General features: G+C 36.7%; 1 protein-coding gene across 1 annotated transcript; it reads left to right on the top strand.

The window, feature by feature from the left end:
- Positions 1–17201: 17201 nt before the first annotated feature.
- On the top strand, positions 17202–39609 carry MTPAP (mitochondrial poly(A) polymerase). Its single transcript, XM_019731531.2, has 9 exons — positions 17202–17399; positions 20759–20931; positions 21445–21678; positions 22670–22894; positions 28538–28749; positions 30048–30274; positions 36991–37083; positions 37170–37243; positions 38858–39609. The coding sequence occupies exons 1-9, from the start codon at positions 17246–17248 to the stop codon at positions 39218–39220; spliced, it is 1755 nt and encodes a 584-aa protein (XP_019587090.2). The 5' UTR covers positions 17202–17245; the 3' UTR covers positions 39221–39609.
- Positions 39610–72089: the final 32480 nt, after the last annotated feature.

Below are 72089 nucleotides of genomic sequence, written 5' to 3'. Positions count from 1 at the left end.
AGCCAAGCTTGTTCAAAACTGCATTAGACTCGCCCTAGAGCTCTCCACGTTTCTCCTGTGGAAAGTGAACTATTACTCCCACCCGAGGAAGTAATAGGAGAATTGCTGGCAGACTTGGGCTAGCTGAGGTAAGAAGCAAGGCCCTCCTTGTAGGACCTTAACTCCCATCATTTCTTTCTGCTTCAGATCAGCACCGATGCTGATAATAGCAAAATGATTGACAGTCACCTGAGCCAATAGGTAAATGTAAGCCTAACTAGCAAATAAAAGGGTAAGGACTGAATGACTAACTAGGCACTAAATTATCCCCCAGTATTATTTTAAATATTAGAGTGCTGTGAAATGAAATGAATGACATGGGATGTGTACCATCCCCTGGAACTCTCCAGGGAGTCCCAGGTGGTGGATGGGTCCCAGGTGCCTGGAGGAGGAACACTTCTTGGGTACTGGGCCTTTCTGGTTTTGGAGGGAGGTAGTTCTCCTTGGACCAACCTGAGGCTCTGACTGGGCAAGGGAAGCATGCACCCAGGTTGGGAGGAGAAGGCCCCCCTGGCCTGGACACTGACTCCATGGGATTTGGTCCTAGTTCAAGAGCAGATTATCCCAGTCTTAGCTTTTTCTCTGGAAACCTGGTTGGCTAGGTTGTTACCTCTAACAGTAACTGAGAAACGTCTCTCCATGATCTGTTGTCTTACAGCAACAAAGATTGATCTTTATAAAAATGGAAACGTGGAACCACTCCCACTCCCACCCTCTTGAATGAGCTCATTAAAACCACACCTAATCTTTTGGGAACTATTACCCTAACTTCCTACATAGAGGTCTCCCAAACATAACTGCATGTTCCGGGGCTGGTTGCTCTAGAAGGGTTCTCTCTGGCTCTTTAAGGACTTATGCAATAGCAGATTTCATCTGGCAGGGCAAGTGAAGAGGAGGCGTTACTCCATAACATTTTAAAACTCTAACAAAGATTGGATCTGGTGACTGGAAGAAACTGAAGAGAGAGAACAACTAAAAGTTTGCAGACTCCTTGAACTTTTCTTGGTCAGGACTATGTTATTTGGGCCTACAGCACTCCTGGTCTTTTAGGAGTGCTAACAAAGTGAGGTTTAAACTGATCAATGAGAAGCCACCTGAGCTAGAGTGTGCACAAGCAGAGTGGAGTTATTCAATAAGTCATTATAAAGTACAAAACAGCTCTCCTGAAGCTGTTTGCAGCCAACAAAATGCTCTTTAAAAATTAGTTGCAACAGGTGGCAGTTTACTTAAAGAGGCTTTCCCCACTCCCAGGGTGGAGCAATAATGGATGGGTTTGTAATCTGTAGTTAGGAAATCAGACCTCATTTACTCATGGAAACAAAATGATTAACCACAGGTAGATTACCTAGTGCATTGGCCAATGGAACCGCAGATGGGGTTCTATACTAGCAAGTATAACATAGGACACACTTTCCAGTCTTTTTCATATAAGTCTTGTCATGTAAAATACATGTACATGAATACAGTCTTTTTCATGTAAAATACAATATTTTTAGAGAATACTGGGATAAACTGGAATAAATTGGGAGATACCTAAATGTGGCTTGGTGAAAAGGTATGCTTCATTTTCTTAAATTATAACAATAAAATGCAAAGTAGTCCAGGAAGATAATGAAATATTGAATTTGATAAAGCTTCAAATAAGATATTTTTAAAGTTAAGAGGAACTTGAGCCTAATTTCATGAGCATAACTTTTTTCCATGTGGTTTTGTTGTAACAGCTACCATACATATTAAGCAATAAAGATGTTTGTATAATGATCTCTTCAAACTTTTGATAATAACCTTCAGATGAGAAACTGTACAGACAGGGGGGTAATAAATTTAAAGCCACTATTATAATTAAAAATTTTTTTAAACAGTTGAAATTGTCTTAAAAAGCCAGTAGTTCTTCGTTTTCTTTCATTGACATACGTAACCTTTTTATGATATGTGAGTGAACTTTGATTATAATTGAACGTTTTCATATTAAGTCTTTCAAAATGACAAAGCTTTAATTTGCTTTGAGCAGTTAGGTTGGACACTACTAAAAAGACGGTAAATCAGCCCAAAGATGAAATACTCAGTGGAGGAGGAGATACAGGGCTCCCTTCCCCTCCCCCTGTCCCAACCACCAGCCCCACCTCATGCCCCGCCCACACTCCTGACTGTTCCCTTGGGCTTTGACTGTGCTCTTCTGGTACCTGAGACACAAAGCCCTTCCTCCAAAAGGGCCTGGGCCCCCTGCAGCTGCCGGATGCTGGACCTGCTCACCCCACGCCACATCTAGAGGTGGATGTCTGTCAGACCTGTGGAAACCATATGGTGCATCATACATTCTGCTCTGCCTCAGCAGCACCCGAAGGCGTCCCAGATATGAGATTGCAGAGGCAACAGGTCCTGGAGCCTTTGGCCCCACCTGGCTGCCTTAAGGAAGAAAGGGGTGAGTATCTACAATGCATTCAGGGCACATCAGCGTGCAAGGCTATGCCCTCAGCTCCTGCAGCTCTCTTGCCTCGGATCATCCCAAGGACTCTGGGGGAGGAGAGCAGACAAGGATGCAAGGGACAGTTTCCTCTGGCCTCCTCCTCCCTTTTGCCTTCTCGCCTTTCAGGACATCACTGTACTCACCAACTTTTGCCATCACTATGCAAAGTGGAAACAGCAACTAAAGGAGGGAAATGGGGCCAGAGCAGAGATGGAGTCCTCATGTAGGGGAGGGGAGAGAAATCCCCCAGTAGCTGTGGCAGGCGAAGGGAAGTTCCCAAATACTCTCAGCTGTGGCCCAAATCGCTAAAGGCTGTGCGTAAACTGGGCCTGTCTGAGAATCAGCGACCTTCTGTTTCCAAGTGCAGAAAACTACAACATAGTTCTCTCAAAGTGCCTCAATCGCACTATTCGGTATGCTATGTAGTATGCTTTTATTCATTGTTTTGTGCTGTGACTTCCCCAAATCTGAGGTCCTTGAATCACACTTTGAAAACAGAAACTAGTACTGCTCTGTTCTTCTCTCTTCTACCTCCCAAAGGGAAACTCCTGGTACAGCATTTCTTAATCTTGGGCTTCCAAAATGACCACACAGTTCAGGAACTATGCAAAGCTCTGTGCTCAGGTCTATGCAAGAGCTTTCATTTTTCACATTTGAAAATATGAGGGGGAGAAAGGTTCAGCAGTGACACTCTCCCAAACTGCCGGGGCCCAATGTCCTGGAGCAGTCCCAGGTGGATCAGTGGATTCACATGCTAACTGAGGCACCCCCTGCCACTCTTTATGAATCTCAGTTCCCCCACCCCAACACTAAGCATCACCTGCAAATGCTCTATATGAAGGGCCCTGCCTGGGATGTGAGGGAACTGTTGGAAACATTGTTTGGATGAGAGGAGGTAGGGTTTTTAAAGTCTTAAGTACAATCTGATCGCCACTCTGTAACTGCAAATGTAAACGCATAAATAAAAAAAAAATGCTAGAACAGCCCACCTTCCAAAAGCAATGATTTACTAACCTCCTTTGAAATGGTATTCTTCACATGCAACATGTAAGGAAACTGGTCAGATTTTTTTTCAACAGCCTAAAAAAGGTGCAGTGTGCTTATCTTCATGTGATTTATTTTAAGCCAAGTGAAGTAAACACGTTTTGTTTTCTGCCCTTACAGTTACCTCACAGAACTAAAAACTATTGCCAACAGATTCACTCTCTTTCCTGTGGATGGGGGAGACTTCTTTCCTTTCTTTATTAAAGCCATGGAGTCATCAGAACTTTTTTCCTTAGTATCAGGATGCTTTGGTTGATGGACTTCGTAGTAACGAAGAGTTATACACTCTGACCATATTAAAAATAACAATAAAAGCTATTGTACTTTGAGCACTTACTATGTCCAAGGTACTCTGCTAAATCCTTTAACTGGATCATCTCTCAACATTCCTGAGGTGAGCACTAGTCTCTACATTTGCATGTGGGATTTGCTTGACTTTAAAGAGGGTAAGTACAGTAGTACCCCCTTATCCCTGATTTTGCTCTTTAAGGTTTAATTTTCTCAAGGTTTCAGTTACCCATAGTCAAGTGTGGTCCAAAAATATTAAATGGAAAGTTCCAGAAATAAAAAATTCGTAAGTTTTAAATTGCACACCATTCTGAGTATGAAAGTAAAAATCTCTGCCCATCCCACTCTGTCCTTTCCGCCGGGACCTGAATTTGTTCTTTGTCCAGCTTCTCTACGCTGTATTTGTTCCCCAGGCTTTAATCACTTAGTATCCTTTCTGTTACCAGATTAACTATGTATCACAGGATCACAGTACTTGTGTTCAAGTAACCCTTATAATAGCCTAATACTACGTCACAATGCCTCCATCATCCATCTCACTCCATCTCATTCTGTAGCCGTTGGATCATCTCACATCCCCACAAGAAATAGGGTGAGAACTGTGCAATATGTTGAGACAGATTACTTTCACATAACTTTTATTACAATACATTGTTATAATTTTTCTATTTTATTGTTAGTTATTGTGAATCTGTTTCTGTGTCTAATTTATAAATTAAACTTTATCACAGGTATGTATGTATAAGACAAAAACATCATAGGAGGTGTGATCACAAAATACAGTGAATGTTTAAATTAAAAAATGTATTACAGTAAAAGACACATTGCCATTAATCTCCCCCAAACCCTCCCCCTCCCCTTTGCTTCGAACACATTTATCCCATCAATTTTGCCACTTTCTGAAGCTGTTCTGGAAGTCCTCTTTCATGAGTGTCTTTAGTTGTGCTGTCATAGCTGCCTCGATGTCTTGCATCATTTTGACTTTGGGGAAGAGCCAGAAGTCACGTAGTGCCAGATCTGGTGAATAAGGTGGATGAGGACACACCGTAATGTTTTTATTTGACAGAAATTGCTGTACCAGAAGTGATATGTGACACAGAGTGTTGTCATGATGGAGGATGAAGTAAAGACACTCACGGAAGAAGACTTCCATAACTGCTTCAGAAAGTGGTAAGAACAATGGGATAAGTGTGTTCGAAACGAGGGGGTTATTTTCAAGGGATTAATGGCAAATGCCTTTTAATGTAATAATTTTTTTTATTTAAACATTCACCATATCTTTTGATCACACCTCGTCTATATAGGGTTTGGTACTGTCCATAATTTCAGGTATCCACTGGGGATCTTGGAATGTATACCCTATGGATAAGGCGGTAACTATTGTGATGTGTCTGAAGAAACTGGATTCTAATCCATGTCTGTCTGACCCCAAATCCAAATTAGCAACTTGCTGCATCTATCTCCCCCAGCAAAGGCACCTTCATGCACTGTTGGAGGAAAACAGGACTGACCATACGCCAGTTGTGAGAGGCTTTGGAGAGTTTTGTCATCCTCGCCTCTCCTTTTGAGGAGGTTGGCTTTCCTTTTCAGGCTCTAGGCTGTGGCCCTCTTCCTAAAGACATGAATGAATTTCGGACATACCTCGATCTGGTCTACATATTTTTAATCTTTTATCTCTACCTGGGAGAGGAGAGGCTCTGAAGGAATCTCCCAGGGGTAGAGATGTGGGTGAGGGCTGAGCCCAGGAGGCCTCAGAAATGGGCCACTAGTTTCACTTATCCTTAAGGTAAACCAGCTTTAATTTCTCTTGGGTTCTGCACACACCCAGAGACACCCCCTGCTTCCTCTTATCTTGATTCTGGGCAGGATGATGGGTGTATGGAGGCGCTGCTGGGGCTTGAGGCCTGGTCTTAAGATGTTCTGAAGAATGCTGAGGGTAGGAGGGCATTTTTTCCAACGTGCCCACCCAGCTCTGGCTCACATGTGCAGTCTAGGCCAACGCTCTCCCCACAACAGGAGTCCTCTCCCCAGACACCTACAGGCTGTGGCACACGCTAGGTGGAGCCCATTTTTACTTGCTCACAGAGCTAGTGTTCAACTTTCAGGATCTATGAGAGCTGGTTGTTAAACATAGTCATTATTAAAAATGAAATGATACGAAATTACACATAAAATACATATTAAAGATAAAGGTAATAAATACTATCTCCTTACCACTTTCTGATTATTTTATTACATTTTACTGCTTTCTAGGCTCTTGAGAATACTCTTGTCTTTTATATTTGCATGGTGGAAATACTACAATATGATATACCCCTGTGCATCACGTTCCAACTCTGCATTTGGGGGCCTACCACTGGTAGCTTAACATAGGCCATGGTGGGAATATTTACACCACAGGAATCAGCAAATGCTACAAGTCAGGGCAGAGTTCTCAGAGAGCTGCTTGTTAAATATTTATCAGCACACCATTGCATACAGGGACATTTTATGTTTTCAGGTACGTACTTTTAACATATTTTAGGTTATTAATTTTGTGTTTGTACTCTTCTCTCCTTTTTATACTATCCAAGAATACATCTATATGTCTTTTATTTCTACCCAAGTAGGAAAATCTCCAACAATGAGGGTGACTGTGGGCCTCCAACTCTCTGTTAGTTGAGGCCCTCCTATAGCTTCAGCTCTGTTCTGACAGCAGAGCCATGAAAGGGGGAGAAGGTCCTCAGTGGCCCCTGCTGAGAGCCAAGCTGGGGCACAGTGAGCCTGGCCCCTGGCCGTGGGAGGGGACACAGTCACTTAGAATCTGAACTCCCATGCTGATGCTGGCTGGGTGTGGGATCAGTTTCCATTTTGCCTCATAGCAATCACCTGGGGAATTCTCATTCCACAGATGGAGGCTGGGGACCCTGAGATCTGAATTTCAGAGAGTTCAAGGGGAATGTTCCTGGGAAATACTGGGCAAGTAAAGAGCACTTTTTGGATTCAAACCTTTGCTTTGACACTTTCTGTCTAGGTACCTAGGGCAAATCACTTAAATTCACAGAGCCTTGGGTTTTTTATTCATAGAAGGGGAATAATTAAAGCTACTTCCTCTTCATTTTACTTTTTATAACAGCAAAAGCTGTTAACAACCTTTGACCTGAGGAGAAAAGGAAAATCAATTATTGCATGCGATTTTACTATACTAAAGTACTTTTGAAAAACATAATAATACTTCTGTTTACTTGTTAGTTTTTATCACTAACACAGTAACCCTAAAAGTTGCTGAAATTAGACCTGTTTTACATTTAAGGACTCTGAAATTTAGAGATCAGTAACTTGTCCTAGATCACTCAGATAACATACAGACAAAATTCTAACTCATATTTGTTGTTTTCAAAATGATGTAACATTGGGTTATTATATTCTTGGACTTAGCAGGTGTTAAGTCACTCACTTATGTAAGAGACAATTTTGGGGATCAGTGGGGTCCAGGGATACAACCCACACCACTGTCCATCTGCTGCTATTTACCAGCTGTGAAGCCACTGGCCAGCCTTCCCCATTTCTACCTGTAGCCCTGCTCTCAGAGTCTATACCAGGCTGCCCTCCCGCCTCCCACACACACCTCCTTGCTTGCTCAAAACCTGCTTCTCTGGATGGTTCTACCTAAGCGAACTGCAGCCTAGTCAGCACCACCAGCTGTACTTACCAGATCTAAGATCCATGAACATAGTTTGGGGCACAGACCTCCCAGGGGGGCTGGAATAAAGAGATGTATCTTCTTACCTCCCATTAATTAAAGATGGTGAGGCTCCAGGTGTACCACAAGGTTCCCATAAGTACCCCATCCTGAATGCACTGGTTAGAGTTTAAACTGTCCCCAGAAGAACACCACATTAGAGAGCACATGAGAGTGTGTACTTTTTAGAAACTTAAATCTGATTGCAAAACAATTCATGTTCAATAAAGACATTCTGGAAAATAGAGATAATAGAGAAATTTATCCCCAGTCTGAACACCCGGATCAGAGAAAACTACTATCAACAATTTAGTGAACAACATTCCGATTTTCTTTGTAACACATGGAAATTAATATTTTGTTGCCTTTGTCTCTGGTAACTGCTTCTAAAATTAACCTTACAATTGAGATGTAAAGAATAACTACCACGCAGTTTTAAAGGCAATTTGCTCTTTCATTCGTTCATTTTATTACAGATATTTGAGTGTGCATTATATGCCAGTCACAATTTCACATACTGGAAAACAGCAGAGAACAAGCTCAGTGGCTTTCAGGGAACCTATAGCACAGGAAGAGAGAGACACTGGACAAGTAAATACATACAAGAATACGACTTAGGACAAGTGCCATGAAGGAAACAAACAAGGTGGAGAATAGAAATGGGTGTGTGAGATGCTGTAGACTGGACCTTGCTTAGGTCAAAAGAGACTTTTCTGAGAATGTGCCCACCACACAGAGATAATGATGTAGATTGTAACAAACTGGTCTAGGTCAGAAGTTACTGTGTAGGAGTAGCTGTTTGTCATTCAAATCCATGCTTCAATTTTATTATTAATTGACATGGATGGATTCTCAAAGTAAGCAAAGATGTTAGAAGTGATTTAATCCAACACCTTCACTTTCTAAATGAGGAAAGTGTAGTCAAGGGGAACACTTAGCCAGAGTCACACTACTAGCAAGTAACAGAACCATGGCTAGAGGCTGGCTAGCCTTTTTACCCACAAATCCCATCTATCATTCCTGTAACATGCAGCTCCTTTTAGAGAACGATAATATAAAGAAATGTTGCTCTGTACAGCTCCCATAAATACACTGTAATCAAATAGAATCAGTTAAATAGTATTTGTATCCCCTCTTTCCTGATGCAAAGTCTGGGGTGAAGAAAAAAGAACATAGTATTTAATGCTACATAATATCCAGATGCTTTTTTAATTTTTTATTTTTTGCCTTTTACTACTGTGTTTCCCCAAAAATAAGACCTAGCTGGACCATCAGCTCTAATGTGTCTTTTTGGAGCAAAAATTAATATAAGACCTGGTCTTATTTTAATATAAGACCCGGTCATATATAATATAAGACCAGGCCTTATATAATATAAGACCGGGTCTAATGTAATGTAATATAATATAATATAATATAATATAATATAATATAATATAATACCGGGTCTTATATTAACTTTTGCTCCAAAAGATGCATTAGAGCTAATTGTCTGGCTAGGTCTTATTTTCAGGGAAACACGGTAGCTGCATGATTTGGAAAAGGTACTCAATCCCTCTGACCTTTAGTTTTCTTATTTATGAAACAAAGATGCTTAGGAAAGATAGTTATTATTCTAATGTTTAAATGGAGAAAATAATAACAGTTTATAGAAAAAAAATGTCATACACAGAATGATAAAATTTAATGTCTTCAATGCAGGAGAACTAGAGTAGAACTTGGTGATTGGTTGGTTTTTCTTTCGACTCACCAGGGCTCTAGTTAGTAACAGAAACCTCAGGTCTCTGCATGGAGAAACCCGGGTAACCAATTCAGCAGGTCGAAGCTGTATCACTGTGGTTTTTCTTTTTAAGATACCAAACTTTTGGGTTTTCTTTGGTAGCTCCTTCACTACACTTACTTTATTTGTTGCATCATAAGCTGTGTGGTAGTGGTTTCATTTTTACCATGTGAACTGGATTATTCCGCTGCAAATCTCCCTGGGGTTCTTGGAAAAATATCTGAAATTGATAAGAAACAGGGCATTTTAAAGGAAATACCCAACCAAGGAATTGTTGAATGTTTTGCATAGTTTATAAAGATTTTTGGGAGATCTTAACAGTTTCTCTAGAAAGGTCAGTTTAAAGGCCTGCTTTTGTGTCTCAGAGACCAGCATGGAGTGTTCACTTTTTAAAAACAACACAACAGACAATAATAAACCCAATTTTTAACGTCTTTGAACCTTTAGCTATGAGGCTTCTCAGGCAGGCTTCTCTTTTCTTAACCCAGCTGGGTTGCCACAGACCAAGCAGAAGTGGCTTGAACTAGTGAGAAAAGGCAGGCTCCAGCCCAAGAGAATGAGATCACACTCTTCCCAGAGCTCTCTGGTCGCCATCCAACTAGAGGCTGGTTTCCTCTGCCTTGCAGCCCTTGCAGGCATTTCTGCCCACAAGAAAGTCTTGCTGAAGCTTGGCTGCAGCAGCATTTCCAGAGGGGTGGGAAAGGGAGCCAGTGACACATGGCTCTGAAAGGGACGACAGCCTGCACAGGAAGGAAACATGGAAAAGCAATCTCGCTTCCCTCTTGCCTCTTCAAAGATCTTTTTTTCCTTCTTCTTCTTCTTCTTTTTTTTTTTTCCTTTTTAAGGAAAAGATGATATGCGTTAGTATTGAGTATGGCAAGAATATAAATGTGTATTTCTGTATTGGTAACTACGTGTCGAAGTTCATGGGCTTGTTGGGGTCTCAGTTTATAAAACTCATTATTAAAGATGAGATCACAATTAAAAATCACATTTAAGTGAACCAATGAAACTCTTTGTAATCTAAGTAAAAATTAGTATAAAGAAATTTAGCGAACAGCAAATATTATTATAACAAATATAGGGAAAAAAAGCATTAACTTGTTCTCTGGAAAAAAATGCTTACCTCTTGCAATAACCAAATTAGGTGAAGTGTTTTTCATGTCCTAAGACAAACTCTTCAGAAAAGTGTGGAATTTCATGGGATTACACACACACAGTGATGGTCTCCAGCAGTGGTTCTCAAGGGTTGGCATATGTCACACCTTGTAAAAAATGCAGATTCCTGAATTCTATCCCTCTATAGTCTCATTAAATAAGTCTGAGGGTCCAACCCAGAACTCTGTATATTTCGGTCAGTTCACAAATACTTCTGATGCAAGAATCAGGGTCCTGGACCCACTTTGGAAACCCTCCTCTTTCCTCCAAAGACAAAGAGAATTTAGTGTGACATATACACAAACTACAAGAACATTGTGTCATAATTCCCCAAGCCAATGTTCATGTTTTAAAACATTTGCTTAGAAGCACATGTACACATGTACGTGACATTAAATCAATCACTTCAGGTACACCAAACAGTAGCTTTTGCTAAAAAAAAAAAAAAAAAATCACAAGGGAAGAAAAAAGTTGTCAGTGCTAATTGTTTACATAAAGCATCTTAGAGGGTAGCAAAGAAGGTACAAAATTCTTTCAATTAAGGCAACTCTGTAGTTCAAGTCTCTGTTTAATTCACTGAAGAGATTCTTGTCCTAATAAAAATGATTCCCATGATTCAAGGCCTGTCCAAAAGCCCTCTGTGTTCTGACGTGCCTGAATTACTCATTCTTTAAGGGTCTTTTGTAGTTTTGTTTAACAAAAATATTGTTAAAATATTATATTTTTATTGAGAGAGAGAGAGAGACAGAGAGAGAGAGAGAGAGAGAGAGAGAGAGAGAGAGAGAGAGAGAGAAGGCTGGGACTGTTCGTGACCCTAATTACTATTCTACACTTATTTACAGCCTTTTTTTGTGTGTCTTGGGCAAACTATTTAATTGCTCTGTGCCTCAGTTTCTTCACCCATAAAATAAGTGATGATAATTGCTTATTTTATCAATTCTAAGAAAAACATTTCCCCCATATTTTAATATCTCTGAAATCAGAGTACACCTCTCCATTGACAATCAAAAAGCATGTGTCGTAGATTAATTGGCAGTATTTTTCTTAGTGGTGCATAAAATAATGGGGTGTCTTATACTGATGATGTCTTAAACCCGGTGAAATATGATAATAATACCTATATCCTAGAGTTTTGTGGGTGTTAACTGAATCAAGAAACAAAACGCTTAGAACCATGACTATTTAATATTAATCACTTAATAAACATAATCTATTAGTATTCTAATCTGTGGATGGATGATAAATTAACTAGTCCCTCTTTGCTGGACCTTTAGATTGTCTCCAATATTCTTACCATTATATACTGCATTGAATATCTTTGTATGTAAATCTTTATATGCATCTCTATAGGATAGATTCCTAAAAGTGGAATTACTAGGACAAAAAGCATGAACATATTGAAGAGATACACTTATAACCATGGTGACTAGAAAGTCAGTCAAACCTGGGTTAGAATCACCACTTACCCTGTGATCTCGTTCATTTACTTAACCTTTCTACATCTCAGTTTTTGCACCTATAAAATGGGAATAATAATTACATTCACAGGCACATCGTGAGGTTCAAATAAAATGATGCAATTAGACACAATACAGTACTGGGCAAGTTCAAAATCAATGTAAGCTATTTTTATTAGGACATTGAGACACCAGCCGCACAGCATAGCTTCATACAGGCTTTGGAGGAGTATTGTTGCATTGTGTAAAACCACTAGTTTTCAACAGTGACCCCGTGTGGCCATAATAGAAACAGCAGAAGCAGAAAACGTGTGTGCTGTCAGAAACGGTCAGGTTTATCAGTTCTTTATCCCGGTTGACAGGACTGTCCTTCTGAATGGCAGAAGCCTATGCTTGAGATAGACAGACTCGGGAAAGGGATAATGAATATGAAAGCCTCAGTGATTTAAATATTGAAAGATGATCTATTTAGATAGCGTAGATAAATATGAACTGGCGAAAGAGTTCACCATCATTCCTATAGAAACAGCATAGGAAAATTTGATCTCTCTACATAATATAACCATGAGAAGTCACTTTGGCAATTTTATTTGTACCTTAGAAATCCCGGGAAACTCTAAGACTGAATGTTAGTCAACGGTTGGGATTGGCATGCTGTCACCCAAGCTCTAATTCATGAAAGGCCTTCTGGCTTCAACTTCAGGAGAAGTGAGATGGCCTAGTATTTATAAATACAACCAAAAGTGTTTATATAATGAGCACACTGAATATATTAAATAACTGGTTTGTCAGCTGATGAATTTACATATTTCATAAATTTTATTTCAGAGAACATTATGTCAATCTTAATTTCATGGTTTCTACAATCTACTCATAATGATTAAATAAAAGAAATATTATTTTAAAATAAGCTTGTATTTTCTTAAGCCTATCAATATCTAGAACCTATAGAGCTGCAAGTAACAATTGAAAATTACTTTTGGTAGCAAACCCATATAAACCCAAAGATGTGGATGTGATTGATCAGTCGATTATAATAAATTTAGAATATATAATTATAAAGCTTTATATGAGTTTTAAAGGCAATTGACCATATTTAAGAATTTATATAATAACTTCATTAACCAAGTTATACGGAAGACCTAAAGAACTTAAAGTTACCTCATTTTCCCCCATATATATATATATATATATATATTACAAAATTAAAAGGGTGCATAAAAAGGTAGACAGTGAAAGTCTCCCTGCCTCCCCTAATCATTAGATACTCAATTCATCTCTGAAGCAAACTGTAGATCTGAAGGCATTTTACATTTTTAATGAAGTATTTTAAATCTTAAAAATAAAATTTAGAATTATGATATGACTAAAATCTTTAAAAATTCAAAGATATAAAAAGCATAAACAGTCCTCTTTCCATACTTGTCTTCCAGCCTTTCAGTTTTTTCTCCAAAGTCAACCAAGGCTACTAGTTTTTGTGTATTCTTCCAGAAATCGTCAGTACACATATAGGCAAGTGTGTGTGTGTGTGTGTGTGTGTGTGTGTGTGCGCACAGTGCTCTAGCCCTTGTTGTTTTACTTAGCAATTTTAACAATATATCTTAAAGATAGTTCCAGATCAGTAAATAAACACCCTCCTCATTCACTTATGTTATTTCTTATCTCTTGCTATAAGAAATCAGCTGCAAGTTTGAGCAAGTAGATCTATACAATACATTCATAGGAGTAGAATTGCTGGAACAAAGCTTATATGCATTTGTAATTCTGACATTTATTGCCCAACTATCTGAAGGACATTTTTAAAAGGTGTTCTTCAAGTAGTTAAAAAAAACCTCAGACATAGTTTACACTTTAATTGCATTACAAATCATGGTTTCATAAATAATGGAGTGGGAAATACATCCCTGGAGGGTTTTGATAAAGGAATGGCATTATCACAACATTCTAGCCAGTGGGCTGAGAACAGGCTGAGCATGGTAGAAAGAGACAAACCAGTCAAGAGGTTATAGCAAAAATATAGGTGAACTGAATGCAGCAATATATAAAAGGGATTATATACCATGACCCAATGTGATTATTGCAGGAATGCAAGGTTGGTTTAATGCCTAAAGATCAATTAATATAATATACCACATTAAAGGAATAAAATCCAAAACCATCTTGATAGATACAGGGGGAAAAACCCACAACATTTGACAAAATCCAATACGCTTTCATGATAAAAATGCTTAACAAAAAAATGAAAAAATAGAGGAGAACTTCTTCAGTCTGGTAAAGGGCATCTGCATAACACCCACAACTAGCATCATACATTAGGGTGAAAAACTGAATGCTTTTCTACTAAGGACATGAACTACATAAGGGTGTGCATTCTCACTACTTCAACATTGTATCGGAGGTACTAGCCAGAATAATTAGGCAAGAAAATAAAGTAAAGCTTCCAGATTGTAAAGGAAGAAGTAAAACTGTCTCTCTTTGCAGATGACATGATTTTGTATATACAAAAACCTAAGGAAGCTAAAAACAAACAAAACCCCAACAAACTATTAGAACTAATAAATGAGTCAGCAAGGTTATATGTCAATATACAAAAATCAATTGTATTTCTATATACTTGCAATGAACAATCCAAAAACAAAATTGAGAAAACAATTCTGTTTATAATAGCATCACAAAGAATAAAGTACTTATAAATAAATGTAATAAAAGTATAAGCCTTATACACCAAAAACTGGGAAAACATTTGAAAGAAATTAATGAAGACCAAAATAAATGGAAGGGCTTCCCATGTTCATGTTTTAAAAATTTAATATTGTTAGGACGACAATACTCCTGAAATTGATCTACAGAGTCAACACAATCCTTATCAAAATACTTTTTTTGGCAGCAATGACAAGCTGATCCTAAAATTGATGTGGAAATGCAGGGAACCTTAATAGTGAAAACAATCTTGAAAAAGAAGAACAAAATTGGAGGACTCACACGTCTCAACTTTAAAACTTACTATAAAGCTACAGGAATCAGGATAGTGTGGTGCTGGCATAAGGATAAACATATATGTCAATGAAATAGAATTGAGAATCCAGAAATAAACCCAGTTGTCTATGATCAACTGACCTCAGTATATATACCAGTACTATTTAATGGGGGAAAGAAGAATCTTTTCAATGAACAGTACTGGGACAATTGGCTATCCACATCCAAAAAATGAAGTTGGACCCCTACCTCATACCATACACAAAAAGTAACACAAAGTGGATCAAAGATCTAAATGTAAGAGTTGAAAATATAAACGACTTAGAAGAAAACAGAGGTAAATCTTCACAATCTTGAGTTAGGCTATGTTTCTTAAATATGACACTAACAGCACAAGCAATAAAAGAAAACATAGAGAAATTGGATTCCATCAAAATTAACTTTTATATTTCAAAGGACACCATCATGAAAGTGAAATTCAACACACAGAATGGGGTAAAATATTTGCAAATCGCATATCTGATAAGGGACTTATATCTGGAATATATAAAGAATTTTAAAACTAATAAAAAGACAAATAATCCAACTTAAAAATATCCGATCTGAATAAACATGTCTCCAAAGAAAACATACAAATAGCCAATAATCACATGAAGAAAGCTCACCATTCAGTGGGGAAATGCAAATCAAAAGTGAGAAACCACTTCATATCCATTAGAATGACTATCATTAAAACAAAACAAAACAAAAAACAGAAAACAGAAAATAAAAGTGTTGGCAAGAATGTGCAGAAATTGGAACCTGTGTACGCTACTAGTGGGAATGAAAATGGTGCAACTGTTTAGGAAAATAGCCTGGCAGTTCCTCAAAACATTAAACAGAGTCAGCACTTCCACTACTAGGTATACATTCAAGAGAAGTGAAAACATACGTTCACAAAAAAACTTATACATGAAGGTTCATAGCAGCATTATTTATAATAACTAAAAGATGTAAACAACCCAAATGTCCATTAACTAATAAATGGATAGCCTTGTGTGGCATAGCCATTGTTAAAAACAAGGCAACAGGCCCAAAATGGACTTTATGCTGGCCACGTGTCACTAAATGTAGGCTTAACTACAGTTTCAGCTCTCCCAGAAATGGAATCAAACTAGTTAGATAATCTGATAGACCCCTGCCATCTCTAAAGAAGGTAGCTTTGCAATAACCAACCCACTTTTTTGCCTGCTATAACTTCCTTGTTCCTGCTCACTTCTGCCTATAGATGTCTTTCATTTTGTACAGCTCCTCAGAGTTCCTGTCTCCTAGATCGAATGCTTCCGAATTCAAATTAAGTATTGCTCAAATAAACTCTTAAACATTTTAATATGCCTCAGTGTATCCTTTAACACCATACAATGGAATATTATTTGGCCATAGAAGGGAATAAAGTACTGAAAGATGCTACAACCTGGATGAGCCTTGAAGCTATTATACCAAGTGAAAGAAGCCAGTCCCAAAGAAACAAGGTATTGCAGGATTCCATTTATACGAAATGTCTAGAATTGGCAATTCCATAGAGGCAGAGATAGATAAGTGGTTATTAAGGGCTGGCGGGAGTGTGGCGATGGGGTGAGACAACTAATGGGCACAAGGTTTCTTTTGGAAGTGATGAAGTGTTCTAAAAATAATTGTGGTGATTGTCGCACAACTTTGTGACTATACTAAAAGCCGTTGAATGGTACACCTTAAGAGGTGAGTTGCTTAGTATGTGAATTAAATCTCAATTAACTTGTTGCAAGAAAAAGGAAAAAGAAACCCTGTAGCAGACAACCTAAGTTTAACTCCCATCTCTATCTAACCCCTGACTGGCTGTGTAACTTTACGAGTGTTAGTTGTGTATGCTTTAGTCTCCTCGCTAATAAATGGAGATAACAGTAGCTCCTGCCTCACAGGGTTGTAAGGATTAGGAGTCAATACATGCAAAGCACTTAGAACAGTGTCTGGTAAAGAAAAAATGTTGTAATTTATACTCTAGATTCCCAAGTTGGTCAGTACTGCTTCTGCATGACCCTGCTTTTTGTTTTTCTTTTCACGACTATTCGAAAGAGTTGATGGCATGCTCAACCTATTGGTGTCTCCTTTTATAGAACTGTCGGAGAGTGTAAATAAAACACGTCTGAAGGTTCAGGCGTCTTCATTCGGGACTTAATTTCTTTTTTAAGCGAACCTCTTTCGCCTAGTTTGACCCTCCAGGCTTCCCATGCTTTTCGCCTCAGCGCGCATGCGCAGAAGCCGTGTGCCCTTTCGTCTTAGTGTTTGTTACATTGGCAATGGCGGCGCGCGGTGTGGGGCTGTTGACCCATTTACCACTTCGTGCTCAGAGAAGTCAAGGCCTGCGTCCTAGCCTCAGGCTTCTCAGCTGCCCAGGAACTGTGGCCGCAGACGTCAGGAAAGAAGAGCAGTCCTCCGGGAGCGCGGAGACAGGTAATGGTGCCGGGTCCTCGGCTTCCTGTGGAGCCCCCACCCTCTGCAGGCGAGGGAAGGGGGAGGCGATGGGGATCGCGGGCGAACGCGTGGCCCGTGGCAGTGGCCGTGGAACCTTTGGCATAAGGTGAGGCTGTGTCCCGTGCTCCTGATCTCGCTGGGGGAACCTCAGGCGGCCCGTCGTGGCTCACGGTGGCGGGGGTGTGTGACGCTATTTTCTTGGCGGACTCCTGTGCACAGTATTGAAATTGTTTGAACCTCTGTGAAGCTCAGGTCAAGAACACAATTCGCTACTGTTTTATAATTCGGCGAAATAATGTTTCCAGTAGGAACAGTGATGCCACCTACGTACCAGTAAGTTACTTCATCGTCTCAAATGTATCTGATTTTCATACTCACGAGTCGCTGATGGAAGCCAAGTACACTGACGCCTTGATGAGGGCTCTACCTATGAAATTTACTTTCGTTCACTTTATTCTTTTAGCCATTTTGAGCAAAATCAACCTGGTAACATATGTACATCCACTGGACCAGGCTATTGTGCTGCAGATGTTCTAAATTTATTATTGAGAAGCCCAATATTATTGAACCCCTCTTGTGCCCAAGGGCTGTGTATGCGTTGTTTACAATTCTTAAAACAATCTAGGAAGAAATGTGTCACTTTCCAGTTTACAGATGTAGAAAGAGACTAAAAAGAGCTAAATGACTTGTGCAATGTCACATAGTTGAGTTAATTTAGACCTCGAGTGGAGCTGTTAAACAAAATGTGTTGATTTCTACCATTTCTTGGAGCTATAGCTTTAAGATACGGAATTTTTTCTGGGAGTAGTTCTAAAATAGGCTAAACAAGTATAATATTTTCCCCTAAAATAAGTGATAGGATTTATTCCCCTAAAATAAGTGTTACTTACTATGACATTTCATTCAAATACTGATTGGATTGTATTTAGTAGAAGCTGCTTCTGTTAAAAATTGTTAAGTAACTGGAAATTTGAGTAAGGATTCTTCCAAAGAAGCTATTGTAATTTAACGTTTGTATAGTGGTTTAAATTGGAATTTTCATATGCTCTTTGAGAAATAAAACTTTGTAAAGTAGGTATAGAAGGAATTATTGTTACTCCATTTTATAGAAGAAACAGCCTAGTTCAAACTTGCCCAGCTAATCAGTACCTAAGAATAAAACCTGATTCCAATGCTATACTCTTCACTTATTGCAACTGTGTTGTTTTACTTAGGAAATGTGTTTCATTTTGTATTGTTAGGATAATATAACTGGCTAAGTCCCTTGTGGAGCATAACAAGTAACAAAATCCTCATTTGCTTTTTTGTTTTTTAAAAAACAAGGTAACTACACCTTGTACTCACTTAGAAGCATATAATTTTATAATTGAAAGGAACTGGAGAAATATCCAATTTAGCTTTTAACTCAAGGTGAGAACTTGTTGCCAAAACATTTGTAACGTTTTCTGATAACAAGAAACACAGTTTCATAAATCAGCCAATTTCATTTGGTCAAGCTCTAATGGTTGAAAAGTGTTTATAATGAACTAAAATTGACTAATTTCCCATTTCCGTGTTAATCTTAGTTTTAACATAGCTTTCATCTGAGAAGTGGAAAGAATCCTGATTTAAGAATAAGAATATGTAGTATATTATTCAGGATTCTTTTGGGTACAGGTCACAAACTAACACAAGTTAGCTTAAGTAGAAAAGGGAAGATATACCAACCCATGTAAGCAAACTCCAGAAAGAGACATAGGTGCTTTCAGATTGGATAGATGTGCTCAGTGTGAGGTGTTTTCCGATAACTTTATACCCAGCTGTGGAGTTTAGACTTGACCTTGAACCTAGTGGGGAAGCCACTGAAAGGTTTTAAGCAGGGAAGTCAAACACTAAGACTTTCAAAATTACATATTTTATAACGATTACTTTGGCAGCCATGTAGAGAATGGCTTGAGAAGAACAAGACTAGAGTGAATGAGACTGTTTAGGAATCAGGCTATTGTGGTGACACAGGCCTGAAATAAGCGATTGATGTTAAAGAATTGGCATCCAGAATGGAGATGAGGACACATACTTAAGAGATATATTTTCAGCATCTGGTGCAGGGAGTGTAGGAAAGCCATTCAGTACTACATGTTTGATCCGTTGTTAGAAATGTAGAGTAGGTCAGGGCGCTAAGTTCTCTGGTTTGCCATTAGAAACGTGCCTTTAGGTTAGTGCTCCTGAACAGTTTAGGGCTAACCAGCCTTATTGTCGTGAACCCACATTTCTTTGTCGTGTCTAAGAGGATGTCCTAGAGTTTGCTGAAATAAAGGTGCAGTGTGTTTGCAGTATTTCTTTTATCCATCCATTTTATAATAACCTTTTGAAAGAAAAATGAGGCTTAAAAAAAAGCCTCTGTTGAGTTCCATGCATTAGTTACATTTTCTATTTAATCTCTTTGGAATTTTGTTGAGGCTATTGATATCAGACATAATGGTTTATAATCTCCAGAATCTGTCATTCCAGAGTGTTAGAAGAAGCACTTTTAAGTCACTCAACTAGAGGTTAAATTTCTTGGGGGAAAAATGAGTTCCTAAGATTTAGTGTTTGGCTTTAATATACTCTTAGAACTTGACTGATTTTCTTTACTCCTTATACTTGGTTCATTTGTTAATCTTTTTGTTGTTGTCAGTGGATTAGTAATATTTAATTATTGACTATCACAGCTCTTGTTTTCATTTCCTGTGATTGTAAAACCCCTAACCCCTGGAGTAGTTTTTAATGAAAAAAAAAATTACGCTCTATTTCTTTAGTAAAATTATAATGAGCTCTTTATAAGCAGCAACTAGGTTTTAAATTCTTTGATTTCCCTGTGATACAGAGCACAGGATAGTTGATAACTCACTGTTAATTGTTCAAGCCCAGTCAAGACCCTGGACAAAGAAGAACTGTAATAACTTACTCCCTACATTAAACTTCTAAAGTCATTGTCACATTGCCCTCAGGGTTGTAATAATTTCTTTTAGGCTTTGAAATGTTACAACTTGCAGAGTATTTGTGGAAGTGTTAAATGAGTGCTTTTACATTCCTGGTTTTGCTTTTAAAATTCTGTGGAACTCTTTCTTTTTAGCACTATGCATTTAATATAGTAAATTCAAAACAGAGAAAGGGGACAGTTTTAATGATAGTTAAAAGAATGGTAAAATGAAAATTAAAAGTTGTATAGCTTCATCCTTATAAATTAGGATAAAGTTGTTTTTAGTTAGATATCAAATTTTTATATATCTTATCAAAATATGCTTTAAATTGTACATGGGTGTGTGTGTGTGTGTGTGTGTGTGTGTGTGTTACAAATGATTTTGTCTCATTCATAGGCTCTGAAGACAAGACTCCCAAAAAGAGATTCTCTGAAGTACAGAAAGAAAGACGAGAACAGGCACAGCGGAGTGTTTTAATACATTTCCCAAATAAAATCAGTGAAAAAAAGTTTCTCAAATATTTATCCCAACATGGACCTGTTAATAATCATTTCTTCTATGAAAGCTTTGTGAGTATTTGAAAAACTTATTCTTTTTTGTTGTTATTTCTTGCTCTCTTGTCTCTCTGCAGTATGGTAAAATTAGATTCTCTTTTGCTATCGTACATCTTTCCGTACCTAAATTTCTTTAATGAGGTTGGTTTTTTTTGATATGAGAACAGGAATCCTTACAGGAGTATGACAGAATTATAAGCAATTTGTAGCTAAAGGATTCCATTATTTGAATACTTTAAATAATCCCATTATCTTAGTGATAAAGGTCTAGTGGGAGGGGATCTTTGTTTTGCTTTTTAATTTTCTGTTTCAGCATTCTTTTCAGCTTCTTTTGACTGTTACCATTTTACAGTGTTTCTTCTCTTAATCTGCTTATCATGGTTAAAACCAGTGCTTATGTTAGAAGCAAATCATTTGTGAATTTTAAAAATTAATATATTTTCACATTATAATTGCTTTGAAATATGAATTAAAATCCTATGTTAAATATATCATTCTGCTGTGCTCTGTTTTTATGTTTTGGTATAGGGTCTTTATGCTGTTGTAGAATTTTGTCAAAAGGAAAGTGTAGCTTCACTGCAGAGTGTAACTCGAACCCCAAGTCTGGGCACAGAGGCTGCGATTCCATTCAGATCACGGTGCTTCCATTTAAAGCTGAAGAATGCATCAAACCAGACTGCAGAGCAATCATGTATATCACGTAGTAATCAGTCACCTCCTTCAAGCAAGAAGCTTTTCGAATTACTTTGTGATGCAGAAAGTGTAAGTTTATAGGTATACTTCCCTAACTTTTAAAAATATGTGTGTGTTTGACATTATTTTGTATTAGTCCTTATTATTAAATATTTAAACTATAGAATACGTTTAGTGAAACGTGAAATAATCCTTCCTCACTCCCTGCCCTACATCCCATTGTACTTCTCAGAAGTAACCACGTTTTTCCAAAGTTTTGGGCCTTTGGACTATTCAGGCTTTCTTTTGTCAATATAATGACATAACTTGCGCATGGCATTGTTCTCAAATTTTAAAATACCTTATTTCTGGTTTTCTCTTTTTTTTTTGCTCTAATAATGCTTACTATATTAGTTTTGTTTTTTTCTTAGACTTGTCAGCGGTTTAGCTACTTTAGTAGTAGTCCTTTCAAAGAATGAATTCATAGTTTTATTTATCACGATACTATTTTTTGGTTTGATTTTTCTAATTTTTAAAATTTTATTTCTGACCTTTTATATTTTCTTTATTTTTGGTTGAATGCTTAGTTCAGTTATTCTTAATATTCTGTTCAAATGTGGGCATATAAGGCTGTGATTTGTATTTTAAATATTTTACTCCAGTGCACACCGTTAAAATGGGATCATTTTAGCATCAGTCTTGTTTGAAGTGTTGCTTATTCCTGGTGTTTCTTGCCTTTAACATGAATTCTTCTGTCCCCCCAACTCCTTTTAAAATGTCTAGCTTTGTGGTTGTTTTGACCTCCTTTTCGGGAGCATTTTACTATTTTCATTTTCCTAAAACAGTACTTTATATTCATCACTTAAGAAAAGTAGTAGTTTAATTTTATTTTGCTAGTATTATCTTCCTCAGTGCTTTCTAAAGGGTATTTTTAAAAATGTACTTTTAAGGCTGAAGAAAAAAAGATTGCATATTTTTAAGGTTGGTCTCCAAAGCCATTAAATCTTTAGTAGTAAAATGACAATTATTTTATATGACCTGTACATTTTCTGTATTTTGTTGTTTTGATTTGGCCAGCTAGATAGACGATCAGCTAAACACTCTCTTGAAGGAATTCCAGCTCACAGAGGAGAACACCAAGCTCCGATATTTTACCTCTTCTCTTATTGAAGACATAGCAGCTGCATATTTTCCAGACTGTGCAGTCAGACCGTTTGGCTCTTCTGTGAACGGTTTTGGGAAATTAGGATGTGATTTGGACATGTTTTTGGATCTGGATGAAATTGGAAAATTCAGCGATCACAAGGTAGTTATATTTCTTTAGATCACTGAAATTAAGATATTAGAAAAGCTGACTGAATAAAATTATAACTGTTGATTTCTAAAGTTAGTAAACGTTGTGGTTAAAGAATATGGTCTATTTGATATTGATTCTTTGGAATTGTAAGTATTTCTTTGTGTCTGTCTAATATATGATCTTTTTTGGTGAATATTCTGTTCATACGCAATAAAATGATTGTTTTTTTCCAAGAGTTCAGAAATTTTTCGTTAGGCCAAGTTTACTTATGTTATTCAAATTATCTGTATCTTAACTATTTTTTTTTAAATCTGTGTGATCTAGTTATTGAAATATTTTGAAATCGCATGATTTTTGGCCTGTTAATTTCTCCTTAGAATTCATTTGATTTTTCTTCTCAAAGGTATCTTAGGTACATATAGGTGTATAGGTGTATGATTATTATGTCTTCTTATTGGGTTCATTTATCATTAAATTATGTCCTTTATCTCTGTAAATGCTTTTTTCTTAAATTCTTTTTTGTTTGTTTAGATGGCCACTTACTATTTACCTCACATATCTTCTTTTATGTCTTTATTTTCAGCCTTTATATATGTTGTTATATTTTAGGTATATCCCTCAAAGCTACCCCCACAGTCCCATATAAACTCTCACTTAGATCATTATACCAACATCTTGCTCTCTTTATCTTATTTCTTGTGTCATGCCTTGGTATTCCAGCCTTCGGTCTGTGCTAGAGTTATCTTAAAACACGGGTCGGGTCTTCTCACAAACTTAGAATTGTTCGGCTCTTTGGCATAGTATTGAAATGATCTGCCTCTTAATTTTAGTAATCGTTTCCATTACGTACTTGCACACAACTAGTTTTTCAATTATATCATTTAGTTATCATTTCCAGACTTACAGAATATGAGTAACAACAAAACACTTGTTCTGCCCCTTCAGAGAGGAGTGCTCTTTTCCTCCATTCCCTGATGGTTTCTTGTAGCTTTCAAGTCCTGGTTCTGACTATTACCTTCTTGAAACCATCCTTAATTTTTTTTTCTCCAGTCCAGGCAAAGTTAATCACTTTTTTAAAGTATCTTGCTTGTATTTCTATCTGTCTGCAAATCTCACGTGTTGTTTCGTTAGTAATATGTGTCTCACTATTTCATAAGCTCGGGCAGGACTGGAACCACGTCTGTTCATTTTCCTATCCCACATAGTGCGTGGCGTAATTAATGTGCTCAGGATACATTTACTGAATTGAAACTGACCAAGGAATGTGAAACACATCAAAATGAAATGGATCAATCTATACTCACATGTACTTGAAGTTATATGAAGTTCCTGGGAAAGATGCTTAAATCGTGCTAGGCTATTTTCAATAAAAGACTTCACTGAATAACCAAGGAGCATAGTAATGTATTGTAATGGTTAAAACCTAGGTTCTGGAGCCAAACTGCATTAGTAATTCTACTTACTAGCTGTCTGATCCTGGTAAGTTATTTACCATCTCTGTGCCTCAACTGTCCTAGCTGTAAAATTTGGATATTGTTGTAGCACCTGTCTCAGACGATGCTTGAGAGGATTGATTGAGCTCATATATGTAAAAGAGGACAGTGCTTAGCACTTTCTAAGTGTTCAAATGTTGACCACCATCAGCAGTAATGTTAATTATGTCATTATTATACAAGTAGGAAACACAGAGATCTTTTCTGTTGGAAGCAAAGGGAGGAGTTGGAAACTTGTCGTTGGATTAGATTTTGGAAATGCAGGTGGTAGTTAGAAAAAGATATTTTAAAAGATAGTGCTCCAGTCTCATTAAACAATATTATTTTGTGTGTAGGTTTAACTTCCTCAATGTTATGAATGGATACTTTGAAACATTTTTTTAAGATAACAGCTTTGCTAATAGAAACATTAAAAATGAAATACAATGAAAAATGGATGCACTTTTAAATATCCAGTGAATCTTCATCGACTACTTTGTGCAGTTGTGAGCTCTTCTTCCTTTCACCTCTGGTGCTTCGTGTATGTTTTGGCGCCCCAGCGTGGTTTGTAATCTGCCACGGGCTCGTTTTATTCTGCAGCCTGAGTTGAGGGCAGCTGAGAAGAGTGTTCGGCCCTGTCTGTCCTACAGCACCTTGTAGGCTGTCCTGTGCAGCACAGGCACTAAACGATGCTGTGCTAATGACTACACGAAAGTTACGTACTGTAACTGTCAGTTCTCATAATTTTTTAATGTGTGAAAGATGCTTACGTATGAAACCTGTATCCCAGCTTATCACAAAAATCATTTCAGCACAAAATGCTAAGCGAAAATCTGCCTTTGCTCTTTCCTTTAGTTTTCCTTTTGCTATAATAATAGGGTTCAATATCCTAGAGGAGTTAGGTGACAGAAGTAAAAATTGGTGGCTAAGTCCCATTTTCTGCTACCTAAATTATTCCTGTGGTCAAGGTGCTTTTCCTATGTTTTGTCTTTTATTAGATACTGGCATAATGCTAGAGAGATTAGGAGGAACATGCCATAATATTTTTAAATGTTACCTGAAACTAAATAGTGCTAGAAGGAAAGCAAAATAATAAATGTTTATTGATTTAGCTGTCTGAAGAATTTTTCTAATTTTTATTTATCTGATAGAGGAGTAATTTTTGAGAGGATCGTACCTTTGCTCATAATAGATGTATTTTTATTATCTGTACTTTCATAATTGCACTGTTTTATTCGTGTGCAGAATCCACTTATCTAATTACCTCATGTGATTCTCCATCTCTTATCATGTCAGCCAGATGAGGCTAGGTTATGCTTTGGTAATAAACAACTCCCAAATCTCAGTGGCTTAACACATCCACTGGTTATCTCTTACTGGGACTGTGTGGCCAGAGCAGGTCAGCAGGGACACTCTAGATATTTCTCTCTCAAGCACTCAGGCTGACCAGGGTTTCATCACTGAAGCAGTGGAAAGGCAAAGTGGGCGATTGAGCTCTGGCTCTTTAAGCTTCCACCTGGAAGTGATGCTGAAGCCTCTGCTCACATTTCATTGGCAGAGCAAGTCATGTAACCTCAGAGGGGCAGGAATGTGAGTGATACTGTAAATGTCAGAAAAGCTTTAACAACTGTCACATTCCTGCTCATACTTCACAGTTTTGCCATTTTCCTGGCTCTACTTACATTACTGAGATCTATTTTTCTCTGGTGTCATTTCCATTTCTATACCTCAATGATTTTATTCTCTCATTTATATTATTTAATTTTTGAAACATCTCATTGTCTTCTTTCTTCTGAGTGTTTCTAACCTTTCCTTTGTATCTGAGTCCAGCCTTACTCCCCTCCCGTCTAGTCTGATGCTACTCGCCCTATTGCCTGTCTTTTGCCATCCTGAGATGATTGGACCCCAAATATGTCTTTTTCTTCCCGATCTGCTTAATTTTAATAGAGGGTGTTTCTCTTTCTTTGCTTTTCCATTAAGGAGCTCCATACTTTATTTATTTGTTCCTCCTTTCATATAAATTGGTGTGTGTGTGTGTGTGTGTGTGTGTGTGTGTGTTTTAAAATAGAATGGACCAGGACAATGAAAGTTATAAAGATGTTATACAAAGGGGCTAAGTTAGATTTTTGAAATTTTAATGATTTTAAAGGAAATCTACTTTTTATTTTCTTTAATATAAAAGTTTCCTAGTAAATAGAAATCTGTATAGATGATGGAAATCAATACAGAAAAAAGTAACAGGTTGATTTGTGGAGATTGTTTGTATACATGTCACATTTGTATAGTTTTTAAATTTTTTTCCCCTGATTTAAAGTAATAGTTACAAAAATGTATAATGCGAATATCTTTGAAGGTCCCACCACCTGCAGAGATAACTGTTGTGGATAATTTGATGTGTTTTATCCTGGATTTTTTCCCTTTGCATATAGAAATGCTTTTCGTTAAACAAAAATTTAATCCTTATAGACTATAACTTAATCTGTACAGATTATTACTTGATTTTTTTTCCAGTTAATAGTGTCTTGGCAATTCAATCTACTGCATCTTTTTCAATGGCTGCAGAATATTCCGTGGAATGAATGTACCATAGTTTACCTAACCAGTCCTTTATTTGTTAGACAGTTAGGGTGGTACCTTTTTCCCACCTTTATTGACAACTATATGAGATGATACTCTGTGGTTGTACATGACAGAAACCAACCAAAACTAGCTTAAACAAAGGAAAGAAAGAAGTAGAGGAAGCATCATAGAACCCAGGTCAGGAATGTAGATGAGTCCTAGGAAAGGACTAGAACTAGGAAGGGTAAACTCTCCAGAGCCCTTGAAGTGTTTTCTCTCCATAAATTTGCTTTAGTTATCTTTCTCCCTTTCTCTCTCCTCGCCCTCTCTCCCCATGGATTTTCTTTACGTTTTCATCCTTGTGGTATTGGATATGCCTGCCTCAAAGCTTCTGAGTCACATATTTCAGCCACATGGTTGCCTCTGAACCTGAGTTCCGATTCCTAGCAGAGAGCTCTGGCTGGATCTGAGTGGTGCTCTCCTCCAGTGCTCAGGTCAGCTGCCCACGCTCGGTCCTCTCAGGTGGGAGTCAGGGGGTAGGTCTCCATGTTATACACTGTTGGAGTCTGAATCTTTTTAGTAGGAACGAGTTCTAGGAGAGGTGGTGGTTGTGGGTAGGGAGCCTAATTCAGCGTGCTAGAACTCTTAAAAGGTGCCTGCCACACAAATAATGCTGCAGTGAGTGAACAGCTTTGAAATGGACTCATTTATGCAAGTATTCCTTTGGGATAATGTCCTAGTGTTTTAATAGCTAGTCAAAGTATTACACTTTTAAAGTTTCAGTAGACATTGAAGTTGTCCAAAAAGTCTGTCCCGGTTAACACTCCCACTGATAGGCTGTGCGTGTTCCCCTGCACACCAGTGCTGGTCCTGTCAGCCCTTTAGTCTTTGCCAGACTGAGAAAAGGATAATCGCATCGCTGTTTTATTTTTTTTAGTTTGTAGCAAGCAAGAACATCTTTTACTATGTTTCTTAGCCATTTTTATTCTATTTCTTACTCTTTTTTGCCCATTTTTAGAATCAGGTGGGTTTCCTCCCTGTCATTTGTACAAATGCTTCATAAATTAGGGAAATTAGCCCTTTCTGTGACATGTCTTACTTTGTCTTTTATCTAGTAGTGAATATATGCTTTGCCTTAAGATGGCTTTAATTTTTATTTAATCATATTTCTTTTGTGTGTTGTCATGCTTAGAGAACCCTTTTCACCCGTTGTCTTCTCGTACATTCCTGGTAAAACTTTCTACATTTAAGTCTTTGATCCATGTTGAATTTACTTTGGTGTTTGGACCAAAGTAGGGATCTAGTTATTTTGGGGGATTTTTGTTTTTAATGGTCACTTGACTCATTTGTTGAATAGTAATTTTCCCCTAGTAATTCGCAGAGTTTATTTTATTAAATATTTAATTCCTGTATATGGTTAAGTCCATTTATACTGTTTTCTTCTGTTGATCTGCTGTTCTCGTGCAGATGCTGTCAAGTGTGCTTTTGGCTGTGTTTTGGTTTGTTTTGTTTGTTTGTTTGGTTTTTGCCAGAAATCAGGTTGAACTTCCTTTTGTGAAAGTTTATGTAAGAAATTCCTATTTATAAAATGCTCCTATTTACCAGTATTTTTATTATTCAGACCTTAGGAAATTTTCTGATGGAATTTCAAGTGAAAAATGTTCCTTCAGAAAGAATTGCAACTCAGAAGATCCTGTCCGTGATAGGAGAATGCCTTGACCACTTTGGCCCTGGTTGTGTGGGTGTACAAAAAATATTAAACGCTCGATGTCCACTTGTGAGGTTCTCACACCAGGCCTCTGGATTTCAGTGTGATCTGACTACTAACAACAGGTATGGTCTTTAAAGTTCATAATCTTCAATGTGAATATTATAAGGTGTTAACATCATTTTTCTTGTCCAGAACAGTCTAGTGGCTTTGGACTCTTAGACATACTGTAATAATTTTTTAAAGATTTGAACACTTAGATTGAAATACAGGAAATGCTTTCTCTTATGTGTATCAGTTTTTTGGTATTCAAAATAAAATGTTAGGATATGGTGTTAAAATGTTATCATACCTAACTAACATCATCTTCTGGAAGAACTGTATTTTATTGTTCTTATGTAGCCTGAAAACAACATAAGAGTACCTATAGCATACAGTCTTCTCTATATAGTCTTCTAAATATACTTAGAAAATGAAGTAGCCACTTGAGTTTGAGCTCTGAATTACCCCCAGATATAATCAGCTTTGTGTTCTAAACAAATACGGTGTGTGCTTAAGTCAGAGTTTCCTAAGCAACTTTAAGACTGCGTAGTTTTTTTTTAGCATATTTTTATTCTATTATCCTAACAACCTGTTTGCTTAAAAAAATGGGTTGAGAATGACACCTGATTCCTTTTTCTTTTGGTTCTCAATAGGGAAAAAAAGAGTTTATTTTTTAACTCTAGTATTCTCATTCTCATTGCATGCATTTGATTTCACTATATCATTTGTTACATAAAAATAGATTGAGAAAATCCTTTCTAGAGCAGTTTTGATTAAAATATTTCTGATTAGTAATTCTTTGCATTGTAACATTCTGAATATAGAAAATGGGCTCTGAAGTTTGATTTCTTAATAGACACTTTATCTTTGTGGGTTTTTCAGTAATTGACTCAGGTAATTTTGGCTGAACTCGAAGACGTTTATACTTTCTTGATAAAATAAGTAGAATGTTTTCCTCTGCTTTCAGGCTAACGTGTCTACCAAAAGACTAGCTAACCAAGGGGTGAAACTGAGGCGCAAAGCTTCTCATTTACAAATGCTTCTCTGTCTTTATTGATAATTATTAAAGAGCACATATGTAGCGTGTTTCACTTATTATTGAAGTCATATTTAGGAACTTTGATTTAAAAATTCTGAGTTTTAGAACTACATTGTGATTGTCAGTATTTAAAAATATTTTAATGGGAATGAGTATTTGATATTCAACCATTTACAGTACCTTTTATATTGCAAATACGGAACACTTTTGATGTCTGATCATGATGTTCTGAATACGTTCAGATGTAGGAAGGCATTTAGACGTCTTTCCAGGTGTGTGTTTTAGTCTATCCTGGGATCATAATTTGGGGGTTGAAAATTCTTTTATTTTTCTCCTTTGAAGGATTGCCTTGAAAAGTTCTGAACTCCTTTATATATATGGTGCCTTGGATTCACGAGTGAGAGCCTTGGTGTTCAGTATCCGGTGTTGGGCTCGAGCACATTCGTTAACGAGCAGTATTCCTGGTGCTTGGATTACAAATTTCTCCCTTACAATGATGGTCATCTTTTTTCTCCAGAGGAGATCACCCCCTATTCTTCCAACACTAGACTACCTAAAATCCCTAGCAGGTAAGACTAGTATCAGTCTCTCTATTTCTTCTTTCTCACATTTTGAATGAATATAATTTCCATCTGTTATCAAAGTCATGTGTGTTTATTAGTCATATAATTTGTCTTCTGTATATTTAAAGCCTTGTGAATCGAAAATTTAAAGTGTGTTTTATTTTTTTAATGCCCACTAGAGGTCATGAGAGCAGATGATTTGCCAAGCTGAGGACTTTAGAATTTTTTGAGTGTTCTGACTTATTTGTGTCCGTTGGCAGGTGGTTTGCAAGTCATGAGCCTCTCCCTTAGTTGATTAAGTTTGGAATGACTTTGGGGAAAAAGAAACATATCTCAGGTACAGCTTGTGATTAGATCACAGCTTCAAAGATGACTTTCTAAAGCTGAACCTATTTCCAGATTTCTATTAGAGATGCTAACAATTGTTTCATAATGTTTTAAGTTCCTGAATTTTTTTAGATTAAAGTTTATAAGCAGTCTTAGATGAATTATTTTAAAATTAGTATGCTAAATTTAATTTATATTTAAAAAAAATTAAAATTTTGATAGGATGCTGGAGAAGATTCTAAAGTATTACAGTCCTAAATTTTAAAAGGGAGATAATTCAGAAATACACTCAAACGTATATACTCTGCACCTTTATAAGTACATCCCTGAATCTTCCCTGTTTAAAGTAACTTTAAAAGGAATTTTACTCCCTGTAGACTGAACATCAAACAGTTGCTTAGCTTGTTGAAGACAATCCGTCCCCTATGTAGCCAGAACCCGATTTCCCAGCCTCTTCTCCCGCCTCTCCTCTTCATGTGTTCCATATTCCTGCCAATGCGTGCTGTGGTTACTCATGACATTTTGTCTTAGCTCCTTTGTTGACACTATTTGGTTTTTCTGCCTGATTCTGCAAATTCTATCTTCTATGCCTCTTTCCCTTATTATCCAAATTATAAGTAAACTTTTCTTTCCTGAACAATTTTAAGTGTTGGTGCAGTTTGAAAGTGAGCTTGAAAAAAGCTCATTGTGATAGATTAATGGAAATTAGGGAGTTTTCAGGAAGGGAGAGTGGTAGTCACGTACCTTACTTTTAAGGTTGAAATAAAGGGCGCCATCCGTGCCTTTGCTCATCTCATCGTTTGGTGTCATTTAGTCACTAAATATTTACTGGTTACTTACTGGTGTCAGGTAATTTTGCGTGCAGTGAGATATGAACGGTGTCATTTAGTCACTAAATATTTACTGGTTACTTACTGGTGTCAGGTGTTATTTTGCGTGCAGTGAGATATGAACGATGTTCTCGGGTAACAATCTAGTACGGAGGTACAATGCACATAAACAGAAAATATGGGTAGATCCTCACCGGTAAGCAACCTGTAAATACTACTTGCTGTTCAACCCCTGCTGTGGGCACTGATGCTTAATACTACTCTCATAGAAGCCGTCTTGGGGGGAAATGGAACTTTTGGAGTTCAGGAGCTAAGAAAAAAATAGAAGTGGTAAAAAGGAGGAAGAACTGAGGCAGGTTTATGTTAAGGGCAGACTGCTAACATCTAGATTGCTCTCTTCCATTCTTACAAATACTGCCACTCCTGCCAGACTCTGGCCCTGGCGTCCCCTGCCTGGGGAAGATGATACTGTCTTCTCTTTTTACCCTCATGTGCTTCCCACCAGTCCATTCTTAGACTAATGGAGTGATTTTCAAAAAATTCATATCTAATTCTATTATTCTCTCTCTTGAAATCCTTCACTATCTACCTAGTATGTTTCTTTTTAAATTCTGTTAATTATTTTAGAAAAAGAATAGGATTTGTGCACAAATTTAAAATGTTAAGTTTTTATTCCAAATATATTTTAAAATAAATTTAGATGTATTCATATCTTATGGCATCAAAACAGATTCAATTAGTTTGGGAATTCTTCCATTTCTATTTCAAAATACCAAATTGGTTGTTAAAATTATTTTTCATGTTTTTAAACATGGTAAGATAAATTTTCAGGCTTTATTTTGCAGTTGCTTCTCTGTACATAGTACATTGTAGGTGTGAATTGCCAATAAATGCAAAGATAAGTTGATATAATTATTGCTTTGATTTTTTTTATTTTTGGTGTTTAAAGTTCTAGAGATACCTTGAATTTCCTATAGAAGAATTTTTCATGTTTGATATTCAGATAGAGACTGTCAGTTTATATTTTTTTTAAAAAAGAAAAAAATATTTTGGTTACTTGCTTGTTAGTTTTTTAATAGAAGGCAGCATGAATTTCTGGAACACCTTCTAGCACTTCTAGGACTTTGTAAACCACTGTTTGGAACCAGCGTAAGTTAAAGTCCAAACTTGATAGTGGTGTATTTAGGGCTCTTTGCGAGCTTCCTTTTGCTCCTCTTTTCAGTCCATTTGTGTGTACACATGAGGCGCTTCAGCACTCCAGACTCCTTCCTGATCCTCTGATGTTTGTCCTTGTTCATGTCTCTGTGCCTTTCCCTGAAATGGCATTCTCCCTACCTCCTCTTTTCACTTGAAGAGCCTCTTCGGGATTAAGCCAGGGAAGAGAAGACAAACCTGGTGAAAAATCATGTCATTCATTCTTTGGCTCTTTTCTGCCAGTCCCCCCTCCTCTCAGGAGATAGCACTCTATTGGCTTACAAGCTCCCGGGACACACCTGTATTGTAGCAACTGTTAGATTGTTGTAGTTCTTTTATCTGCTGGTCTTACCCAAGCTTTTCTAGGGCAGCCTGTCTTTGACTCGTCTTTGCATCTTCCGTTCCTGGCATAGTATTGGGTCCATACTATAAGTTCAGTAAATAGATTTCAAGTGGGTGGATGAACATTTTAAAAGTTCAAGACTGTTTGGACTGAGCATGATGGCAACTGTTATATTTTGGTTACGCTTGAATTTCTTTGTGTTTTCTTAAATCTCCACTACTTGCCCCCCATGTCTCTTATTGTCTTGTGTGTTTCATCCTTGTTTTGGCTTTGCTACTTTTGTTATATTTACTTCTGTGCTTCGTGCTTTTATATAGCATTTTCATCATATAAGCAGTTGTTTGGTTAGAGCTTTTTGTTTGGGACCCCTGTTCTGCTTTCCTATGAGTAATTACAGGCTTGAGGAAGAAACGATTGGGGAGCATCTTTGGCAGATTTGATGCAGAGACCCAAGCATAGAAGAGAGCTCTAGTTGGTAGCTCTGTGTGACCGAGCGACAATTTAATGAGTGCTAACTCTGTGCCAGGCACTTGGATAAAAAAACAGGCCTCGTCTTATTCCTTCCAACAAACCTTATGGGCAGAATTACTATTTTCATTTTATAGGTGAGGAAACTGAGGCTTTGAGAGATTATCTAAATGTCCTAAGGCCCCATAGTTAGAACATGCTAGAGCCAGAATTCAAACCCAAGCACTTTTCAGAGCTTATACTTTTTTTTTTTTGGCGGATATTGATATTCATAAACTGAACGCATCCATGTAACCACCAAAGCACCATGGGCGTACCAGCTGGACTCCATTCCAGTCACTGCATAACTTCCCCCACCCCCAGCCTCTCCTCACAGCATAGATTAATTTGTCCTGTTTATGTCTCTTATGTAGAAGCTATCATGTAGTATGTTCTTTTGTGTCTGGCATTTTCCTTCTCAGCATTATGTTTAGGAAATTCATTCATATCATTAGAGTATTTGTGGACCATTCATGTCCATTGCTATGCAGTATTCTGTTACATGAATAGACCAACAATTTTTTTTTTAATTCTCTTTTTGATGGGCTTTTGAGTAATTTGTAGTTTGGGGCTATTATTGGCAGTGCTAGTGTGACCATTCGAGCACATTTCTTTTGGTGAGCACAGGTACTCGCTTCTGTCAAATATATACTAGGAGTGAAATTTCTGAGTCTTAGGACTGGGGTATATTCAGCTTTAGTAGCCATGGTCCCGCAGTTTCCTGAAGTGTAAACTACCACGGGCATCGTATACGAGTTCTAAGTGCTGCGTGGCTTTGCAGCACCTGGTAGGATCTTTGTGTTAGGGGAGCTGTTCTTAATGCCCTAGTGTGACATGACGGTGTGCTTTGCTTTGCTTTTCTCCAATGACTAAAGAAGTTCAGCATATTTTCATATATTCATTAGCCATTTGGGTATCTCTTGCGAAATTTCTTAAGTCTTTTGCCAATTTTTTTATTTGATTATCTGTCATTTTTTTATTCATTTATAGGAGTTCTTTATATATTCTGCATATGCGTCCTTTGTCACATACTATGTATGTATATGTATATCTCAACTATGTGTATATTATGGTTCCCTTTTCACTCTCTTAATGGTGTCTGATGAAAAAAAGCTGTGGTTTTTAAAGTTAAGTTCTATCAAAGTTATATATACACATAAAGCGTGAAAATATTCTACAAACTTTGTAACAGTAACTCCCTTCTGAGCCTGTGCCTTCTTCTTTTGCCTCTCCCTGTGGACAAACACTTTTAACTCAAACAGCTGATCTGTTTGATATTGTAAACCATATTTCCAAAATAAAATGCTTGAATTGCTGTTTTTGACTTTTATGGAAGAGGAGGAGTTAACTCTTTTTCTCCCGTAGCCCCCACCACACACCCCTCATATTCTGAATATGGCTGTAACATACGAGTACTTCTGGTTTTGTATTCTTTACGCTATTACAACTATTTAAATGCTATTCATATCTGATCCATGGAGTAAACAAATTAATTTTCTTTCCTGCCAAACTTTTTATATTCTTGGGTGTTAATCGTTTTTAATACTACTTATTTTCTTGGTTTTTTTTTTTTGTTTGCTTAGTTTTTTATGTACTTAACATAAATTGAATTTCCAACTTGCCACCAGTTGTCTAAATAAGTCTTTTCTCAGAATAGAAGCATCAAATATTCTATTAATCAATTATTCTTTTCCTAGCCTCAGTTTTTTCTAGATCGTTTTTCATTTTGTTTTGTTTAGTCTCATGTGAGAGGCCTTCCTTAGGTGTCTAATGATCTTTGAATTTCTGCTCATGTTTGAATTGTAAACCAGAAAGCTAATTTGAATCTCAGCTGAGATGGGGCTTGTTGACCATGCCATTTGTTGTAGGGTAATTTGACTGGACTGTTTCATTTGGGGGAGCTCAGATGGCACTATCTCTGGGTCATTCCTTTTGGGCTATTCATATTCCCCAGAAATGACTCTTTAAATATTTTTCTTTTTCCCCTGGAAAAATAGCCCTGGCTACTAGCATGCTGAAATGTTGCTGTTTATTATTGCTTTTAGAACATTGCTCCTACCCTCAGCTGTGTCTTGTATCTCTCTGACTGGAGAGCCTTTCTTTTACCATCTCCAAAGTAAACCTGGAGTTTTCTGTTTGGGAAGAAGCGACCTGGGGGAGTCTTAAGTCATCCATTCGGACCTGGTGCTTCCAATGGCTGAGCCGTCGGGGGCTCTTCCTTGTTTATATCTGGTTTCTTCTTGGCTTTCTTTTTGCTGGTGTAGGATTCAGTGTGTTAAGATTTCCTGTCATTGCTATTAGTCCATCTGTCCTTCAACTTAAAATGTTTTGATTGCTCTTATCTCTTCTGTTCTCTGTCTTTAAGATTTTATATCGTTCTGTTATTTCAGTGATGTTGTCGGAGGCGGTAAAGATAGATGCTTGTATTTGCATTTCACCATCTTTTAGCCTGTGCTCTTAACCAATATATTGGCTGCCTCCCAGAGGGGCTGAGTGTTGTTGGAGCATATGGCATGGTGGGAGGAGCAGGGAGGACTTCACCTTGTCTGTTGATTAACATAACCTTTTCTAATTTCCCTCTGGAGATCATAGATCATAGATAAGCATTACAAAATCAAACATCAGCAGTCATTCAGATGATTGGCTATGTGCTTGCTATGCGTTAGGCGCTTGTGGACTAGACTAGGGAGGCGAGGCAATAATGAACAGGACAGTGCTTCGAAGTCCCAGACTGGGGTAGGGGAGTAGACAGCATGCATGCAATCAAAATGCAGTCAGAGGAGTGCTACACGATAGAGCACCAACTCGGAGTTAGGATTTTGATTCGATTTTTTTGAAGAGGGGGGGTTTGCCCGCCATATTGTACAGTGCAAGGTAGATTAGAATGGGTGAGGGATTTTATGGTGGCTGTATATTTATCAATAATTAGGGAAATTATTAACTCTAAAGATATAAATGCTATTAGAAAAGAGGAATGCTTAAGTCCAGCATGCTGTTAAATTTGTCATGCCGAATTCTAATCTCTCTAGAGTACTGCATTTTAGAAATTACCTGAAGTTTTTAAAAACTCTTAGAGCATTCTGTTTGTGTCATGGATGAATTGTTGAAAATAAATACATACCAAGGTGATAAGAGTGGAAATAAAGATGTACATTAAATATTATTGATCAAAAATGGTGCCAAGATTTGAGTTGGTGAAAGATGAAAACTGTCTACATTTTCATTTATAATTAGAAAACTGGTTACCTCAAAAGATAGATGAAAAATCATTGGTTGTTGATAGACAATTCTAGTAAATTCTAGGCTAAAGTAAATGTAATGTTAATTTCACGTAGTATAATTAGTCTAAATCTTTTTAAATAGAGTTTTAAATTTTATTAACTAAATACAAGTTATAGAACACTGACTAATAGGAAATGTTAATCTGTGACTTTGGTTTGTTTAATTATAGATTTCTTTTCTGAAGTAGGGAATATCTTTGAAATATAATGTGAAATATTTTTCATTTCTGTTTATGTAAGATGCAGAAGATAAATGTGTAATAGAAGGCCACAACTGTACATTTGTTTGTGACTTGAATAGAATTAAACCTTCAGGAAACACAGAAACCCTAGGTAGGTGTTCTATCATTCTTGCTTTGTGTTCCTTTTTGGATTGAAACAGATTTTTCTCTTATTTTCCTTGTTTTATTTTCTTGCAGAATTACTACTGAAAGAATTTTTTGAATATTTTGGAAATTTCGCTTTCAATAAAAATTCCATAAATATTCGACAGGTAAATAATATTTTAATATTTGGTGATTAGTATCTCCTACTGTGCTAATATTTAATTAGTTTTCAAAGCACTCTAATAAATGTTACTGCATTTCACCTCTACAGTAATAGATACTCATAAGGAAATTGATGCTTAGAGGAGTTACATAACTTCACTAAGATCAGTCACCTCGTTATTTGAAAGAGCAAAAGCTAACTCTTTCAACATCTAATACTGTATCCTTCAAAATCTGGTATATATTCTGAAAAGTTTTCTGGGAAGTATAATTTTACATACAGTTCTTTTTCAACTGGATTTGTGTTCCTAAGGAAGAAATACGATACCTGGTCCCAAAGATAGATTTTAGTGATTCCCTCAGTTAGAGCCCTTAGGATTTAACATATTTAGGCAAGTGAATTTATGATTTTGGTTCATCTGAGTAGCTGGAATGCTAGATATTTTTCTGGAAAAGAAAATCAGAGCAGAACCCTAGACAAAAATGGTTTATAAGTGGGTAGTTGAGATAGTTCTCTGTTTGGGTTTATTCTCTTTATCATTTGGACAGTTGGTTATAACCCTTACAAGATTGGCTTCATAAAACACATGCTCAGATTTTTGTTGTTGTGTCTTCAGTTCTCCTTTGTTCATTCTTCCCTAACTTTTATTCTGCTGATGCGAATTTTGTTTAAAAAAAAGTGGGGGGAAGAGAGAGAGCAGAGACCCAGAACTCTGGAATGCAGTCTGGTTTGTAATTAGATTCCTGATGAGGAAAAGGTCACAGAACATAGGAGGTTCTTTATCCTGCTGGTACTCTTACCCTAGGGCTGAGAGATGACAGGCAGGAGCCCCTCCCCACTGGGCAGGGACATGAGAGAAGTTAGGGAATAAACGGGTGCCTGCTCACATTGGGGAAAGCTGACCATGTATTTTGTAATTTTTAAGTAATATATGTGATACCATTTGAAAGAGGAAAAGATTATATAGGCTCGTGGATCACTGCTGTTCACGAGTTATGGCTTTAGCTTTTTTTTTTTTCTATGAGATGTCTTACCTGGCAGAATCTTATTTAAGCAGGCTCTGATGAAATAGAAAACTTCTTTGCTTTAAAATGACTAATGAATAATCCTTTGTTCCTTCTTTTCCTTTCTGATGACTATATTTAATTTAAGAATTCTGATTCTGTGTGCTTCTATTCCCACTGTAATAAATATGTTTTTAGCAAGTCTTAAAAATAAGTATCTTCATCTTAATTTCTGCCATTTTGCTTTTTTCGTTTATTTTCCTTCCCAGCTCTATCCTGTTAGGTAAAAGTTATGTTATTTTAAAAATACTTTTTGTTATTCGTTGACTTACTCCAGATACCTCTCATCTAAGCCTCATCATCCATAGCTCATAAACCTAATTTATTTTTCTCTAAAGAATACTCATAAAACTACAATGGAAAAAAAGTCAGAGGCACACACGCACTTATGCACAAATACATAACATGCACATACCAAATTCCCTTAGTAAAGAAATTCTTTACTCTCTGAAGTTAATGCTGGTATTTTATGTGTTTTTGACATTTTATTAAGCCAAACTGTTCTTATATCCGTGCCCTTCTTATATTTTTTTCTTCCTTGTGATAATCTATAGGGAAGGGAACAGAACAAACCTGAACCTTCTCCACTGCACATTCAGAATCCTTTTGAAACTTCCCTCAACATCAGCAAAAATGTAAGTCAAAGCCAGCTGCAAAAATTTGTAGATCTGGCTAGAGAAAGTGCCTGGATTTTACATCAGGAAGTTAATGATCACCCTTCCCCATCAAATAAGCTGTGGGGGCTGGCAGCCCTGCTGCTACCTTCCGTAGCAAAGAATGTGTCTCAGGCCAAGAGGAAAAAGAAGAAGCCTGCAAGTGAAAGAGTTAAAAACTTGTTGGAATCCATAAAAAGTAGCAGCAGTACAGAAAATTCCACAAACACCAATGGAACAAGAACAGTTACTACTCAGGCATAATGGCTGTTGCTTTGCTTTAAGAACTGGTTTTATCCTAGAAGATAATCTTGGAGTTACCTGGAGGAACTGGTGTGGAACTTTCACACATCTCTCAGCTTGCATCAGACGCCTCTTCGGGACCTTTGGTCTTCTCGTTGGGCCTGTACCGGGTCTGAAGTTCTGGGACGTTTTCAGACCGATCAGTCTGCTACCCAGTGGCATTTTCTGAAAACATCAGCCACAAGGAACAGCTGAAAGAAGATTGGAATGTACTTTAAATAGATAAACTATACAGAGCGAATAGCAAAAATCAGCTTTAGAATCACAGCATTGTTGATCTCCTCATCAGTCCCTGGGTTTGTACATAGACAGTCAACGAGTATAATAAAGCTTCAAATTTTGGTACTACTCTTTAGTGTGTGTTTTTGTGTTCTTTAGGCCGAGTGCTCTTATTCACATGTAAATTAAAACAGGTTGGTAATGATTTCTAAAAATGTGCATGTTTTTAAAAAATGAATGCAGACGCTTCGGTCGCTGCATTGTAGGGATTCTAAACCATATTGGTACATTGTATTCTAAATATCATTTAGCTGCTTTTCCTATTTTAAAAAATAAACTGTTTCTATTCATATGTGGTATTACCGGTATTCCTTCACTTTTCTTTTGAGAACTCCTTTCTCCCTGTAAGAAATAGGTGTGTATTGAAATAATAGCTCCATTACATTCCCCCTGGAGTAACTTCCAGTTTAAGAGGCAAAAAATGTAGTGTTTGCAAACACAGGCTTGAGCCGGACTGGCTTCATGGTATGTTACTACTCAGTCTCTCTGGGCCCCAGTTGTTTCATCTGTAAAATGGGGAGGATAATTGTGCCTATTTCACAGATTGTTGTGAAGATTAAGTGAGGTACATAGAGTGCTACATCAAGAGCCTGGCACATAGCGCATGTTACTTCCTTTAGCTATTACAGTTTTGTGTGTGTGGTATGTGTATAATTACTATTCTTGTGACTCAGAATTCAGATTTAGAGTGTGTAATGGTTTTCAAAATAGTTTTCCATGTACATTTTAGGACCGAGACTAAAGTAATGAGCTCTGCTTGGGATATTTTTGGGCAACTCACTAACAGAATTGTCATGAAGCAAGAAAGTTTTGTGCATAGCCAACATCTGAAACCAACAAGTATCAGTGTTCTTTATATAAACAGTGTCTTTAAATTAAAAGCTGTTTTCCTTTTGTTTTTTAACTAGGTTTATTATGTTGGGCTGGAAATTTGTATTAAGAATTACAATGAGGTTTTTAAAAAGTATAAATATTTACGAGTTTCTAAATGAGATGAATTTTTTCTGTTCATTTGATTGGACATTTTCTCTTTTAGATTGGCATTAAGTCTAAAATGGTTATATAAGTACATAAAGTATATATGTATTAGCATTTTTTTTTTTAATTTAAAAGACAACTTTGACACTAGGTCTGTTTTACTTTTCAGAATGAGATTTACTTTTGATAAATTTTAATCTACAATGATCTTTCAATATAAAGTTTTAATTCTAGCTAACTGAATATGGACTACAAATAGAATTAATGTTTTATAAGTTCATTGTATCACATTCTAATTTTTTAAACAGTAGTTTTTATTATATCTTAGGGATAATGACCAATTTCTTGGCATCGCCATTTCTTAGTTAAAACTAATTATAGCAATAAGATAAGGAAAATTTTTTTTCAAGGTTTTTCTTTTCTAGCTGTTACTAGGCTTTCATTCAGTAGCTTTCACCTACAATGAGTTTTACTCAGTGTGTGCAAGTAATTTTGATCTGAACCTACATAGATCAGATTGATTTCAGTTACACATCATTCCAGATTTTATAGCCCTCTAGTCTGATTCCTGGAGTTGTTACCCATCTTTAGGAAATTAGAGAATTGGCCAGAGACATTCCAGGAAAACAATGTATAACCTGTCTCATTCACAAACCTGTAGTGATCATAGAAGATAAGAGAGAATAAAGACAAATGAAGTAGAATTTTCTTCCTGCTGTCATGTTGTACGTGCTTCTTCCTTTTGCTGTAGGGCTATAGTCAGGTGAGAACAGAATTTGATTGTTTCAAGTCACTTCACGTTCCTAGAAATTCCTGGCCTTAAAAGTACAGTTCTATTCAGTTCCTTATAGCCGTGCTAGTGCCATAAGGAAAAGCTACATTTGCATGTATAATTGAAGCCACCCCAGTGAACCTCTGTAGCAAGCCCAGCAGAAAGAGCAATCACGCAGTGGCAGCGTGTCAAGGTAGCAACCCTCCGTCCGCTTCCCGGAGTTTGGCATTCAATTGGTGAGCAGCTGTCACTGTGTTTTAATTCCGTGTCTTCAGGAAATATTGTAGGTGCGGAGCATTCAAAATCCTTCAGAAATTCAGAAGAAAGCGTTTCTGCCTGAGACGATCAGAAAAGGCATCATGGAATAGGGGAGGGTAGGTCTTGAGGGATGGCAGGTAGACTGAGGGAGGGGCACAGAGATTATGGTGTGGGGAAAGCGTACAGGGTAATAGGACTCAGGACCAGGGAAATGTGGCCGGAGAATCAGCAGTTCAGACTGGCTGGGGGAGAGTTTTCACTGTGATACTCAGAAGAGTCCAAGTCGTGAGGGACTGAAGGGATGGTGAAGGACTGCCAATGGCAGGTTAAGGAGGTTGAGCATGTTTTCAGTGGTAAATGCCTAAAGGTTTTTGTGTAAGAAAAAAAATGAAAGCACTTTTAGATGATGAATCTATTGATACCAAGTAGTTTTAGACCACTGCTCTTTTTTTCCCCCCAAATTTGAGTACCCTAGGTCTCATCAAGTTAGATAAAATCTGGCTGTTAAATTTTCCATAAAGGTTCAGAAGTTAACTCTCATATACCTCAGAAAAATCGTCTTAATATTTAATAAGGAAGTAAAGTTTAAGTAGTTTAAAGGTATCAGGAAATATCAGGTCATAACATACAATTTTATGTAAAGGCTTATTAATGAGAAATTCTTAGTAATATATACTTGGACAGGAATGACCACATAACCAGAAATCAATTTTCACCTTGGGATGATGTTGGACAATTTGTTTTGAATACTTGAAAGGCTTATTTTGGTTTCCATGCTGAGTTCAATTACTTGTGGATACATACTCCAAAGAATATAAACATTACAGTGTTTCTCTGGAATTCCCATGGAGCAACTCCCAGAAAATGTCCGTTTTAGATAGAATCTGTACTCAGCAGTAACCATGAGACTAGATACATAAAATCACCAATTACTAAGGTTTTAAAACATTTTTTAAATGTGATTATCTGTGTGTATGTGTATCCACCCATCTTTAGAACTCAGTGGAGTCAAAGCTAGATTAAAGGCATTATTCACTTTTTCTTTCCAAGATGAATACATTTAAACATTTTTTTTCACAGCGATGTTTCTAAGCTCTTAGAATGTGGTACTGAGACATTTTAAAGAACATTTGGAAAGATACAAGTTGGAGAAGTAAATGTTACACTGTGAAGAATTCATAGTATTACCTAATTTGTAATACTATTAGTAATTAGAAATTCTATAAATACCAAATTAGTAATACCTAAATTGGAACAGGACAAGTCTAAATTCATGAAAAAATATAAATTATGGATTGTTATTTTTTTCTGGGTTTATTTTAAAATATGGCGCATTGAAAACTTACTATAATGGATGTTGTCAAAAAAAATAGAGCAAATTAATGAAAACTTTACAAATTAGTTCTGTATTATCAAAATTCATTAACATGTTAAACTTGTTACGGACAATGAGTGTTAAATTTTTGAAGCTTTTCCTATTACAAAGTTACTGGTACTTGGCTTAGATTAATGCAGCTTAATGTTTAGCGTTTTAATTAATATTTGCTAAGTTTATACATGGAGTTGGAGAGTGGTGTAGAATAGCATATTGGCATGCCCTCTCTCCTCAAAAACTGTCTCAAAAAAGTAAAAGTGGATTACGAAACTGGTTGATATCTTGCAATGGAATTTGAAACTCAAAGCCTGATTTTTTTTTTAACTCCCTATAAAATGTGTATTGTAATTCTATTAGGTTGGTGCAAAAGTAATTGTGTTTTTTGCAATTATTTTTAACCTTTTAAACCGCAATTACTTTTGCACCAACCTAATATAAATACACACATCGATATAAAACTAGCACAAGCTTCACCTTATTTTTCTTCTTTGGCAATTAATTTTGGTGATTTAGAAAGGCTGTTTGATAATCACTAATGTGATAATGTCCCTTCACCCCACCAATCTCTAATTGAATCTACAGAAAGCATCTTTGGAGTTTCTATGCTTTTTTTTTTTTTTTTTGGTATTACTGGTTGTAAATTTCAGTTATCAGTATTGCGTGGTTTCCTTTAGCTTTATATAATTGAGTTTTTGAAAAAGAGAACCATGCACTTTTTGCATATTTTTATATTTGATTTGTTTACCTTTTTAAAAAAAGAAGTAACTATACTTAAAGTAACAGTGAGCAGTAGCAGTTCATTTATCTATTGTAGGGGGGTAAGGTGGGTTCAAATAAACACATTTTTCAGATAACATTGATTTCCATAGTTTTGTCATCACCTCTGGGCATGCAAGGTTGGACAATTAAGTTCACGAACTTGTTGCAACGATGTTGCTAACCTTTTTTGATATCAGAGGGATTATTCATTATGAATTTGTACCAACTGAACACACAGTTAACCAAGTTTACTGTTTGGAAGTGCTGAAAAGGCTGCGTGAAAAAGTCAGACGACCTGAACTTTTAGCCAAAAATTCATGGCTTTTGCATGACGACAATGCACCAGCTCACAGGGCACTGTCTGTGAGGGAGTTTTTAGCCAGTAAACAAATCACTGTATTGGAACACCCTCCCTACTCACCTGATCTGGCCCCCAGGGACTTCTTTCTTTACCCAAAGATAAAGGAAATGTTGAAAAGAAGATATTTTGATGACATTGAGGACATCAAGGGTAATACGACAACAGTTCTGATGGCCATTCCAGAAAAAGAGTTCCAAAATTGCTTTGAAGGGTGGACTAGGCACAGGTGTTGGTGCATAGCTTCCCAAGGGGAGTACTTTGAAGGAGAACTATTTCTAGGATGAGCTCACGAACTTAATTGTCAGACCATGTATGACTGTCAAATAAATATCTTAGTCCCACCCTCTAGAGCTTCATCTTTATTGTGCACTGGATTTTGTGCTTTTAACTAGTGTTCTTTACCTCCAATTCAACCTGTTTTAAAATTATTTTCTTCCCTAAAATTGGCTAACCTAATTTGCCTATTTGTTAGTGCCATGGTTTTCTGCTGCTGTAGCTCAAATTCTGGGGTCCTTTTAGACTCCTTTTTCCTTTGTTTGATTAATCTTTTTCTCGCTCTTTCTGTTGCCATTAGCTTGGTTCATGTTGTTATTATCTCTTTTCCTAATTTAACACAATACTGATCTATTAGTTTGTTTCCCAACTTAATGGTTTCCCTCTTCTACATAGCCATTTAAACCATCAATTTTCAAAGGAGTATGATTCAAGAAAGTACATCTTATGGTAAATCAATATTAAAGTATGTGTTTGTTTATTGTGATTCTAAAGATACCTTGGAATTATACAGTCTTAAGGTCATTCTAAATGTCCGTCACATTTTTGTACAGGTGTACAAAGTAGATACTGATTAAAGGTTCCAATTAGTAGAAAACACAGGATATTTTCTGTAACATCCAAAAGGTCTTCTGTTTATAACTGCACTGACTATTTAACATTTTTAAGCTTCTCTAATATAATACTTAATCCCAAAATACTGGTGCAGTGGAATCATTCATTCAGTAAATGTATACCCATGCTTACTACATGTACTAGACACCATAAATCAAGACACTACTTACTAAGAGATACGAATCATTTGAATTGCTGGGAAACTCATTTTTATTCTTGAATAGAAAGGCGTAGTATAAGGGTAACAGTTCTGCCTACATAGGTTTCTCAGTTAATGATGTTTTACCTATAATCCTATATTAAAATCCTATAATCATTTTTAAAAGAAATTTGAGTCATCACAAGTGCATCTGGAAGAATAATTACTCAAGAATAGCTAGGACGAAAAAATTTCAATTTTTGAAAGTAACATTAAGATATAATACAAAAGTAATTAAAACAGAATGCTACTGGTTTGAGGTAGACCAATCAAAGAAACAGTCCAGAAATATACTCAAGATATATGTGGGAATTTAGTAATATGCTAAAGGGCAGCATTTCAAATCAATAGAAAGATGGATTATTCAGTAAGTTGTGTTGGGACAGCTTATAGCTATTGGAAAAAAATAATTTGATCCCATTCTCACTCTTACACCCAAATAAATATCAGATGGGTTGGAATTTAAATGTGGGAGCAGGGAATGAAATCATAAAGTAGAAGAAGTCATGGATGAATATTATAAACTTGGAGTAGGGAAGTTTGCCTTTTAAAGTACGACATGCGTCTGTAAAAGAACACAGTTGGTCCTTGAACAACATGGGTTTGAACTTCACAGGTCCACTTATGTGCCAGTTTTTTTTGTTTTTGTTTTTTTAAATTGACCTGTGCAATTCAAACCAGTGTTGTTCAAGGGTCATCTTCATTGAAGAGTTGAGAATCCATGAATGTGGAGAGCGGATTGTAGTTATACACAGATTTTTGACTAGGTCGGCGCTGTTGTTCAAGGGTCAACTGTGTATGGATAAATCTGACTACTTTAAAATGGAAAGTTATGCCACACACACAAAAATTCTGATACTAATAAAAAAGGGGTATTTTTCTAATAATGAGCTCTATAAATCTAAAAGTAATAGGCCAAAACAAAGGCAAAGATAGATAATTGAAGCAATTAAAATGGACAAGTAAACAGTAAAGATTGCCAAGCTTACCAATAATTATATAAATCTTTATTACGGAAAATTTTGATCACAGGTACAAGTGAACTGAAAAGTATAATGAACTTGCATAAATCTATCATTTTTCAACAATTACCAAATGGCAAATTGTCTTTATAACCTCATTTACTTGCCCCTTTGGTATTATTTTAAGCAAATTCCATCGTTTTACCATTTCATCTGTAAATATATATCTCCAAAAGATAAGCACATTTTTCTAACATAATCACAAACCCATTATCAAATCTAAGTGGAACAAACAAAAAACAGTAATTCTTTAATATCACCATATTTAGTTAGAGTACAAGTTTCCAATTGTCTTACGGACATCACAGTTGTTTTCTCTCAGGTACGTTTGTTTGAATCGGGATCCAGTTACTGTCGCATATTGTGATTGGCTGTTCTGTTTCTGAAGTCTTTTCAGTCTTGAGGTTTCTGCTTCATTAGTCTTTTCCCTTGCAATTTATTGAAGATAATGGAGTCATCGTAAGGAATAATTCCCAGGTCATGTCTTAAAAAATTCCACAGTTGTCTTAAGGAATTTCACATATGGAGTGTGCTGATTATATCAGCATGTGATTATGTGCTGTGGAGTTGTTCAACATTACTTAAAATATTTTTTATCAGTTTTAGAAAATTTCCAACCATATTCTTTCATGTGTTTTCTGTCCTTGATTTCTCCATTCTGGATATTTCTTTCTGACCTGTGTCATACTTTACCAATTTTTTTTCTTCATCTGTGTCAAATTTTTTAAACCCATTCTTTGAATTACCAATTTCAGTAGTTTTGTGGGTATTTTTTTTTCTTCAGTTCTAGAATTTGCTCTTGGTACTTCAATTTTTTTTTTCTAGTTTTCTGACAAAATTTTCCATCTTGTCTGATTTTCTTGCATTAAACAGTTACTTTGAAGTCTGTGTCTGGTAACTGGATTATCTGGCTCCTCTGTGGGTCTCTTTCTGTGTTTCACGATGTTGATTTCTTTCCTAGTACACCTAGTTGTTGTTATTTTGTATGTTGGCATTACAGGTGAAAAATAGTAGAGATTATTTCAGGGAGAGTGATGTTAATCTTACTTCAATAGATTAGTTTTGCTTTGGGAAGGCAGGTAGGGGTACTTATGTCCCTGGATTTCCCTAATCCAGAAAGGTCTTGAGATTTTTGGAGTTGGATTTAGTTCCAGATTCTAGTTCATCTTTACTCAGAGTGAGGGCCAGTCCAAAGCCAGGAGTGTTTACCAGGATCCCTTCTCTTTCGTAGGCCCTGACCCCCAATTTTTGGTCCCTTTTCCCTGTGAGTCTTTTGAAAGCTCTGCTCAGCTCTGAATTTCTTAATTGCCCAATCAGCAAATGGCCCTATGGGAAAGGCAGCTCCAAATGCTAAGTTTACTACTCCACAATGCAGTAATTTTTCACTGCCCTGTTAGCATTTGGATTTTGTTTTGCCCAGCTTTTCTAGTTGTCGTCAGTGAGAGTATATTACCTAGTCTGCCATTACCAGAAACCATTGAGTTCTTTTTGATTCCAGCGTCTGATCCTCATATATAGTAACACTAGGGGAATGACTGTTCATTTGGTTTGCTTTCTTGTGAAGAGCTTTCGAATGCTGTCTCACTTGCCAGTGTGTGCGTGTCCACTTAGGCTTTCAGTAACAGTGCAAATCCTGGGCTGGAAAGAATGCCTAGTTCACCACTAAGGAAAGAAGGTACTGCAAATGTTGTTTTGTCCTCTGTGTCAGAAATCAGAAAGTGCCAGCTTTTATTTCTGGACTGTGATTTCTTCATAGAGGATTTTATACACGCCAATTCAAAGTTTAAATTTATGCCATGTGTGAATGAGTGCAAAATGCCCAAATAAGAATGGGGAAAATATTTTCTTTTTCCAACCATATTGAGACACCTCAAATAACTTTGAGATACAATTTTCTTCCAGTTTTCCAAAATATTTATCTGGGCTGAGACCAAGAATGAAGCATTTTAGGGCAAAGTGCTTCTTGAAAATTTTATGATTTATAGGAGAGGGTGCAGAAATTCTCCTTTGAACTTTAAGCCTATGTTATCAGGATGTCTTATTCATGAACAAAATTTTAGTGAATTTTTACATCAGTAAAATAATTTAGGTGTTTCTATATTATGAGTCATTTACTTCTCTAATGTTTGACTGTTTCATCACAGTTTCTCAACTATTATCAGCCTATGTTTGTTTAGGTAACAGAGAAACAGCAAGTAAGAATATCTCTCATTATTTTGAGTTTTCAACTTATATTTATCATTTGCTACTTATACTCTAGCATCACTATATTGCCAGAGACTTTAATTCAAGTCTTTAAATATTTAATAAAATCATTTTTGAAAACTGAAATTATTTGATGTTTTTATCTTAAATGCTCTGAACAAAGACCGTACTTCAAACTTCTGATGTTTCAGGATGAAAGTTGTTAAGTAATATTTGAATTTAAATTGTGGTTTAAGATGTTTCTTGATTCTAAAGCCCTTTGTAGTTCCCATTTTCTAAGCATTATTAGCTCTATTTGATCTTCTAGATGAAGAAAGATTTGACTGTGATTATGTACATATAAATATATACAGTACCATCCTGGAAGACGTTTTATTCATAGATTAATAAAGTATGTGCAGCATGATTTAGGACAAAATATTTTAGGTCATTAAGTTTAGTTACATAAGCTACAGTCTGTTTTAAATTCTGTGCAACTAAAATCTGTTTTGCTTTTTAAAAAACACACACAAAGTTCATTACTCTGGGAAATACAGAGTATTTCTTTCCCAAGACCATCAAAAACATACCCAATCACACATTAAGGAGAATTTTGAAATACTAGTTTAGCCTTTCAACTTATAGAGAGCTGTTATCGTCTAATTTTCTTATCTGTACTCAAAAGCCTAAAGAACATTCTAATATTTGATTTGCCTACATGTTTCTTATAATACCGCCTTGGTTCCAAGGCAGTTCTTTTCTCTGATAAGGAATAAATTATAAAGAACCTAGTACGTATCAAGAAAAGGGTACCAAGAAAAATGTAATTGCTCAGCTTCCATGTAAATCTTTCAACTTCTTTTTCTATAAGAAAGATGAAAATGAACGTGTAGGGTTGTGGGCAGAGTTCTGTGGTTGCTCTCCAGATGCCTGCCACCCTTGAGTACACATCCTGTATCATCCTCTACCCATGAGTGTGATCAGATCTGTGAATATGATAGAATTGTCGCTCCCCTGGGTTGGGTGGCATTAAATGGCAATGGTAATGGCTGAATCATTCCTTTCACTCCTTAGCAGACCGGAGAGAGAAATTCCAAATTCCTACTTGCTTTGAAGAAGTAAGCTGCCGGGTTGTGGAGCGCCACATGGCTAGGACCTGAGGGCAACTTCTGAGAGCTGAGAGCATTCCCTGTCAACTGCCAACAAGAAGTCAGGGACCTTAGCTCCAGCCAAAAGGAGACTATAGATAAACAGTCGACCCTTGAACAACGTGGGTTTGAGCTGCACAGGTCCACTTATAGGTGATTTTCTTCAATAAATAACCATTTGTATCTGCAAGTTTTGCATCTGTGAATTCAACCAACCACATATTGATAACAGTACTTTTGCATTCCCAACTGCGGTTTCCCTATTTGGGTGTTCTAATCTAAAGCAGCTTTCAGAGGAAGAGACCGAGCAAAGACACAGACACACAAAATTATTTTCTGTAAACCTAGGAAATATACAACACATCCAAATTCAGTTTTCTATTATCTAAAGTAATGTTTTTAAGTCTAAACGTTTTATTTTTTTTAACGAAAACCTAGACCCACATTTCCAGTTGTTCTGTTTCCAGATCGGTAATGAGGATGCCTGCCCAAGCTTTCTGTCCTTACTTCTGTAACTGCTGTAATTATATTAATATGAGCCCATAATGATGTAGTACACACAGTAGGTATTTTCTTGAAACATGAAAAATAACTTACTGGCAGTGGATACTTGTGAACACATTCAAAATTAATTTTTTTCCTCTTACTCACAGGAAGAGAAAAGGTGAAAGATGACTTCATTCATTAAGAGCCGTATAAAGCACTTTCATGGTATGCTAAAAAAAATTAGAATGCCTTTTCAATTAACATATTTGTCATCATTAAAATGATTTTTTAAAGGCCAAAGAAATACCTTTTTTTCTTGGGCAATTATAAGATTATCATATTCGTTTAGTTTATATAGAGTAATTGGCAAAAAACAAAATTTAATAAAATCCAAATTGAATAGGTTAAAAATTATAACCCTAAGCCATTATATGACTTCTATAAATAAAAACATTTTAATCAAAAATGGCTTCTGTTTTCAGCCAAGATAGAGTAACAGGGACTGGACTTACTCTTCCACTTAAAATAACTAAAATACCAGACAAACTATTAAAAAAGAAGTTTTCATGACTTTGGATCTAAAGGAAGAAAAGAAAGCCGTGAGAGACAGGAAAGAAATGAAGGGAGCCCTATGTTTTTCCCAGCTGACTGCCTTGAGAGTTTCCCAGCTATAGCTCTGTGAAGAAACGAGGACTTCCTGACTCAAGAAGATGGAGGCCCAGCACTGTAGTTTGCAATGCAGAATACTGGAGAAGTGGAGGTACATAGACTTACACACCGTTGGATCTTGTTTCTAATCCATTCTGCCCTCTCTGCCTTTTAATGGGAGAGCTTAATTTATTTTCATTTAAAACAATTACTGGTAAAGTATTTCTTCTGCCATTAGCCTATGTTTTTATATGTCTTTTTGTTGCTCAATTCCTTCATTATTGCCTTCTTCAGTGTTTATTTGTTCTAGGATGCTATTTTGATTCTCTTCTTATTTACTTTTCTTTATATTTTTAAACTTACTTTCTAAGTGGTTTTCCTGGCGATTAAAATTAACATCTATAATTTATAATAATTTAGTTTGAATTAATACCCATTTAACTTCAATAATATATAAAAATCTCTGCTCTTACATAGTTCTGTCCCTCTTATATGTTAAAACTGTCGCAAATTGCATCTTTATACATTGTGTACCCATTACATAGATTTATAATTATTATTTTATGCATTTACCTCTTAAATCATGTGTAAAATAAAATAAGAATTACAAACAAAAATACTGGCTTTTCTATTAACCCATGTAGTTACTTTTGTTGGTGTTCTTTATATGGCTTTGAGTTATGTCTAGTGTCCTTTCATTTAAGCCTGAAGTTTCCCTTTAGCATTTCTTGTAGGATAGGGCTACAGGTGACTACCCTGTTTCCCCGAAAATAAGACCTAGCCGGACTATCAGCTCTAATGCGTCTTTTGAAGCAAAAATGAATATAAGACCTGGTCTTATTTTACTATAATATAAGACCGGATCTTATCTAATAATATAACATAATATATATAATATAATAATATATAATAATGTAATATAATACCAGGTCTTATATTAATTTTGGCTCCAACAGACGCATTATCACTGATGGTCCCGCTAGGTCTTCTTTTTGGGGAAACACGGTATCTGAGCTTTTGTTTATCTGGGAAAGTCCTAGTGCTCCTTCATTTTTTTGAAGAATAGTTTTGCCAGACACTGTATTCTGATTTGGCAGATTTTTTTCTTTCAGCACTTTAAATATATCATCTATTGCCTCTGGCCTCTATTGATTCTGATAAATTAGCTGTTTAATCTTATTGAGGATTCCTTGTACACAATCAATTTCTTTTTTCTTGGAGCTTTCAAGATTCTCTCTTTGGCTTTGATGGTTTAATCATAACATGGCTTGGTATGAATCTCTTTGAGTTTATCCTACTTGGACTTTGTTGAACTTCGTGGATGTGTAGATTCATAACTTTCATTAAATTTGGGGTATTTTCAGGCATTATTTCTTCAAATATTCTTTCTATCCCCTTTTCTCTGTTCTCTTTTGGATTTCCATTATGTGTTTGTTGGCAAGCTTGATCAGGTTCCACAGATTTGTCAGGTTCTGTACCCTTCCCCTCATTATTTTTCTGTCGTCCCCCCCCCCCCCCGCCCCAGACTGGATAATCTCAGTAGATCTAACTTCAAGCTCATGGATCCTTTCTTCTGCCTGGTCAAATTGGTATGTCCCTCCAGTGAATTTTCAGCTCCAAAATTATTTGGTTCCTGTTTATGGGTTTTATCTCTTCATTGATATTCTCTGCTTGGTGAGATACTGTTCTTCTGGTTTCCCGTACTTTTTTGGTGTGAAGTTAGGCTAGGCTGGGGGATGGAATGGCACAGGTAAAATGCTTTCTATACTGTTCTATGCAGTCACGCTGGGTTTTTATGTTCCACTGGGTTCTGTATCTTTTTAATTGTACTCCAGAGTCTTCCCAGAGCTGTTTTAGTCAGTGAGTAGTTGTTAAATAATTTTTTGTGTGTGGAGATCTAGGTTTGGACCTTGTAGTCTAACACCTTACTAATGTTCTATTTATGTCTTCTTTATTATATTATTATTATTATTGCATAAAATATACTTTTTATCTTTATATGTACTTTATATATTCTTTAATGAAGTGTTTAGTCATCTTTTACAATTGAAAAATTGAGTTCTTTTTGTTTTTCTTAAGTGAGGCATAATATATAACTTTGTGTAAGTTTAAGGTATACAACATATTGATTTGATACATTTATATTATAATGCCATTTTAGCATTAGCTAACACTTCTGTCATGTCATACAATTTTTGTCCTATGGCAGAAACAATTAAGATCTAGTCTCTTAGCAAGTTTAATGTTTATAACATACTTTCGTTGTCTATAATCACTATATTGTGTATTAGTAATCCAGGACTATTAGTTGCCAGTCTGTACCTTTAAACAACATCTCCCATTCCTGCCCCTCTCATCCCATAGTAACTACCATTCCACTCTCTGTCTTTTTAAGTTCAGTTCTTTTTATATTCCATACATAAGAAATATTATACAGTATTTGTCTTTTTCTGTCTGCCTTACCTTACTTGGCATAGTGTCCTCAAGGTCCACATATGGTGGAGAACACATATGGACCTTGCTCATTTAATGATGGATATTGTTTTTATTTTGCCAGTATAGGTTGCAGTTAGGATGAATAACAAGATTACATATATACTAGATGTGACACTAGAAAAAATAATGCTTTAAACATTATAAAGTAATAATACCTGGTCCTGAAATGCATCAATAAACCATAATATATTTTTGACATAATATTCATTATCGTGTATATTTCCTGGTATAAGTATTAATCTACAAAGAGTTTATATTTGTGATTAAGAAGACAGTTTACATAATTAGTCTTGGATATGAAAATTTTAGAAATGAATGTTATAGCAATATTTGCTAGTAAGAGTTGCAGCACAGGGCTGGCCTGGTGGCTCAGGCAGTTGGAGCTCCATGCTCCTAACTCCGAAGGCTGCCGGTTCGATTCCCACATGGGCCAGTGGGCTCTCAACCACAAGGTTGCCGGTTCTACTCCTGCAAGGGATGGTGGGCTCCGTCCCCTGCAACTAGCAAGGGCAAGTGGACCTGGAGCTGAGCTGCGCCCTCCACAACTAAGACTGAAAGGACAACTTGAAGCTGAATAGCACAGCACCCTCCACAACTAAAACTGAAAGGACAACAACTTGACTTGGGGGAAAAAAGTCCTGGAAGTACACACTGTTCCCCAATAAAGTCCTGTTCTGCTTCCCCAATAAAATCTTAAAAATAAAAAAAAAAGTTGCTGTGTGCAGCACAGCATATCCATGCAGAAAAGCAATGGAACTTCCTGCTTTTTGACAGATTACCTTTGTGGCAGACAGTATGGCTGGGTATTGGTCAATAGGTCAGAATCAGAATGTCAGTATATGGATAAATTCAAGCCATTATTTTGATTTTGATTGGGTGGTTTTAGAATGGTGAATGGATACATGGATGAATTTAGAGCCAAATCAGACCTATGACAAAAGAATGGCATTTTGCTTCATTTAAGAGTATCCTACTACATCTTTTTCCCCAACCTTGACACTCATCTGTCTCAGCTTTATTCCTCCCAGCCAGGAGGCAAGAGAATTAAACTAGAAAAGAACACATTCTCTCCTTCTGGGCAGAGAAGTTTAGTCAGCTATAGAAGGCATCGGAAGGGTTAGTTGTGTAATGTCACATTACAGAAGCTGTGCAACATAACCAAAACAACAGCAAACTTTTGTTAATTAAAATAAAAATTCTGTATAAAACCTAGTTCTTTCTGTTTTTCTCTGCTGCTTAAGAATACTGTGCTACTTCTGTTGACTAGAAATCTTATTCTTGAAAGGGCTGGTGTTCTCTGAAAATGTAAGCGTAAAATGAGGGCTGGCATTAGGATCCAAAGTAGTGGCTTCACAGAGCTTTCTGGAAGCTCATTAAAATGATAACGTTTCTGATATGTGCTCAAATGATTTAAGAGCAATATAGACCTGTGTCAGAATGTACATTCTTCCTCCCCTGAGGGAGCAAGTCATCAGTTACTGTGTGGAGGAAACATGGATGAGGTCTTATTTTGGTAGCTGGGGAGAAGTGGCTTATGTCTCAAGAGGTGCTGTTGCCTCAATTTACTCTGAGATTTTAGGATCCTATTATATTGTAAAAACTACATTACATAATACTACTATTAAATGAGTATTTATATAACCTCACTGTTCTTTCTGTCTGAAAATATCTTCTGATTCATCTTCAAGCTTATTTCTAGTTTTTAGCCAAGAGATGTTTCTTAATGTCCAAACTGAAAATGGAAAGTAGGCCTGATTTATTTACTGACCTATATATCTAGAATTTGATTCCTTCATTTCCCTCATCCTCCAGCTCCAATCCATTGGCATATCATGTGGGCTACTTTCCAGGTCATAGCCCAGAAGTGTCTCTTCCCATCATCGCCACTACTAATGCCCGAGCTCAAGCTGCCATCATCTCGTTACTGCTCTCCTCACTTCCAATACGAATTTCCCTCTTTCCATTTACACACAGTAGTTAGTTAGTATGTTGGTCTGCTAGGGCTGCCACCACAAAATACTATGGACTGGGCAACTTAGACAACAGAAATTTGTTGTCTAAGCTGCCATCAGGGTTAGTTTCAGGTGAGAGTCTCTTCCTGGCTTGTAAATGGCTGCCTTCTCACTGTGTGGGGAGAAAGAGACATCTTTGGTGTTTCTTCCTATCTCATAAAAACAGACAACAGTCCTATTAGATTAGGGCCCCTCCCTCATGACCTATTAGATTAGGGCCCCTCCCTTCATTACCTTCCCTAAAGGCTCTATTTCCAAATACAGTCATGAGGGATAGGGCTTGAATATAAGAATTTGATGAGGATACAGTTCAGTTCGTAACAATTGGATGGATCTTTAAAAAGTTCAAATCAAATCATGTTTTTTCCCTGTTCCGAGCTCCCCAGTGGTTTTCCATCACTCTGAAAACAAAATCCAAGCTCTTTACCTTGACTTACAAAGCTGTATGTACTCAGAACTACCCATCTTACCCAGGGCCATGTTGCACAACTCCAGGAGTCATGGTTCCCATACAAAAGAATCACTGATAAGCGGACATTGTCAGGAAAGTTCCCCGTTTGGTTGCCTGCAGAGGCAGATGACCCTCCTCACCCAATATTTGGTTCAGATGTCCAGACTAATGATGCCACATACACCACACAGGCCAGAGGGTATGACAAGGTTTACTACTTACCTACTTGATGTCTTTGGGGAGAGCAGGGCAAGCCTCCCAAGCAGATCTTAAAGGGATTGAGCGAGCAAGGAAAGGAGACTGGCCTGGGTTTTTTTTCTTTTTTTTTTTAACAGGATTTTATTGGGGAACAGTGTGTACTTCCAGGTCTTTTTTTTTTTTTTTTTTCCAAGTCAAGTTGTTGTCCTTTCAATCTTAGTTGTGGAGGGTGCCGTTCAGCTTCAAGTTGTTGTCCTTTCAGTCTTAGTTGTGGAGGGCGCAGCTCAGCTCCAGGTCCAGTTGCCGTTGCTAGTTGCAGGGGGCGCAGCCCACCATCCCTTGTGGGAGTCGAACTGGCAACCTTGTGGTTGAGAGGACGCGCTCCAACCAACTGAGCCATTCCGGAGGCAGCTCAGCTCAAGGTGCGGTGTTCAATCTTAGTTGCAGGGGGCGGAGCCCACCATCCCTTGCAGGACTCGAGGAATTGAACTGGCAACCTTGTGGTTGAGAGCCCACTGGCCCATGCGGGAATCGAACCGGCAGCCCTTGGAGTTAGGAGCACGGAGCTCTAATCCCCTGAGCCACTGGGCCGGCCCTGGCCTGAGTTTTTATTGTGATTAAGGAGTGGGGCTGGGGTGGCTAGGATAGGACCTTGCCTGGTTTGAATTTTCTCCCAGCATCAAAGGAGGGGGCACCCAGCTTTTCTTATCAGCTTCCAGATGTGGGCACAAGGTACAGAAGGAGGGGTGAGGCTTAGACGTTCTCAGCAATCAAAAACATCAAAAAAAGAGTCAAACTTCTTATTACACTCCACCAGCTTCTTGTTCTTCAAAAGGTCTTGACTCTATTGCCCTTTGCACTTCCATATAATTTTACAGATCAGTATCTCAAGTGCCACAAAAAGCCCAGTTAGGATGTTTATCAGGATTGCATTGGCTCTATATATGAGTTGGGAGAATCTCTGACATCTTTAGAATGTTGAGTCTTTCTATCCATCTAAGAACAGTGTGTATCCAAAAATGTTAAATCTTTCAATAAAAATAAGTTTCTCCAATCTTTTTGTAAGGTTTAGTCATAGCTGTTACATTTCTGGTTGCCTTCATAAAATTCTGTTAAATTACATTTCTGACTGAATCTTAATTTGAACACATTGATTGTGTATTCAGTGACTATGTTAAATTCTCATTTTATGTGTAGATTCATTTGTATTTCCTATGTAAAGAATAATAGCATCTGCAAACAAGGACAGTTTTGTTTCTCGCATCCAGTGTTTGTACTACTGATACCTGTTTCTGTCTTGCTGCACTGGCCACACCTGCCAGTTTTCCGTAGAAGTGAAGTGGTGCTAGAGGGCACCCTGGTCTCGTTTGTGATACTAACATGAATGCGTTTCACCATTACAAATGATAGTTGCTTTTTGTGTTTTGTGAATGCCCCTTATCAGGTTAAGGAAGTTCCCTTGTATTCCTAGTTTGCTAGAATTTTTTATCAAGGATAGGTATGAAGTGATCAGAACCATATTTTTTTGCTTGTTAGTATGCCTTCTGCTTTTTTGTTGAAAGCCAAGCATGATGTGCTGGGTAAAAGGAACTCTGGTCCATAGGCTTTTAGTAATGTAGTGGTAAAGTGTGGGAGGAGGGAAGGCGTTCTGTGGGCCTATGGTTAGGTCTCAGTCTTTCAGTAGTCTATGACCTTGGGCTGTGAACTTCAGAAGTGGTCCTCAGATTTCCCTCCCTGCCGCTCCACCCACACTTAGGTGGAACAGGATGACTAAAGAAGGCTGGAATTGTGTTTTTCCTATCCCCTCCCTGGAAGGCTAGTGGGGCCTGGATTTGGATATTTCCCTTGTCTCACATGGATGGCTAGAGATGAGTGAGGTTCCTTCAGGTTAGTCAGGCTTAGGTAAATCTCCCAATAGGTTAGGCTCTAGTAGAGTAGTTTCTCTTGAGGGCAGGCCTTGCTCTGAAGAACAGAGTATTCTGGTATGTTTCAAAATCATGACTTTTCCCCTCTCCCTGCCAGAAGCAGGAGGGGATTTTTCTCTGATATTTACTGTGAGAACCTGGGAGGGTTTCTGGTGGCTAAAATCACAACAGTGTGCTCCCCTCCTCCCCACAGAGTTTTAACTCTCAGACTTGTCCACACTGAGCCTCTAGCAATTCATCAATTACAGTTTAGGCTTTTTGTACTCTGGTACTAGTTCTCATGGATGTTTTTGCTCTCCAGTAAATTGTAATTCTCTGTATTCACACATCTTTCTCTTCAATTTTGGAGCGTGGGGGGCGGGCACCAGTTTGTATGTGACCTCACTTCTTTGACAAATCTAGGGAGAGTTGATTTTTCCTTTTTTTCAGTTATTTGTTCAGCTTTTTACTTGTTAGATCAGGGTGATGACTTCCAAGCTCTTTATAGGCCAGACTGGAAAACAGAAGCTGTTTATGTAATTTGATGCTATTTTTTATTTGCTTAAAGTTTAGAATTTTTATACAAAGTTTATGTAGTGACTTTCTTTTGTCCCTAATAATATAATACTTCCTATTCTAGTGTATTTTGTCTGATAATGTAATAACCTCAAATTTATTTTGAGTAGTATTTTATTGGTATATTATTTTTCCAGTTTTTAATTTTCAGTATTCAATATTTTCGATATTCCTGTGTCCTTGTGTTTTAATTTAAGTGTGTTACCTATAGACCGCTATAGTTTTTGTAATCTTGTTATCTCTGTTTATTAACTGATGAGTTTAGTCCACGGGCATTTATTGTGATTATTTATAAATTTGAACTTGTTTCTGTTCTTTGTTTTTGTATTTTTTTTTTTTTTTTGCTCTTCTACGTTTTCCCCCTTTTTTGAATTGAATACTATTTATTTTTTGAAATTTAATTTTCTTTTATCTACTCTGGCATTTATACAGTATTTCTATTCTTTTAGTAGTTACCCCTACAATTTTACCACATATATTTAATTTAACAAAGTCTAAACTATTGCAAACCACACAAAATGCTTTAACTTTGTTTATTCTTCTGCAACTTGTATACTCTTGTTACCCAATATTTTAGTTCTGATTCTTGTTTAAGTCTACAAATTAAACCTATTATTGTATATAGATGGTATTTATATCTAAAATATGTTTACTATTTTATTTGTTCTACATTCCTGCTTGCATTTCAGAAATGCTATAATGTTCCATCTTTCAGAGTATAGATCTCTTGGTAGAATTCTATCAGTTTTTGACTGTATGAAAATCTCTCTCTTTTACCTTAATTCTTGAAGTATCATTTTGCTTACTTCCGGAAGGTTGTGGTTATATTCTTTCAGCATTTTGATGCTATTCCATGGTATTCTAGTATCTGGTGTCGGTATTGAACTATTTGTTGTCAGTCATATTACCAATCCTTTCTGAGTGATCTGTTCTTCCCTCTGGCTCCTCTCTCTTTTAATTTGTTTTGGGTGTTCTATAGTCCATTAGGAAAGGCTTATGTGTGTAGTTTTCTTAAACATACCCATCCTAGAACATATTGTGTTTCTTGAATCTGTGGATTCATGTATTTTTATCAATTCTGGAAAATTCTCAACTTCTAACCAAATACTCTCTCCTTCATATCCTTGTATGCCCTTTCCCACTTAAAAGATTGATTAGATATAGAATTGGCACTCTCTTTTTTATCCTCCATATCTCTTAATTTCTGTGATGGAAATAGCCATTTGTTCACATTTTCCACCTTCCCTTGCTTTTAAGTTTGGCCTGAGTTCTGGCCAATGGAGTTTAAATGGGCATAAAGTGAGCCATTTCTGTGCACAAAAATTTTCCATATGAAAACATAAAAAATATTGGCAAATTGAATTCAGTAATAAGTAAAAAATATAATCTATTATGACTAAGTGGTGTTTATACCAGAAATGCAAGGTTGGTTTTACAATTTAAGATCAGAGTAAAGAAGCAAAAAAAAAGTATGATCATCTCAATAGATGTAACAAATTACAGTTAACATCATACTTAATAGTGAAATAGTGACTGTTTTCTCCCAAATTATACAGCAAGATATAAATGTATACTACACTTTCATAAAATATTACCTTGAAATTCCTATCTAGTGTAATTAAGCAAGAAAATAGAAGTTTGAAAACCATGGGGAGAAACTAGTTAAGAAGTAGAATCCTAATGTGCTTCATGACATTGGGTTTCCCAATGATTTCTTGGAAAAGACAATAAGAGTGTAGGTAACAAGAAAAAAATTAATAAATTGGACTGCATCAAAAATAAAAACAAAAACAAAAAACTTCTGTGCATCATAGAACTGTATGAATAGAGTAAAAAGGCAACCCATAGATAGAATGGCAAAAAAAAAATTAAAAAAAAAAAAAATTGAAAACAATATATCTGATAAAGGCCTAATATACAGAATATATAAAGAACTCCTAGAACTCAACAACAACAACAAAAACTCAACCCAGTTAAAAAAAATGGGAAAATGATTTGAATATACATTTCTCCAAAGAAGATATAAATGGCCAATAAGCACAGGAAAAGATACTTAACATCACTAGTCTAAGGAAGTGCAAATCAAACTACAATGAGCTACCACTTTGAACCCATTAGGATGACTATTATATTTTTGAAAATGGAAAATAACACATTGGCAAGGATATGGAGACATTGGAACCCTGGTACAATTCTAGTGGGAATGTAAAATGGAGCAGGACTGTGGAAAACAGTTTAGTAGTTCTTCAAAAAGTAAACATAGAATGATCTTACCATATGCTCAGCAATTGCATTCCTTGGTGTGTGCTCAAAAGAATTGAAAGCAAGGACTCAGATACTTGTATACCAATGTTCACAGAGGCATTATTCACAATAGCCAAAAAGTGGAAACAATCTAGGTGTCCGTGCACATTTGAATGGACAAACCAATTGTGGTATATACATACAATTCAGCCTTAAAAAGGAAGGAAATTCTGATGCATGCATGCTATGACATGATAAACCTTGAAAGTATTATGTTAAGTGACATAAGCCAGACACAAAAAGTCAAATATTGTATGATTCCATCTATATGATATGCAAATACAATTAAATAGAGAAAGGATAGTCTTCAACAAATGGTGCTTGAAAAATTGGATGTCCATATGCAAAAAAAAAAAAGAAAAAAAATGAGTCTTGGACCGTAATTTACACCTCATATGAAAATTAACTCAGAATGGATCATTGACCTAAATGTAAACTACAGAAGTATAAAACTTCTAGAAGAAATCATACATGAAGTTCTACGAAACCACTAGAAGTTCCACTAGAAATCATATATGAAGTTCTTATGTACATATGGTTTATTTTAAGGATTTGGCTCATGTGAATGTGGAAGTGGAACAAGTCGAAAATTTGATGAGGAAGTCAGCAGATGGGGGACTCAAGAAAGAGTTGCGGTTCAAGTCTAAAGGCAGTCTGCTGGCAACCAGCTTGAGCCAATATTGCAGTTGAAGTTGGAAGGCCATCTGCTGGCAGAATTCCTTCTTGTTCAACGGAAGTCAGCCTTTAGTTCTAGTCAGGCCTTCAACTGATTAGATGAGGCCCACCCACACTATGGAGGACAATCTGTTTTACTCAAAACCCCCTGATCTAAATGTAAATCTCATCCAAAAAAACACCCTAAAAAAAATCCAGAATAGCATTAGACCAAATATCTGAGCAATGTGGCTCAGCCAATGTGATACATAAAATTAACCTTTGCACCTCCTGTCCCCCAGCCCATGTGGTCATCGAAGCAGTAGTTCAAGTCTCTAAGTCTCAGCAGAAACATTCTGGATAAAATCCTGTTTCATCATATTGCTGACTTCTGAGGTTTACTTTCATCCATGCCAGTTCAGCAATTCATTTAAAATGATTCTTAAAACATTTTACTAAGATTTTTGTCGATTCATTCAGGAGGAACTCTCAGACTCTCCACTCTATCTTATTGCTAGAAAAAAAAAAAAGTTCATTAGTTCCTCTTTCAACTTACTGCAGCCATTTTCTTTACTTTAACAAACTAAACTGTTTCTGTTTAGGAAATTTGCACTAACCATCCCTGTGCCTAATATATTCATCTCCGTTATTGAAGATCTCCTTCTTGTCATTTTTCAGCTTAAGTATCACTTCTGTTGTATATAACACTGAAAGCAACAAATAATCAAGACAAGCAAACAAACGAAAACTCAGACACAGTTTAGTGGTCACTATAGGGTAAAAGGAGAGAGGGGTGGTAGATGAGGGTAAAAGGGATCAAATATATGGTGATGGAAGGAGAACTGACTTTGGGTGGTGAACACACAATGTGATTTATAGATGATGTAATACAGAATTGTACACTTGAAGCCTATATAATTTTACTAACCAATGTCACTCCAATAAATGTAATAAAAAAAAATTTTAACAATCACCTCTGCAGAGGCCCTCCCTTGCCACCAAATCTAAGATATCCACTAACTGTTTTCATTGTTACCATGTACCTTATTAACAGTCTCTGCACACTGCTTAATATTGAATTCTTTTTTGTTTGTTTGATGATTTATTTATTTGCTTATTAGTTTTATTTTCTATCACCCTACTCTCCTGTGGAATGTAAGTGCCTTAAATGAAGGGACTATTCCTGACTGATTTACCACTCTTTTCCCAATGTCTAGACGAGTACTCTAAATATTTGTTGAATGAATGATACATTTTTGTTACCTGTTCAGTAGTGACATCAGCATGCAGATAGTTAAATCCTTCTCTTACATAGAAATTAAAATTTACATTCAACTCTCAAGTCTCCAAGTCAGATGTAAAGAGAAGCAAAGAGCTATTTAGCTAGCTGAAGCTCAGATATTCACTCATCTATTTACTTAACAACATTTATTAAGCACCTATGACAAGGCTAAGTTTTATACACACACACACACACACACACACACATATAATTTTTAAAATTTATGCATACATGTATACATGCACACGCATATAAATGAAAGTCTGTATTAAGTACTATAGGAGCACAGCTGGAATGGAGGGTGTGTTGGGAGCTCCTTCATGGCTCGTGAAAGATTTTCCTGAAGAGGTGATATTTGTGCTGAATATGTTGGGAGATTAGACACCACAAAACTGGTGCAAAAGTAGCAGGCGGAGAAGACTCTAGAGCAACGCTCAGCGCTAGCCAGTAGAAATACAATGTGAGCCACAAATACAAGCCATATATATCATTTAAATTTTCTAGTATCCACATTAAAAAGTAAAAAGAAACATATCAAATAATTTTAATGACATATTTTGTTTAACCCAGTGTATCCAGAATATTATTTCAACATACAATTATTATTGAACATGTGAGATTTGTATAATTTTTCGTACTAAGATTTGAAATCTAGTGTGTATTTTACCCTGACAGCACATCCCAACTTAGACACGCAGCATTCCAAGTGCTCAGTAGCCACATGTGGTTAGTGGCTGCCACCCTGGACCCCAGAAGTCCAGTGGCATTTACAGTCATTCTGGATAGGTGAAAATATAGACCAAAACAGTAAATCTCCAACTACCTCTGGTGTAGGACCAGTGTTTTGGTTTTTTACTCTAACCTGTTTGGGACTGACACTTTTGTAAACTAAAATAAAAAATGCCTACTGGAAAAAATAAAAACGAAATGTAAAATGCAAGCTTGATTTTTAAATACCAGATTCAGTAGGCATAATATTGTACCTTGTCACTTTCAGTTTCTATACTTATCTCACCGTGGACCAACCTAGAATGTGGTGACGTTTGTCCTCTGACCAGTTGTATTCATTCCCCCATAAAGGGAAATGCATCCGTTTCGGTTAGCTAACAAGATAGTATGCCTCTGGCGATTTGGTGCTTGGAATCACCCAGCTAGGTGGTCTAGCATGGCTTCCTCTTGAAAACAATGGCACCGGGCTGCCGTAATTTCTCCAGTAAACAAATCTGTTCATGCACACCACAGTTGGCCCAACACCAGTAATTAAGTAACACATCTTTCTTTCATGGATTTTAAATCCTACCTTTATTATATCATAAAGTGCAATTTGTAACTGGTGTCTATTTCTGACTTTCTATGTTATTCTATTGGCTTGTCTATTCATATGCCAATACTACACTGCTTTAACATTGTAGCATTATAATTTGTTTTAATATCTGAAAGAATTTATTTTTCTCTTCTTACTCTTATTTTTCAGAACCTCCCTAGCTAATTTTTGTTTACTTACTTTTTTATATAAACTTTAGAATCAGCTTCCCAAGTTCCAACAAAACTTGTTTTTGTTGTATTTTTTACTGAGCTTGTATTAAATTAATAAATCAATTTGGGAAGCATTAATATGATATCGAGTCAGTGTATCTAAGAACATGGTATATACATTTTATTTATTTAGATTCTCTCTTCTCAGTAGTGTGTTTAAAGTCTTCATAGAAATCATTCCATTTTTTCGTTAAGTGTATTCTTAGGTAGTTTACCCTTTTTATTGCTGAAAATGGGGACTTTTCTTCCATTACATCTTCTGACTGTTTTTAGTGTTCCCATTTTTACCAATGAGCAAACTGACAATAAGAGAAGTGACACTCCCACTGGCAAGTGGCAGAGGTGAAACTTGAGCCCAGGTTTTTTTTATTATACCCCCTCCCCCAGCTTGTGGATGGAAACCATCCACTCTTTAAGATATACTTTGATAACAAAATATATTATTACTATCACATATTTGTTTCTTTTTCAGTGAGAGCTTAAAGGAGTCTCAAGACATGGTCGAACCCATTCTCATTTTACTGGAGAGGCGAGTGATGCAGAGAGACAACCAAAGAGCTGACTTAAATTTACAGGTAAAAAGAGAAAATAGATCCCGTGCGATTCTGTCACCCTGCTTTACCAATTCCTTTTCCATAAAGCAGCCTGAGCACTTAAGGGAGCTGGAAATGACAGCTTGCAGCCCTGATTTTGGCTTTCTAACTGGTAATGCTATTTTAATCACACCCTGCTGAATTTTTGCACGGAAGTGAAATTACAAGGGCTGTTTCTGCTTCTTATACTTGGTTAAAGTACTGTTTTGCTCAGCTACCATAGAATTCACATGCGGAAGTTTTTTGTTTCCTTTTTATTTTACTTTTTTGTTTTTTGGTGTCAGAACATTTAATTTCGTTTTGAAATAATAGACGCTTTGTTCACTAGGGTCTTGGATTCTTTTAAGGACGCCAAGAATGAAAGGTGGTCAGTTAATACTATCATAAACCTGCAGAGGGAGCTCGGTGGATTTTTTTTTTTCCTCCAATGCTTCAGCTGGTCCCTTGGTGAATGTAGGAGATTTTAGAGTTGTGTTTCCGTCACACAATGACTTATGCACTATACATTTTTAGAAGGTCAAGGTAGTTTTCCCTTTTGCTACCGCTTTGCTGGAAAATAGATTACCACCCTGGGAGTGGGGGTTCAATGCATAGAGGGTTTTAGTCAAATGAGCTCCAGAGTGCTTCTGAAAGGCTCTGGAATACCGTGTTTCCCCCAAAATAAGACCAGGTCTTATATTAAGTTTTGCTCCAAAAGACGCATTAGGGCTTATGTCCAGGGGATGTCATCCTGAAAAATCATGCTGGGTCTTATTTTCTGGTTAGGTCTTATTTTCTGGAAAACATAGTATCTCCCTCTAGACATAGACCACAAGGAGTCTTCTGGCTTCTGGAGATCTCAGCATCCTTGCAGTCTTTATGGAGAGCCACTACCTTTTCTACATAATCTGCCATTCCCTGCCCCTGTTTAAATTAGGTTTTTCAAGTTATAAATATAATACATGCTCATTGTAGACAATTTTTTGAAAATTGAAAACAATTAAAGAAGAAGAAAAAATATAATCCATAATTTACAGTCCAGAGCTAACCACTGTTAATGTATTTCCTTCTAGTCTCTTTATAGAGAACAAAACTGTCTAAAATATTGTAGGCTCTGGAATTTCCTTTTTTGTTTTCTTGAGGCACACCTGAATTACAATATTACATCAGTTTCAGGTGTGTACTGTAATAACTCGATATTTATATATATTGCAAAATGATCGCCACAATAAGTCTAGTTGACATCCAACATCATACATAGTTACATTTTTTTTCTTGTGCTGAGAACTTTTGAGTATTCTCTTAGTACCTTTCAAATATGCAGGACAGTAATATTAATTATAGTCACCACGCTGTGAATTACATCCCAGGACTTACTTATTCCATAACTGGAAGTTTGTACCTTTGACCCCTTTGACGCACTTTGCCTAACCCCCACCCCTGCTTTTGGAAACCACCAGTTTGTTCTCTGTATCTATAAGCTCATTTGTGTGTGTGTGTGTGTGTGTGTGTGTATGTGTGTGTTGGTGGTGTTTTTAGATTCAACATGTAAGTGAGATCATATGGAATTTCTCTATTTGACATATTTTACTCAGCACAAGGTCTTCAAGGCCCATTCATATCGTCACGAATGGCAATATTTCATTCTTTTTTTTAATGGCTGAATAATATTCCAGTGTGTATAAACAGCACAGTTTTATTTATCTGTTCATGTATCGATGAACATTTAGGTTGTTTCCATATCTTGGCTTTTGTGAATAATGCTGTAATAAACATGGGAGTACATATATCTTTTCAAATTAATATGTTTATTTTGTTTGGATAAGAACCCAGAAGTGGAATTGCTGGATTATATGGTAGTTGTATTTTACTTTTTTGAGGAACCTCCATACTGTTTTCCATAGTGGCCGCACCAATTTGCAAAACTCCCACCAACAGCGCATAAGGGTTCCCTTTTCTCCACATCCTCGCTGACACTTGCTATTTCTTGTCTTTTTTATAATTAGACTCTGCAATTTCAACTTGAGAAATCATGAGCATTTTCCCACTGAAATCCATGTCAGGACAACTTCTTAGCTGGAGAGGGGTCAGGAGAGGAATGGCTACTAACAAACATGACATTTGTTAGTATCCACAGAGGGTTCTGCAATTGGAATCCAGCTTGACTGAAAACACAAACCTCTCCCTTGGTACCCTGAATTCCGCTGGTGATCTGGAGGTGAGTGGCTTGGTCTAGAGCTGCTGTGGCTCCGTTTCCCTGCTCATACCCAGAAAGTAAAAGGCCAGCTTATGATTCTTTTACTACCTATGTGACGACAAAGTTTTGGTCACAATTCTGAGATTCCATGTGACATGGCAAAAGATGTCTAACTTATCAGGAAACAACTGTTGTACTGAGAACTGCACGCGGGACACAGCTCACTGAGCCTGTCCTTTGCCCCGTCCAGCCCACCTGTGCCTTTTGCATGTGGAGGAGGTAAAGAGGGTGGAGACTTTAGCACCGGAACTTGCTAACGTCTACCACCGAGAGAAAAATAGGAATTTCTAAAAACTTGCTGCCTACGCTTCTCTCAGAGAGGAGATATTTCTTTGCTTCAAGGAAACTAGAAGAGATGGAAAACAATTGAGCAGCAGGGGACCCCAGTGAGAACTGAGATGCGTACAGACGCTCGTGTTTCCGTTATATTGTGACGTGAGGTTTATTCGTCTTCCAGCTTCGAATGAATGGGCCCTTCAGATCGCTGTGGGCAGGATGGCGGAGTCTGACTCCCTGATGCCTGTTCATTCTTTATATGAGGGAGAAAGTAGGTGGAGGGAGACAGGGATGAGGAATGGCTGTGCGCCTCGATTCCTTGGACCAGTTAAATGCCATAAAGGACTCGATTTTATGGGGCATATTCCCTTCTTTTCAGTGTTTACTGTGTAAGAAAAAAGTCATTCTTTTTCTTTTAGTTAGAATTATTTCGTGTAAGTCTTTAATATCTATTGGGAACTCCCTCAGGAAAAAAAGAAACAAACAGAAACGCAGTAATCTACTCAGCGTTTATGTTTAGTTTAGATCAATGAAGGGGTTCTAAGGAAGGAAAGTTTATGACTTAAATGCTTTCTAAATTAAATCAATGAAATAACTAAATCACATTAAAAAATAATGCGGAACACAGGCAAGGGAAAAGGAAAATAATTATTTAACAAACTTTATTTTCATGTTCTCAGATTGATTTCTCGTTGATGAACTGTTTTCCTGCTTGATTAAGTGAGGTCTCCTTAGCATCTCACCGATTAAGAGTGTAGAATTCATAAGACATGAAAAGCTAAACTTTATTTTAAGAGCAGAATTTTACTTCAAGGAGTAGTACACTTTATTATAAAGGATTCTGGACACTGCATTTGTAGGAAATGCTAGAAGGTCCTAGATGATGAGCCAGGGAAGGAAAAAATGTGATGGCTCTGAAGAATTTCCCCAGGTTTGCATCCAAAAAGGCTGAGGGTATTTCCTGAGGGTGGGGTTGAACCTGAAAGGGCTGTCAGCCTCTGTCAGACTGCAGGTTTAGACTTGGGCCAGTTTGAGATGAAAAATGTGCTTCCAGCAGGAAGCATTTTCTAATCTTCCATAATGCAGGATGTTTCCATCTAGATGAGACTAACAGCTCACTCACTGCCTAAGTGAGACTAGAAAGTATTATTGTAGTGAGACTAGAAAGTGAGACTAGAAAGTACTGTTGCTGCCACCTTTATTTCATTTTGGTGGTGGGAATGGATGCTGTAAAGCATGACTAAAGACTGAGGAACTCAATTAAGAATCTAAATGAGTCCCAATCAAATAATTACTGGGACATTTGTTAGTATGCATGAGCTTATCCATGGATCAGAGAAGTCTTATTCTCAGATGTAGAGCTTTTATAAGTTTGCCCGTGGAGCATATTATGGTTTGTATTTATGTCAAAGGCAACTTTATTGTTACGATCTTCATTAAAAAAAAAAAAAAAAGCACTAGAGGAGTATATTGAAAGAGGTGGATTTAGTTTACTGTCCTTGAATTCAAGGTAGCTTGACTTTACTTCCTTAGACTCCCTCCACTAGTCTAAACAGTAAGTTGGTGTCTGTCACATGGTGGGTGCTCAGTAAACATTCGTTGAATGGATTTAATGAATTGCCATTGTCTCCCACTATGGACTGTACACCTGGGCCCATTTCCTCAGATGACATAAAGGAAATACTCATGGGACTCCTCCAAGTAATTCAGCATCTTCTTGGAACAAGAGAACAAAGACTAGGCAGCTGACCCAGGGCAACAGATAGCTGCCAAGAGATGCAGCTGGAGATGCCGGGAGTTGACAGAAAAGAACCTGGCTAGCTTGGGTGCTGGGGACATGTGGCCTCAGGCTACAGGGGACCAGGAAGCCTCAGAGGGGACCAGGAAGAAGCTTCCTGCTGCGTAGGCGGAAGATGTCATCTCTTCTCTCTGACTCTGACTCCCACCCCCACCTGCCCAATCCAGCCACATCAATTTCTTTATATTTGAAATTACACGTTGTTTCAAATTGCATGAGTAATGTATGTTCCTTGTGGAAATAACCAAAAGTAACAAAACAGAAGTTCCTCATAATCCTCGTACCCAGTGCAGTGATTGTTAATATTTCAGTGTATGATGCATCCATGCTTGTTCTTGCATCTAAATATGCCTACATATCAATATGATTTTTATATTAACATATGTGTGTGTTTACAATATTAGGATTGACAGTGCCTATTGTTTCGTATATTTAGTGTTACGAAAACACAATATTCCCTAGAGCATGTTTTTAATTGGTTGCATAATCTAACAAACACATGTGCCATGGTGATTCTCGAGACCCCACCCAAGTTCTCGGGAGGGGACACAGATTCCACCCCTTCATGGGTGAGTGGCAGGATTCTGAAAGACCATGTGAGATGGGAAAACATTGTTGTGGTCTTTTGTGGGAAAACTGCTCCACTGTGTTCAAGGCTTGGACTAGCTATCACACCTGCTTCACAATCCTGTTTTCCAATTTCCTTCTGTCTTCTGCAAAAGGTTAATCACTGGAATGATGTAAGATTAAACAAAGGTGACAAAAATAATACAGCCTGGCTTGGACTGAGGGTGGGAACTCAAGGAGGTTATGAACGTGCCGTGATGGTTATTACCAAATTCTCAGCATCATCTATCTGTGCTCATGGCCTTTGCCTGTCATGGTCTTTGAGTGTCCCCCATGAGTATTTTGAAGTGGGAAGGGACAAACCACTAAAGCAGGAACTTCCTTAGAAAAAGAAAGTAAAGGGGGGAGGGGGCTCTTCCATTTGATCACTGAGTCACTAGGCAAATTGCTAAATTCTGTATGCCTTAATTTTCTTATCTATAAAACGAGAATGATTATAATACCTATCTTCTCATATAGTTATAACGGAGATTAAATGTGTTAATCAGTCAAGCATTTAGAAGAAGGCCTAGAGGGAAAAAACTCTTAATAAATATTATTGTTTATTATATTTATTATTAGTAGTAATACCAGTAGTAGTAATTTAACAACTCTCTTACTTGTTGGATATTTAGGTATTATAAAATCATTAGAACATCCTGTAGATACATTTTGACACACATGATCTGATTGTTTCCTCAAAGTATAATTGCTAGGTGTGCATATTTTAAGGCTTTGGGTACATGTTGCAAACCATACTCCATACATGTAAATTTTTTCCAATTCACTTTACAGTCAACATTTTAAAAGAATGCCAATTAACCTACTCCCTTCAGCACTCAGTGTTGTCATTTTAAAATCCATATGTGAATTCATTGTTTCTTTAACTACTAGTGAGGTTGAGAATTCTTTCCCCACGCTTATTGTTAGTCATATTAAATCTTTTGTGGGTTGCATCCTTTTCTATGAATTGAGTTAAATATCTCCAACATAACTTTAATCCATTTATATTATACTTACTGTTATATTTTAATATATAATTTATAAATCCCATATTATGATTTAAAAACTGTATTCCTAGCATATTGTTTTACATTTTCTGTTTATAATATTTATACATATTACATGTAAATTTCCTTTTCTCTTATTTTTCCTGTTCTGCTTTCTGCTAGAATGATTGAGTTTTCTTAATTCCCTTTTCTTATTTTGCCGTTGCTGCTTTGGAAGTTATATATTCTATTTCTATTCTTTTAGTGGTTACCACCCAATTTTTAACTTCTACCTGAATTAAGAAAGTCTGTGCTCAGTCATTCTTTCTGCCTTTCTCTCACACAGTGCACAGACCTGGGAGTGCTTTATTTTCCGTCCCTCCTGACTCTCCTCAATCAAACATGTTATTGTTACCTAGCATTGCATTCCACTTTTTGTACCTCTTTTCTAAAATCTGTCATTGTTTTTAAACAGATGATTCTTGTCTAGATTTACATGAATGCTTACCAATTTCATTGCTTATTATTGCTTCTTCCATCATGTTTGTTTTGTCTGGATTTGATTACGTCTTCCTGAAGAAAATCATTCAGTAATTCCTTTAGTGAGAGTTAATGGGCCAACTACTTTCAGTCTTGGTTTATCTGAAAATATTTTTAACTTTTTCTCACTCTTGAACAATAGTTTCAGTAGATGTAAGAATATAAATTAAGAGTTATATTCTCTCAGCACTGTTAAGATATTATTCCATTGTCTTTTGGTTTTTATTGCTGCTATTATCATATATCTGCTCTCTGTCTAAAAGACGCTCTTGCTGGTTACTTTTCAGGTTTTTCTCTTTGTCTTCTGGTTTGCAGTTTTACCATGATGGATGTGTCCGGGTGTGGACTTGTTTTATTTATTTTGATTAGAGTGTGTTGCCCTCCCTGAATCCACAGATTCATGTTTTTGATAAATTCCAGAAAAAGTTCAGCCATTCTTTTTATGAGAAGAGACTGGCACTTCTCAGTCTCTTGAGTCTCTCTCTGCAACTTCTGCTCAATATATTTGAATAGCTTCATTTAATTTAAATATTTCTTAACTTCTCTTAGGTATTTTTCATCTCTTCATCTGTGCAGTGCATGTTGTATAATTTCCTCACATTTGCTTTCCAGTTCACTAATTCTTTGATCATCTATGTCTAACCAGATGAAATCTATCCACTGAGTTTTTAATTTTAATTACTAGGTTTTTATTTCTAAAATTCTTATTTGATTATTTTTCATTTTTGATATGTATTATTTTCTTATGATTTGAATTCTTTCCTTTTTGACATCAATCATGTCAAATATTCTTATTTTATAATCTATAAGATTATCTAATTACCTGAAACTCTTGGTTTCTAATATTATTGTTTATTGTGTCTGTTGGCTCTTAATAATGGCAGATTACTTTCTCAGGAATCTCTGTGAGCTCAGCCTCTGTGAAAATATTTTGGAGCCTGAGTTAAATGCCTGAGGGATTTTTATCGTCTGAAACAATTTTCATATTCTTTTTCTTTTTTAATTGGGTTTTCCTGAACCAT

This window comes from Rhinolophus sinicus, linkage group LG02, assembly GCF_036562045.2.
Source record: "Rhinolophus sinicus isolate RSC01 linkage group LG02, ASM3656204v1, whole genome shotgun sequence".
In the NCBI taxonomy this organism is placed as follows: Eukaryota; Metazoa; Chordata; class Mammalia; order Chiroptera; family Rhinolophidae; genus Rhinolophus; species Rhinolophus sinicus.
The sequence above is the reverse complement of the archived record's forward strand: the minus strand, read 5'-3'. Positions and strand labels throughout refer to the sequence as shown.

What these genes read in the sequence shown, in the direction of transcription:
- MTPAP (XM_019731531.2), top strand. Translation starts at nt 17,246, where the DNA reads ATGGCGGCGCGCGGTGTGGGGCTGTTGACCCATTTACCACTTCGTGCT. An exon ending in ATTTCTTCTATGAAAGCTTT is followed by an intron (nt 20,932 to 21,444) that starts GTGAGTATTTGA and finishes GTTTTGGTATAG; the next exon opens with GGTCTTTATGCTGTTGTAGA. An exon ending in GAAAATTCAGCGATCACAAG is followed by an intron (nt 22,895 to 28,537) that starts GTAGTTATATTT and finishes TTTATTATTCAG; the next exon opens with ACCTTAGGAAATTTTCTGAT.